Source organism: Xiphophorus maculatus, chromosome 8 (assembly GCF_002775205.1).
Source record: "Xiphophorus maculatus strain JP 163 A chromosome 8, X_maculatus-5.0-male, whole genome shotgun sequence".
Classification (NCBI taxonomy): domain Eukaryota; kingdom Metazoa; phylum Chordata; class Actinopteri; order Cyprinodontiformes; family Poeciliidae; genus Xiphophorus; species Xiphophorus maculatus.
Genome location: NC_036450.1, coordinates 12,553,108 through 12,605,368, shown reverse-complemented (window position 1 = coordinate 12,605,368; position 52,261 = coordinate 12,553,108). Strand labels below are relative to the sequence as shown.

General features: G+C 36.9%; 1 protein-coding gene across 3 annotated transcripts; it reads left to right on the top strand.

The window, feature by feature from the left end:
* Positions 1-3,053: 3,053 nt before the first annotated feature.
* rai14 (retinoic acid induced 14) lies at positions 3,054-43,820 on the top strand. 3 transcript variants are annotated; one of them, XM_014472898.2, is made up of 21 exons: positions 3,054-3,317; positions 4,956-5,040; positions 22,865-22,995; positions 26,078-26,166; positions 26,326-26,390; positions 27,530-27,587; positions 27,764-27,834; positions 32,252-32,358; positions 32,486-32,670; positions 33,178-33,203; positions 34,730-34,816; positions 35,102-35,191; positions 35,794-35,919; positions 36,443-36,538; positions 38,905-39,600; positions 39,745-40,223; positions 40,674-40,842; positions 40,951-41,118; positions 41,354-41,512; positions 41,615-41,680; positions 42,095-43,820. In XM_014472898.2, exons 2-21 carry the CDS (start codon positions 5,005-5,007, stop codon positions 42,179-42,181), a joined length of 2,991 nt encoding a protein of 996 aa, XP_014328384.1. In that variant the 5' UTR covers positions 3,054-3,317; positions 4,956-5,004; the 3' UTR covers positions 42,182-43,820. The 3 variants fall into 3 exon arrangements, with proteins under 3 accessions (XP_014328384.1, XP_023193977.1, XP_023193978.1); XM_023338209.1 differs by lacking the exon at positions 34,730-34,816; XM_023338210.1 differs by lacking the exons at positions 3,054-3,317; positions 4,956-5,040 and adding an exon at positions 23,641-23,692 and having other exon boundaries at positions 22,916-22,995.
* Positions 43,821-52,261: the final 8,441 nt, after the last annotated feature.

Below are 52,261 nucleotides of genomic sequence, written 5' to 3'. Positions count from 1 at the left end.
ACCATCCCTTCCGCTCAAGTAGTCAAGCCTCCCACACGCTTTCTCCCTAAACTGTCATGTATTTGACTCCAATTCCAATCCAATCTGGCTTGTTTAGCCGATCCTACTGAAGAAAGATACCTGCCCAGTATTATGCTTCACTGTGCTTTTTCTACTTGTTTGTTGACCAGAAAGTTTGTTGTTCATGGCCTGACCTGTCACTTTAGCTGAATGTTCATGTCTTGCTGGTTTGCATTGAGCCACACTTTCTATTTTTACATGATTTTTTTTGAATGTATTTGTTTTTATTACAAGGTCAGATTAATAAGATTTCTGTAAAAATGCCATGTTAGCCAGAAGGCTACTTTTCACGGTGGCGCCTCACCGGTGGTAAAAGTCACCCTAAAGCAGTGGTTCTCAAACTTTTTTCAGTGATGTACCCCCTTAAAAATATATTTTTAGTCAAGTACCCCCTGACACTGGCAAAACATTTTTGGAACAAAAAAGAGGTACAGTGCCGTCTTTTTCACTTTATCTATACTTTCAGCAGCATTGCTGCTATGCTTTAGCCACGTCTCCATAGTTACAGTGTAATCATGATAACGACAGGTCGTTGACGAGTGCCCTGGGTCCGTGGGTCAAACTAACTTGGTGGGGTTTTGGTTTTATTTTAAAGGATATTGAAACTAAATACTGAATATAAAATACAGTGCATGAACACACATTTATATTTTATCAAACTTTTTACAAAATAATTTTTCCCAAGACTTATTATGAGGAGCCTACTGATTTTTTAAAGATATTTTGAAAAGCTTCACGTACCCCCTGCAGTACCTCCACGTACCCCCAGGGGTACGCGTACCCCCATTTGAGAACCACTGCCCTAAAGGAATAAGAGTTTAGATTGTACAGCATTCCCTGAGACAAAGCTTCATGTTTTTTGCAAAACAAACTTAAACCTTTTTAAAAGGACTACAGAAGTACATGGTGACTTCTGAAAGATTTTTGTTGAACATACATTTTCAGCTTTTTATGTTATAAAAACATTTGCAATGACTAAACATTTTATGTTGGTCTATTACATAATATCCTGCAAAATACATCGAGGGTTGTGGTTGACGTTGATGTAACAAACTGTGAAGTAGCTGAAGAGGTGTGAAAACGTCCAAGGCACTGTACAATGTTGCAATAGAAGACACATTCTATTCATTTTTTGATTTTTTGAAAATACAAACTAGTACATAAACAGTAAATGAGTGAAATAACGGAATGAACAACAGCTTCGCTGTCATCGTTACCTAATAATAAGCAGCATTAAACCATCCTTCCACTAGATGTCACTGTCATATGTTTTTCTCGACCTTCTTTCTTTGTTTCTAGTTTGTTAGTTTACTGGAGTTATTGTAGTTTTTTTGAGTCAAGGTTCCCTATGAAACTGACACCTCATCAGGTAATCAGACTAACCAATGAGGAATTGTTCCATCCATCTTAGTCTGACAATGTCTTTCACTTGCTTTCACTGATCATAACAACGTTTTAGGATTGACACAATTCACACTTGTAAAAAAAATTAGTTGAACTTCGAGCACATACAAATATGAGTTCACAGATATTATTTCTTTGGTGTTGACTTTGACGTAATGCTCAGTTACTGAGTTACCTTAAGAAGAATTACTTTATTCATCCCAGCAGGGAAATTATTTAGAAACGCCCCAACGTGGGGCGTTGGATACATTATCTCATGTTTCCACATGATACCAACATTTTTGTAATGTTGACTAACAGTACTAACATGTTTGTGCTTGCATTATTAAGTTTCATTGCAGTACTGTTTCAACATGGGGCTGTAAAATGACTGTGACTTGTGCAAATAGCAAAGGTTTTCAGCTTACATGTTGAGACATATTACATTGCAAAAGCCAAAGAGCACAATATATTTATTTTTATTTTTTTATGTATGAACAAGCTCAGTCATGTGACACATTGCACAAAAAGTGAACAGAAAATAAATAGAAATTGGCCCATGTTGCGAATGCATGTTTGGTCAATCCTAAATAACAAACGAAAGATGTATATATTTTACAAACTTTGTTACATTTATTCAATTAGATCTGGTCAGATTTAATCCAAAAACAAAGTACAATTGGATCCAAGCCGAATTGTAATTCCAAACCATCAGAATTAGGGCATTAAGTAAAAAGTTGCCTAACTGATCTAAGAAAACAATTATGGAAAAGAATGAGAATAAGTTTATTTGGATAAACTTCCAGCGAACAAAGGATCAAGAGGGATAACCATCCTATGTTTGAGTTTGCTTGCCCCAAGTGAACAATCTCTAACATTGATAACTTTTTTCTCTTTATTTTATTTTACTTTTTTTTTTTTTTTGCATTATCGCACCTCTTTTGTGTGTTGTAATGTACAGTTATTTGGTCAGGCTTTGTTGTTTTAAACATTCACCACCAATACATTTAATATTCTGACAAACACCTCCATCTCTACCCATTAAATTTCTCTATTTGTGCAATTTAAATTTAATGTAGGCAAAGGCATTTCCATCAGAGCATGCCACTATATGTCCATGTCACACTCTGCCCAGCACCCCTCTGTATAAGACCGCATGGTTCTTTATTTTGCTGTGACGTCACCAAATTAATAGTGGTGTCCAGCTGGTCACCCATTTGAAAACTTTCTAGCGGCACAGGAAACAATTAAACAGCGACTAGACTAAAAGAATCTCAAAATTGGTAACAATGACGATTTTTTAAAAAGAGAAAGAGAAAGAAAATGGTGATCCTAGAAATGTACTGTACTGTTTTTATGTGTTGTAGGAACTGAGTAATATCTAAACTGACAGCCTCTATGAAAAAAAAAAAAAAAAAAATCACATAAGTCTTGTAAATCACTAGGGTCCTTCAGGAATTAAACGTGTCGCCTTTATTGGTCCTGTGGGATTTAAAAAAAAAAAAATTTTTTTGGCGGAATGCTCCTTTAACAGCAATGAATGGGACACAATGGAGAACGGGGGGCGTGACGTCACTTTCCTAAACCGGGCTTCAAGCCGAGGCAGCCGTTGAGTTCAGTCCCGAGCCAGAGGAGGGACGGAGTCCACGAACGGCTCAACTTTTAATGTATGCGGGCCGAGAGGAACCACCGTGTTGTCTCGGACTATTTCTTTTGTAGCTTTTAAATGCATCCTCCGCGTTGATTTGGCTTCACCGCCGCTCGCTGTTGTCTGTGTTGTTCAAGAGCGGATCAGTTTTTGTCCTGAAAAGAGGAAAGACAGAAAGAAAGCTGCTGTCTCTTTTTATTTGTCCGTGTGAGTCCAACACAGTAAGGTAAGTGTCTAACGGCTTCACAACCACATTGGGTAATTTAGTTGTAGTTGCGGACATCGCTTTAACCAAACCGCTCATAACTAATTGTAAGTAAATCTCAGCGGAGCCTCAAAGAAGCTCCCGTTCAATCCCACGGCGTTTAACCTGATCCAGCTCGGTGCTGTGCAGGGATGCACGCCTCATATATTGGATGTGTTCAGAGGGAGACGAGTTGCAGCTTTGAACGGTTCACATACTCCATGTAGGGACCGGGAAACTGTAATCGTAGTTGCTTGTTGTCTCTTGAACTTTGATAAGAGAACCACTCTTCTCCCTTCTTGACACATTTTACCTCACGTCTGTTATGTTTTGCGTTGATTTTGCCAAGTAATGGTATTCTGCTGCTTCTTCTTGATATGAGTTGTATTGTTGGATACATTTGCTCTCTCTAGTTCGTGCTTTATGACATGCATATAGATATAAATGAGAGATGGAAAGTATAGAGAAAGGTGCTCAGAAATGGTCTTCTTGTCCTACACACAAAACATGTGGAAAAGGTGGCCCTGCAGCACAACACCTTTAACCTGCTAAACCTTCAGTGAGGTACGGTAGAGGCAGTATCTTGCTGTGGGCATGCTGTTCATTAGCAGAGACAGGCTGATGGGAATATGGATGGAGCAGCTCAGTACAGGACAGGAAAAACCTTGAGAGTCTGATGGAAGTTCACTTTCCAGCAGGACACTGAGCTGCAGTGGAATGCTTTTAGTAAATCATATTTATGTTTGAACGGTCCAGTCAAAGTTCAGATCTAAATCCAGTTAAGAATCTGTGAAAGTGATGCTCACAGACACTCTCCTTCAACCCCGGCTAAACTTGTGCTATTTTGCAAAGAGAAATTGGCAAAAATGTCCATGTCTTGTTGAGTGGTGGGAATGCATGCCACACTTTTTTAAATATTTTTTTATCAGAAAGCAAAAAACAAAACAAAACAACCTCTTTTGATCCACTTCATAATTATGCATTGTTTTGTGTTGTTTCAAGACAAAACATCCATTTAAGATATATTGACGTCTATGCAGCATAGACTTCAAAATGCTCTATACTGAAGTCGATGTTTTTGGTTTTTAATGTTCTTTTTTAAATAAGGAAAAGCACAAGGAGTTAGAGTACGTTTGCAAGGCACTGTATTTTTGCTTCTTAGTTGAAATTAAACCCTGTTGCTGAAGTAATTAACATGCTTGGATGCTTAAAGAACTGAAAACTGCTTGAGGCACTTAGGAAACAAAACTTTGGTTCCCTGGGGATTTTTTGTGATTTATAACATCCTTTTTGGGACAAATGGAATTTTCAGCCACAGTTGCTTATTAACTGAGGTGAAATAGTTGGATATTAAACAGGTTTATTGCCTACTGAGCTTTTTGTTAATGAAACTGTCATTTCTAGACATTGTAGTGTCGTAAAAACTGTGTTGATTTACTCAATGTGAAACTCGTGGCTCACCGCTGAAGCATGATATATTTTGAACTCATATTCATCATTACCTTGTGGAAGAAACATCCCCGAAGCACTTGATGAGTCAGAAATCTTCAGAGTCACAGTGAAAATAGGAGGAAGCGTCACTGAGGCCGTGTTTAAACATCTGTGTTTTGTTCTTTGCAGGAGATCAGCGAAGCAATTTGAGTGACTGACTGCATGGATCAGACTTAACATGAAGAGCCTTAAAGCCAAGTTTAGGAAAACTGATGTAAGTATTCAGACATATGTTCCTGACTGTATAAACTGTGTGTGTGCACATGTATAATTCTGTGAGTGGTTTGACTCACTGTCTGTGTATGTTTGGCTCAAGGAAATCGTGAAGAATTTTTCTGGCAGAATCTCTCAGCTTTAAGGCCAACAGCAACCTATGGCTTATTGGTAGAAAAAGCAAACTGAGGTAGAAGGGTAAATAAATACTCTTTATTGATGAAGTCTGTGTATTTCATTTGGAGCTCCCCATAGAGCTCTTATAAACCAAAGAAAGTTTGCCATGATTGATTTCTTTTTTGTGTAGCAGCTTTTCAGTTCATACGGTGCATGTCATTAGACGTTTTGACATCCTGGCAAGGCAAAGCAGTTATTTATGGCGCAGGATACAGACTCATACACCGGGCTTGTCCCACAAAGTTCGCAACAACTCCTTAAACTGCTCACTATTCCAGGCCAGGATCTTATCCCGTACACTATGAATCAGTCTTTAGGGAGGAATTTCTCCCTGTTGGTACAGTCATTCATTTGGTCCGGGTTTGACATGCTCTCTTACAGCCACAGGAAGTGAGGCGTCTCCACACCGTCTGAATCATCTGTTGTCATGTTGACCCCTCATGACACAGAGCCAAACAGCTAACAGGAAAAGTCTGTGATTCTGACAGAAAAAAACCCCAAAACTTTTTTTTTTTGTGGGGGATGGAAGGTGTGTCAGATATAGAGGAGTCAAAGAAGGCTGAGTAAAAGGCACATTTGGTTTATGTAGACAGTTTCCAGGAGATTAGAAGTGTGTGGGGCGCTCTGCTTAAATGGCATGTGGGAGAAACTATCCAGCAGAACAGGAATTAGATGGAGTACACCCTTCCTTTCATAGTTATCCCCAAAACACACAGCAAAGCATTAGTGGAGCCTTGATTGCTGTTTGAGGGAAAAAGCCTGCGGCCCCACATGTTGCAATCACTGTGCAGCCACTGCTTGAAATTTGTAAACTTTTTGCAAATCGAGTCAGCTTTGTGGAGGAGTACAATAGTGTCCATTGTTTTCGCAAATGTCCAATGCACGATGGTAACGTCAAATAGTTCCCTCTTAACCAGTAAAACGAATTCTACTTCCACTTTTACTACTTAACCGTTTTACTGCTATAATCTGGGTTGCAGTTCTCAGTAGGTTGAGCTGGTCCTGAAGCAAAACATTCGTCCTCATGAAACCAGTCAGTCGTAGGCGGCAGGAGAGGGGAACAGGAAGACCTGTGGATGTTGATGTTGCTTGGAAACGCAACTGATGCCACGTTAGGCATGCCTTTGCAGCCCACCCACTCGCACATTGTCGCATTTGCTCACAGAACTGTTGATGCTGCTTTTTGAAACATATTATTTTTATATCCAAACATTAACATGATACAATGTGGACAGTAGTTGCCAAAGGAAACTAAAATAGAAGCAGTAGTACTTTAATCTTTTACAGAAAAAAACAAGATAGTGTTGTGATTTCAGGTTAAGTATGGTGATGGTTTTCACTATGCTTATGCAATAGTTCACTTAAGTTACATTATGCAACTTAAAAATGAAGTAACACATTAGGTCAAAACGATACAAGAAATAAAAAAAAGAAGAGAACTTGATTAAAGGAAGTACAATTCAGCTGTCCTGGTAGGATTTCTTTCACATTTATATCCTTTACCTAGAGCTTTTTAGAGGTAACAGAGAAACGATGGAGTTGTTTAAAGGTATCTGTCAGGAGAAGGGCATTATATCAAAACATCTGTGGCACATCAGAAAAACTCAAGTTAGTCAGAAAGGTGGCCAGCATGGCCACAGCAACTCTGGAGGAGCTGCAGGACTTCCTGATATACTGGTTGAATGCCTGGTTGAATGTCCCTTTGTCTGAACTAAGAAATTAGGTTTCAACCAGTGTGTATTTCTCTAAAAGAAAACATCCAGGTCTGAAAATCTTTCAAAACCAGGAGGAAAATGTGTTGATTCAACCAAAGATGATTTTTCTCCTCCTCAACCCAAAAGGTATTTTTTTGACAAAAACAGCACTGTGCAGATCATACCCTCACTGAAACATGGTGATGGCAGCTTCATGCTCTGGGGTTACCTTTCTGGTGCTGGAACTGGGAATTTTGTAAAAGGGATGAAATTTCCAACTGCCTGTTAAAAATGAAAAGGGGTTAAATTTTTTCATACATTGTGAGTCCAAGCATATCTTAAATCAACAGTAGAATTGCTTCAACGTGAGTCATGTAAAAAAAAACGTCTTGCAGCAGTTTTCTGTAAACTTTTAAGATCCACTTGACGTTCAGAAAATATATCCATCTGCTTCTACACTGACAAACTACATAACATTCAGTCATCAGTTTTTAGATATAACATCAGAGACATTGTTTTTCATTGAAAATCAGTCTTTTTATTGGAGTAAAATCTTGCCAGTTTTGCGGTCCACTCTTACATAATTTAAATGACTGGATATTTATAAAGACAAAAAGGTTTTACAGGGTAATGTGTTTATCCTAGCCAATAGTCATTCCACAGCTTTTTATAGAGAACCAGAGCCACTTTAATAGAAAGAAAACATCCCATGGGTTCTATTTTAGGTTTTGTGTGTCAATGACAGATTACTTAGGAATTTATCCGTCTCCCGACCTCCACTACCACCCTAAAACAAACCCTTTATTTATTTCCTTTTACAAAATAATAGAAACCCAGTACCATTGTAAATAGCTTTTTGATTAAGTAAATATGTTCCCAGCCAGATAACTGGCACTGGAGTCTGTGGCTGAGATTTAGAAATTAATGAAATGTTTCACACTAAGTGCCCTCTTCCAACACAGTGAACTGAGTCAAACAAGCTGCCAAGGCTTCACTTGAACACCTCCACAACATGAGGTCCAAGCAGAGCAGACATTTAAAAAGCAGGAGACTGTGGGAGAGAACAAGATGTGTTATTTTTGTAAGCGATATGGACGGATAACAGCGCAGTGATAACAGTAGAAAATAACATTGGGGTTTTTTAAATGACTTCCAGGGAGAGCACAACATAATTCAAGTCTACTTGTATATCAGACGACTCTGGTTAGAATAGATTTCTACTTGTATCAGCAAAAGCTCTGGATCCATTTATTAATTCACAGTCAGACAACTCCAGGCCCAGGCAGCTATCAAACCAGAGGCCTGGTGAATCCAGTCAAATTAATTCTTCAGTGGAAAATGAAAATTGCTACATAAGCACAAACAAAACTTTTTAATGATGCATATAACATGTTTTTGCATTAAAAATTAAATTAGTTTTTCTATTTTAACGTCATGAAGACCATATTATTTTTGGAGGTCTAAATAAATCAATTGATTTTTCTCATATTTGGGCTTCAAACATGAACTAATAGGCTTGTATTATGGAATAGACTTATTTTTTAAGGATTTTCATATCAACATATATATTTAGTCTGGGTTTTATCATTTTTTTAAAATAGACGTATATTCATATTCATATCAAGCATTTCATTTCAATTAATTGGGAACAGGGAACATTATCAGTGCATCATGCAAAAACCTGATGACTTTAATGATATCAGTGAGAACATGCTTATTCGCACATAATTTTAATTAAATTTCTGATTTAATGTAAATACAGCAAATTGCAAAATTCTAGACAAAGATTTAGCAGAATTTGAAAATGCAACTTCTCTCTCTCTCTCTCTCCCTATATGTCTCTCTCTCCCTCTCTCTGTTTCTCCCAACATATTATAGAAAATACAGCTTTGGCTTTTATATGCCCTTTAAAATCTCTGGGTTTCCTCTGACTTCACTTTAATGACTTCTCACTGATGCTGAAAATGGCTAACTCTAAGTCTTTAGCTTTAACTTCCACAGCAGGTGGAGTGTTTCAATGATTATTACTGATTATATTTTTCATGCTTTGTCAAAGTTGAACAAGCTTAAGAGAAAAACAAAATCATATTTTATTGTATTATCAATTTTCAGTTTACCTGCACTAATGTTATACATTTCATCATATTTCTGCCTAGCAATATGTTTGATTTTGAGATAATACATTTAATATAAGAACGATGCATAGTTGCTGTAAACATTGAGCAGAATTAGTAAATCAGCTTTCACTAATGCTGGACTGTGTGCTGTTCAGCTACAGAGTGTGAAAAGGCTGCCTACGCTTTAGGTTGGCGGCTTTGTCCAATTTAATTTTTTTCTGCCCAGATTAGGTGAGAAGACAGCTGGCTAAGTGAGCACGGTCCCACAGTCATCATACACGTCTTGTGGACTGACCTTTGACTAAATGTATTTTCCCACTGAAATTCTGTGCATACCAGAACCTATGAGGGAGATTGGTTTATCAGAAACTTTGAGCAGGTGTGTTGTTATGCAAGGACAAAGTATATCAGAGGAATTCTTCAGTGTGTCTCAGTGAATGTCTTCTGTTTGCCAGCTCTGTTAAGTCATTTCCATACAAAAGTTTTTTTTTTTCTTTTGGTACATTTTCCTTTGTTCTGAATTTGCTCTAGTTTGTAGATTTGTGTATTATTTTGGATTACCGTACAAAGGCAAACAAACAGCGAAATGAGCTTCTCTGTTTGTGTCTGCCTCTGTGAGTCTGGTGGAAATGGAGCAGTGTTTAACAGACACAGACAGTATAATCTGGATTCTGGGAATCAGTTTGGCAAATAGCCATAGAGAGACTTGCAGGCATTCTTGCTCTGTCCAGCACAGAATTTATCCATAAATTATCTGAAGAGTGGAAGAGTAATTAAGTACATTTGTATTAAAAGATATCCCTTTGCAAAGGAAAAGAACATTATTTATTCCAGCCCTACATTACATTACCTTTTATCTGCTGCTTCAATCAACAGTAATGAAAGTAACATGACCTGCACTTTTACGACTCTCTTATTCTTGGAACTGCACGAGTGACCACAGTCGGAAATCAAGTAATATGGTTATGCATATATAAAAGAGCCTCTCACATGGATCCTTTACAGTTTCCTGCATCTTGTTGCAGTTTAGGAGCAATAATAAATATTGCCTCGGTGGTTTAGACTAACTTTTTGCAGTGGTGCATGTAACTGTTTTTCTAAGGTTTTTTTTTTTTTTAAATCACTATGAAATGTGAACTTATAAATGATTAACAGTTAAGTTTTTCATTTGAACACAATTGTACAAGATAACAAGATAACCTACTGAAAAAGTGTCAAAAAAGTCCTATTTAAAAAGTGTTTTGATTGAGAACAGGTGTGGCAATAGTCAGGCCTGGGTGTGGCTAGAGAAAGTGAACTCAGGTGTGATAAACCACAGTTAAGTTATATTTTAACATGTTTGTTGTTCCAGTTGTTTACATTTTGCTCGGGCAAAATATCTATTTTTTGTAGCCATTTCTTGACCATTGAAGATAGACACACATTTGCTTTACCTGAAATGCCAGTCCTCTTGTCTGTTCCATTTTGAAGAGCGGCAAATAGAAAAGGTCTTCGTCCCTTTAAAGTTAGAATTAAAAGTTATGGACCAGAGGTGTTTCGAGTGCGTTCTGCAGAATATTTGTAAAAAAAAAAAATAAGGGTGAGATTTTCTCTGATAAACTAAAATCTTCTTGAAAAGGTTGATTTCAACAGAAAATGGACATCTTTTTTTAATCACGTTTTTAGATTTAATTTTAATTTCATAGTGAGGGGAATCCCAAACATCCAATGATCTAGCAGCAAGTTTTGCCAGAGAACAAGTGACCTATATCCTGCTCCTGTTACTGATAATCAACAAAACACACAGACACACACACACACACACACACACACACACACACACACACACACACACACACACACATTGCATTATTCATAGAAAAATTACATTTTGTATCCTGCTTTTCGAAAACCACTCTTCTAGAAATTTAAAATATATGTAAATTAGGACAAAACTCTTTTGATGCATATATTTTATTGGAAACATTGCACACTACTAATCTACTGAAATTAAAGATGGCATTTTATAATAAAGGAAGCTATTTTAATGCTTTTTACACATCATTTTTAGTGTGCAGTATTTGTGGATTTTAATTAAAAAAGCTTAGTAATCTTACCAAAATCTGTTTCACAACTGTTTGCTGGATGACTTATGCGTGATAAGCTAAAAATGTTGTACAACATACTTATTCCATTCCCTTGTGGCCATTAGATAAACATAATTAGCTGTGCTGTTGAGAAGAAACATGTACACACTAGAAATTTACTGAATCGTCATTTTGCTTTTGTCTGCATTGTGATTTGGATACATACTCAACCTGCACTCCATCCTATCACACTGCTGAACCTGCTCCCCCAGCTGCTAGACTTAGCAGGATTACTCAAGGCTTACACACAGACAAACTCATGCATAGATTAGTAACCACAGCAGACACACACACACACCCTCCCCTTTATCATCTCCTCTGTGTCTAATCGATGTGTGGATTATGCTGTCTCCTCTCACGCCCCACAGCTGCTTTATGGTTTCAGTTAATCAAGACAATAAAACCTAAACTGTGTATTCACTGTGTGGCTCAATTCGAGGCATCTTAAAATTGTAAAGGCTATCAATTTGTTTATGTGAACATCTGAAGAATGGAGTCCTCCTTATCAGGAGTTATGAAATGTGTCTGTTGTGAACTGGAGCAGAACAGAGCAGAACATCACATGCTGATCATCTGAAAACATTTCTTAAAAAAAACAATACAGTGCCTTGTGTAATGTTTGGATAAAAAACATTGAGCCTCAGTTTCTCAGGATTCTCTGTTCGGCACATGAAGGAATGATGAGAGAAAAAAATCGGGGGCAAAAACACCATCCATTACAATTTCAGATATGTCTAGTTAGAGATATATTTTTTTCTTGAAAGTTCAACTTGTATTGTTCCGACATAAGTGTGTTTGGTTTGGCCAAATCTGACTTTAGTTGGCATGCAATGATTTATTCTGTCTGGGGGCATTGGAAGGGCATTAGTGACAGTGAAACCTCTGGGGCAACATCGTGTTAATCTGGCAGAGGAGGTGGAGGAAGGGTGTGTGTCCATGTCATCATCAATCGTCAACAGGAATATAGCAGCCCAACGGATATTTATGACCCTTGCTTCATTCAGTCAGGATTCCTGCACAGTCTTTGAAAAGGGTGGAAAACTTTGGAATGTGCTTTTAGTCTTTCCCACATCTGACAGGGGACATGTTTCCAAACATTTTTGTACCTTCCTTTTTTAAAAGTTGAAAACCTGAGTTTTGTATTGTAATATGTTGCACATTGTATACCCAATTTATTAATTGCTTAACATGCAAAGGACTCACTTGAATTTGCCCTCTTAACATCCCTGAAGAATGTTGTAAATGCAGATGTGAGCTGTATGTTAAATGAAGAGCAAGGGGAGACATGGTAAAAATGACTCGGGGAGTCCTTGAACATGGATCCAATTAAAGCAAGAACTGCCTGTGGGACATTTTTTTTTATCACCTGTTTATATGAACTCCAGAACTTCAACCAGGAAACCTGGACATCAGCAAATATACTCAATGTTGTGGGAGATGGGCGTACTGCTGCTGTCTGCTCATATTTGCATGCAGATTTGTTTGTGGATGTTTCTTGAGAGGCCACTGTGCTATACATTGTGGAAGAATTAGTTTGAGAATACTTGTCTGCCTAGAGTTCTTTTATGGTATAAAACGTAGAATGTCTTTATACTAGCATTGCTGTAAATGTAGTTATTTGAACAAGGTAGTGAAAGACTCGCTGCTGCCATTTGCTTTTCATTGTGGTTACAGATTTGTAACTACTTCCTGGAGACATATTGCTTAATCAGTTTAACCCAAAGTAAAATGAAATATCTGCACTAAAACAACCAAGAGAGACTAACATAACAGATTATTCCACGTATTTTTGAAATTTCGCCAAAGTAGCATTACCGTGCTACACATGTAAACACCCATTTGCATAGCACCACAGCAGAAGGGGAATATTTAGGCCTAAAGACTCTTTAGACTTAGAGGATAACCTGAAGGACTATTATAGAGTTGTAACAGTGGAGAACATGAATATGTTGAAGAAAGAAAGGCTATAAACAAGACACCTTGTTGAACTAAGCAAAGCAGTCAGACTCAAAGGCCAAAGTTTGATTTACTGATGGTGAATGACTATGAACGTTTTGAGCAACGTGGCCTTCATTTACATCAAGAGATGGATGGATTGATGGATGCTGAGACCCGTTTCAACTGGAAGAGCTAAAGCTTTCCTTTACGTAAAACACACTGTATCAGAAAATGCTTAAAAGTGGAGTTTTTAGTTCTTTGTGGTGTAAGAGGTGACAGGCTGGTTTATGGAAACAACTCAGGAACTGTTTAGCAGGCCAAATTCCTTTTTTTAATGTTTTCCTTTCAGCTTGACACAAGGACCAATGAGTCTGTATAGTGCTTTGTTTTAATTGGACTCTAGTGCTTTGCTTTGCGCTATGCTGGTGTGTGTGTGTGTGTGTGTGTTTTCAAAGTTCCTGCCTTATCTTGACTTAAATGAGCGCTGCAGTGTTTTCCCCCCCTTCTCCAGTGACTTTATAATCAACCCTGGAGTATAATGAGACTGGTTGCTTTCCAAGCCCAGCAGTGTTTATTTATAGAGCCGGGGAGGCTATTTGTATCTTGAGGAAGTTTGGTGTGAGGCTATTTTTTAACTGCACCCATAATGGTAACATTGGACATGTGCATCAATCCTTCAGCTGTATGCTGGAATTACGAGGCAGATCATTTCTAAGCCTCTTTTGCCATTTTCTGTGGAAGTGACAATGTTAAATGTGTAATTTATGCACAGTAACTACCTCAAATATATGTGAGAAGAGTAAAAAGTATTACAAGCCCACAACTAATCTTATTTATGAGTTTCTCAAGAGTTATTTCTTTAGTTAAGAGAAGGAGCTGAGGGATAATGGCTTGATTTTAATGTTCCCTCTCCTCTGTTGCATCTGTGATGGACTGGCAACCTGATCAGGGAATACTCTTGCATGTTGACTGCTGGAAATGTTTCCTGGTCCCTACTGACAAAACCCTAACAGGATTATGCAGATAGATGGATGGAAGAATGCAGGAATGAATTAATAATCTGTCAAAACAAATCCAGAGGGAGATGTTTCAAATAAAATAAAAATCTCCTTCTATCTGCATTTAATTAGAAAGGACTGCATACAGCTGCCCTGCTGTTTTTTAAATAATTTTTAGTCATAATTTTCTTTAGATGCTTTTTCTGTTTTAATTTTTTTTTTTGCATCAACAACTCAGATACTGATAAATCAATTTTTTCCCTCTGTTCATTAAACAGGACCTCCTGCTAAGACCTCCTGCCACTGTTAGTCTCTAAAAACATGAACAGGGAACATGTGTTTGATCCACTTTGTGGGTTTTAATTAAGACTCAGTTAAATGTAAGAGGGGAATTCTCTGATTCATAATAAGGATAATTTTAAAATCCCTGAATTTACTGTTATGAAAAAAAATGGCTACCTTTATCCAAGAACTTGCAGCAAATTTCTTTGTTTTTTTGTGTTTAAAAAAAAAACAAAAAAACGTACCTGAACTGTTCAAATAGAAATTGTCAGGTCAAACGACAAAAAAAGTGTAAATTAGTATTGACCAGGGAAGGTCTGATAGATGCATCACTGAATATGCACACTAACTCTAATGAGGGGGGGATCCTCATGTCACAGATCTTTTTATTGTTGGAAAATGTTTATATTTTTTTTTGTCTTGATGTGTTTCTGGTACTATTTCCAAATGAGCAAAGACCTTCAAATAAATATTCAATGTGATTATATGCTGAATTTTTATTTTACAGCCTCCTTTGTGTGTGCTACCAGTGTAAGAAGTTATTGTTAAATAAATGTTTTTGTTGAGACTGTCAAATGAAATATTAAGACACTCAAATTACTTTGCAAAAAAGAAACATTTTTAGACTGATGTAATCCTTCAGCACAGAGGGAAAACCCCCCTAAATATTCTATTTGGAAGTTTCAGGTAAACACCCTAGGCAAAGATGGATTGATGTTCTGGAAAACAATCAAACAATCATTTGAATGCTGGCTTCAAAACACACCTCCCAGAGCATGAAAAATGGTTCTGTGAATTACATAAGTTAATGGTCACGATTTAGTGCAAAAAGAATGTATTAGCTTTAAAAAAAGTGGTCACTTTTCCTTGTATCAGCTTTATTCTAGTGGGTTGTGGTAACAATAACCGCATTGAGTATGACACGTTCAGATGGCTAACCTGATTATTAGTGGTTGAGTTGCATTGTGGGTAATGTGAGGACCAAGTTCTGGCAAGGAGAGGGAATGCTTGGAATGAAAACCACAACTTATTTGGTTTGGCTGCATTGATTTTTCAGCTTCTTCTTTTTATTTGCTGTCAATCGGGAATTCCACAGTAGAAACAGCCGTGAGTCGTTTCATGTAAGGTTCACTAGTTCACCTTATGAGGGAGGCTCAGGTAGACATACTGTCCATTTCTCAGATGGGGAACAATGTTCCCATGATCTGAATTTGTTTCATCATCTAACTGGGGGCCTACATTGGCCAGCATTGTGAAGTAGATGGCAACATCTTTCATTCTAAGAGCAACCATCTGGTCTTTGTTTAACTTTTCAGAGTGCTTACTCTTTTATTCTTGGTTTCAGACTCTAAACTGTCGCGGTGTGTGTATGTGTGAGTGGGTGTTTGTAGTACACAGAGCAGTAAGCAGTTTCAGCTGTAGCCCGACAGAAAGGATGTTTTGTTCCAGGAGATTCGAGCATCAGCTTTGCAGCAGATAAGGGGTTTGAAGTGAACAGCAATCACTGATGAAGGGAGGGGGTGGGGATACTGTACATGTGTCAGTCTCTGGCTTCTTATCACTTTCATGTTTTATTCTGTACGGTTTGCACATTTTTTGTTCACTTCCGTTTTCTCTCAGTACTTCACTCCTTGGTCTCTTAGGCCTTTTCAACCTGCATCCATGTTCCTCCTCTGTGGAAGTAAATCTTTTTATGGCTGCGTCTTAACTCCTGTCTAACCTACTTTACATTCTCATTAAATCCCATAGACTGCATAATTCTTACTTCTGTAAAAGACAAATGTGGGTTAGTGTGCGATTTAGAAAAGGGGATGGTGTTTTGTTTTCCTACCGCCTGATAAAAGATGAAAGGACTTATCACAGTAATTTGGGATGGCTTTGACTTTCTTGCTCTTATCTAGCTGATATAGGGAGATCTGTTAGTCTTTTTTTACATTCTGTCTTTTTAACCCAGGCAGTCTTTTTTCTGAATTGTATGTTATTACTTCTTCTTTATTCCTAATCTATGTTTGATTAGACACACACAGACAAACCGAAAGTCCTTGATTTTCATAAAAATGTGTCATGATAACCAATTATTTTATCCTTTATAAACAATTTTCAGAATTAAAATTTTAGTTTTACACAAACAAAGATTTACATTTTTATAAAAGTTATAAAATAACCCTCCAATTTCTTTGCTTCGTGTGTTAGTTTTATTTTCTGGACATAAATCCATTGGGGTAAAATAAGCTTGACTTAACATGACTTAAATTAATTATTAGAGTTAATTTTTGTCACATTACTTAATAACTATCCCACATTAAAAGCATTGAATAATCTCTTTCAGTCACTGAATGCTTGCTAATGTTTTTGTTCTTAGTATTGAAGTAAAATGTTACATGGCTTCCAGATTTTCTTTTCATAAATAACCTTGAACGTGAGGCATCCGTAAACACCTTTCAACGCAAATAGCTGTAGAACCTATGCAGACATAAATGTTTAAGTTGGATTTAGGGCTGGACTTTGACTGGGACATTCTAATACAGGCTTTGATCTAAGACACTGAGTTGCAGTTATGGCTGTGTGGTTTAATATCTACTGAAAGGTGTCTCATCACCCCTGACCTTTCATTTATCTGTGGAAGAAACACCACAATGCTGCCAACATTGTGTCACAGTGTGAAAGGTGTTTTAATCTTAATCTTCCACATAATACATGCTGTGGTCCCTACCTTTTTTCCATAAATGTCTGATTTGTAAGGTAAACGATTAACAATTGTCCTGCTGACAGATGTTCCAATCTGACCTGTCGATTTGTTCAGTTCAACTGCTTGCTCGGCCTGTTTGCTTAGACAGATGACTGTGTCTTGTTAAGTTTGTCACACTCTTTTTGATTTTGATGATGGACTGGACATTGCACCCTGGGGCTTTTACAGCTTGGGATATTACTTTATAATCTAACCCTGCTTAAAACATCTTCACAATGTTTTCTCTGAACTGCTTGTTCCCTGACCTGCTTATTATGCCGTTTATCCATCAATAAAAGACCTCAGAGGTCTTCACAGAACTGCTCTAATTATACTGATATTAAATCACACACGTCATGAATGTATTAATTCGTTGGCTTCTGATTGGACTGGGTTTTATGGAAAAAAGTGGTCTGAATACAAATGTACACCACACTTCTCATATTTTTCTTGTAATATAATAAAAGTAAACCATGTATTTTTTTGTTGTTCCCCTTCATAATTCTATTTATCTTCCAAGAACTGATAACTTTCTAATTAAAAGGGTCAGTGCAAAACAGGAAGAACAAGGTTAAGGAAGAATAAACAGACTGCAAACAGTGGGAATTAAAGCTCTCTGCTATCTCTTTCTCTCTCAGTATGTCTTTCCAAACCCTTGAACTGCCTTTTTACTCCTTATACACAGTGGCTCTGTACTCGCTTGTCCTCGCAGACAGCCCTCAGGCCTGGACAAACAGGAAACACTTAGTGTTATCAGCTCACTCTTTGTGTGTCCTAATGAGCGTCAGGCTAAGGACAGAAAGGGAACACACACCCGATTCTAATGTAAACACACTGTGGAGTACAAAAGGAGAAAGACAGGGATAAACTTGAAATAGAGGCGTGAGGGGGGGAAAGACAGAACAAGAGGAAACAGAACTGACAGCAGCAGAGGAAGGGAATTTTACTTCCTTCTGGTAAACTCTGATCTGAACAGTTAGCTTCTAAGGATATGTGGTTTAAATACTATATATAATTATGAGCAAAAACCCTAACCTTTTTCTCCAAAAATAAAAATATTCAAGTTTGCAATGTTTTTTTTATGAAGATAGTCAACTGAGAAATAACTACTGTTAAATCCCTTTTTTTTAGTTGAAAACTGTGCTGGCTTTGCGCTGTCTATGCCAGCACATTATATATTTTTTTCATCAGCCTCCCAGAGATGACACTTACTTTGTATGTGGCCGAAAGTGGAGCAGCGCATTCCGCTCCACTTAAACCTGTCTACTGCAATGTAGCTGGGTGCTGTCAACGTCATTCTGCTCCGTCCTGACTGTCCGTTATTTCTTTTGTTCAGGAGGGTCACGTGATCATACTACTGTGTACTTTAGTTTTTCCCTATAAGTGCTTATGCTGAGGATCTCATCAGTGTTTTGATTTTTATGTCAAACTAGTTTTAAAGGAAATAAATCTGATGCCCAAACCTTATTCTGAATTATCATAGCTTCTAATAAACTAATACTTGAAAATAGATAAAGAGAAAACATGCAACATAAACATGACATAAAAAGCAGAATTGTAGAGCACACTGTTACGGCCGGTGGCCTTGTATGTTTCCTTTGTCTCTTTCTTTTCTGTATATCTGCAGCTTTCTAATGAAATTAACTCCATTGGGAACTGGCTGCAGCCCTAATCCTCCTGCGCCACTCCCTGAGGTCTACAGCAGAGCTGATTGGCTCACCAATTATCAGCTCCACCAATCCCTGATGAGGCCTCCCTTTTTAAACCCAAGACTTCCTGGGAGAAGGTGCAGCTGATTCTTTACTGAGACAGCTTGCCACTTTGCTGAGTGTTTGTTGACAGCTGTATACCGCATTGTCTTTTTGTGAGCTTTTGTAAATCTTTGTTACCTGTGATAGTCCCTGTGGGGGCTTTGTATGTAAGCTTATAGTAGCCTACTAGAGTTTTGTTGTTTGTTGTTAACCTTAGGTTTTGGTCCTGTTTTGTTTGGTTAAGACCTTTGGTTCCAACTCTGGTTGTTTTGTGGATTCTTGTTTTATTCAGTGTTTTTCTTTTCGGTTATAACATCTTAACTTTTGACTGTAGAGATTCTTTTTATTTTGTTAAACCCAAACAATAAATTCCAAACTGATAAACCTTAACATGTAGGTTTCTTAAATGTTACTTCTCTTTGCCCCTGGCTGAGCTGGGTCGTAACACACACATTAATAAATTAGGCTGGTTTTCCTTTCTACAGATGATCTTACACTGTTTATAGATATTAAAAATTTATTTCATAAAAAGAAAGGGACTGCTACCTCCCCATACAAGTCATCATGGATGTTTGTAAGAGGTGTATTCTTATGAATGAACAGCAAACGGTAGCAAATGTTGCTGAAGAACATAGTACTGCTAGTGTTGTTTATGTATGAAGTAATATTTCCAGTATAGTATTACTGATAGACTGGATATTAATTAGCATTAAAGTATTTGCATAATTTTGTGTTTGGCTCACTCTTTAAATTAATAAGTCAGAGTATTGTTTTATGTCAGCAAGTTTTGCTGGTTAAGAGATTTAAGAAACGACAAAGTCTATTGTTCTCATGGCATATTTAGCTCCAGTTTTACATGTTAAACATAACCAATATAATTCACATCACTTGAAATTCAATAGGCACGGCTGAATTTTTCCCAAAAATGACCATTTGAGCAGAGGACCTCTCGGGTCGCTGACGTTTTATCACTTATTGGTTGAAATCAACTTGACAAGTCCCCACTCAGTCTGGGTGCTTTACATACACAGGCAAAGAAAAGTTTATTTTAAGGGATAGCTTGTGGAAATGAGAAGATTAAGACTGATTTATTCCTGACAGGGTTATGCAAACATTACAGGATCAGATGCAGTATTAAAGGATATCAGTACGGTATATTGGTTTGAGCCATATAAGGCACACACTAGTTAGGATTAAGCAAAAAATGTTGGACAAGTTTTAGGTTGAGGGAACAATGAGTATAAATGAACAATTCCTATTGTAACTCCCTGTGTTAATTAGTCTGTCGTTTATGGGGGTGTGTTTATTTTGTCACCATTTCCGGATCATAAAGGCACTCAATTACAGTCGTTGGATCTGCCCTTCCTGGTATCCACAAAACAAGATAAGGGGAGTGTTGGCTTCTGTTGAACAAACGCTGCATATTTTTCAATTAGAGCAAATGAATATTGTAAACAAAGTTCTTTTGATGTTTCTCTCTTTATGTCCCACATGATATATTTCAGATGTCCACATTTCATTCAGATTTCTTTATTCTTATGGAAACTTTCACTATTTTAGTGAAACATCCCCTCTGCAGTAAATGACAAACGTATGACTAAAAAAACATGAGGCTCTTTATTTATTTTTTTTTTTTTTACAGGCAGACAGAGGAAGAAAAGAAACCTGTACTCCACAAGGAAGTGTAGCAGGGATATTTCCCACTGTGTTGTGTTTCATTGCCTGCCACTCATTGTTACAGATTCTTCTTTTTGGGAGGTTATTTAGAAAAGTGCCAGTTTTTTTTCCTGTTGAAGTCTAGCTTAGTTTTTTTTGGTGCTATTGAAACTCCGCTTTTGCCAACAGGGCGTCAACCAGTCTTCTCTTTTAGTGTAATTTCACAAAGTTAGAGCATACAGAGAGAAATAGATCTGCGACCATTGCGTTGTACAAAATCTCTTCGGAGTTCTCAGCCACCTCCTGTATTTTATTCCCTCGAACTCACCCCACATCTTTTCTGTACCATTTAGGTGTAGAAACTGAGATGAGCAGAGGCGAAGATTGTTTTTATATCTAATAAATCATTTAAATTTATCAGATTAATTTGTGCATGGATATTCATGCTTTTATTTTGGTAGAGATTTTTCCTGGGGAGAGGCCAGTCATCTAGTCAGTGAGATACAGCTGCAGTCATTTTCATTGATTATGAGAATGAACTCAAGTGTCTGTTTTCCTTTGTAATCTGAGAAGAATAATGGTTATGCACACAGATTCATGGGAGAAACAAGCCCACAGCATCACAGATCCTCCGCTGTACTTGGCAGTGGACATGGGACTCTTTTCCGTATATCTTTCCCTTTTTTCACACCGTATCCATCTGGCATGTTTGTTTCTGTATAGCTCTTTAAACTTGAGACTCATATTCAAAACTTGAAAATTCTCCTCTGCAAGCCATATTTTTAATTCCAGTATTCATGTCACTTTTCCATATTAGTGACTTTGTGTCTTTGGCAGCAGAGGTCAGTGGTGGTCACCTTAGCTGTCCCAGTGATTGAGGGGATTTTTATAGCCCTCCAGTTTCCACCAGCTATGCAAAATGTACTGCAGTGATCGCACTTGGGTGTTTGCCCTAGAGGCTATTTACACCCTGTAGTGATAACTTGGCATTTTGCTATTTCTAAAATAAGCTTCAGCACATGCATCAATGGAGCCAGAGCTCCACCAGCTTCCATGTGTAGGTTAGTGGGCTATCAGGTCAGATACTAATACTGGACTGCAGACTAATACGCACAGGTGGCTGCAGGGAGAGCTGACTAATGAACTTATGTTACCAAGTCAGTGTGGGCCAAGGGTTCAGTTTTCCTTCTTTTTCAACCTGCTTTCATAAAGTACTTCAAATGGAGTTTCTCTTTTATTCACTTAGTTCTCCAAATAATTTTACATACTTTTTTCTATGCCAAATCTCTGCTCTGTGGTATTTTATTCCAACAAACATCATTTGACTGTGTTTAGCATGAGATGTGAATGAGGTCATCCTTAAAGCTTTCCAGTCCATGACTTGTTTTGGTGTTAATGGCCTGTCAGTGACGCATTATGTGGCCGTTTGGTTTGTGTATGTTGTTGCTCAGAGCTCATTCTTTCTGGAACTTTTCCCAGTGTGTGCTCACTATATGAAAACAAATGGTGCGTGTTGGCGTGTACATGCAATAGCAGAGTGTAATAACATTTTGTTCTCTCAAAGAATTATTCCTCAGGTTTTGGATTTCTTAGCCTTTTAGATGTTCTTTAGATTTATTTAGATTTTCAGATGTTTAAATCACAGTGACAGATTGTCAGAGCTTCCAAGGAAGTTAAAATAAAGGTAGGAAAAAACCCATGAATTAAAAAACCCATTGTCATACAGCACCTTACTCATTTATTATATGTGGTATATATGTGTTAAAAACTTGCAAATTAACGCATCCTCAACATAGCAGCATATAATAATAGCATCTTATGCTTAAACAATATTTTGAATTTGGAATTAAATTGTAGATTATTTTGATGGTGCCACAGTTATTAGCATCCCTTGCAACTCTAAATGTAACTGAAGCATTTTTTTTAATTGAAGTTCTTAAAGTTTATCAGAGTATATAGTTCAGAATTTCCCAACTCTAACCCTACCATATTTAAAATAAAAGAAAAGATGTCATTCAATATTGGCAGATGTTTGTTGATATTTATGGTAGAAAATATACAGTAAAATATTTGCGTGAAAACAATAATTGGGAAGCTCTTCTGCAATATAAACGACAGTGTGACATGAGCTTCTGAAAAACATTTTGAGCAACTTTGATCCTGGTTAATTTCCCAGGTCAACAAAAACATGACCTATTTTGTGAACTTCTTGTTTTCTCAAACATAGTCATGTGCAGTCCTACATCATTTTCACTTCCACTTAATACATTCTGTTTTTTGTAATAGTTTTTTTGTGAATAGTGTATTTTTATGTTTCATTCAGGCTGCTTATCGTCTTTCTTTCAAATTGTCCTTTAGGTAAACGAGTGGAACAAAAACGACGAGCGCCTGCTTGCTGCTGTGGAGCATGGCGAGGTGGACAAAGTTGTGTCCCTTCTCACTAAGAAAGGTGCCAATGCTGCGAAGCTGGACGGCGAGGGGAAATCAGCGTAAGCTTTCTTTTGATCATTTGCTTAGGTTTGATTTTGTTTGTCCTTTGGTTGTGTGCCTTTGCTTTTAAGAAATCAACACAGGAATCTCATTATACCAGGAAAAACATACAGTTATGTTTTAATGACTGTTTAATTAATGCACAAGAATCCCATTCTAGTTTTATTTTTTTTCTCATAGAAAGGAATTCTTCAGAGGGAGTCATTTACATAATAAAAGACAGGGAGGGATTTCTGAAGAATGAGCATACAATGTTGGACTCAGCCTCGAAGAACTATCTGGAAGTCCTTTGGACTGCAAGACTATTAGTCTGTTTTTTCTTTTGTTTGTTTGTTTTTCTTTTTAATTAAGGAGTCAACAGAAAACTGCATTTCCAAGGTCACTAGCTTATGAAAGTGCTTTTATGCTCCAACACACAGCATTAAAAATGAATGAGCATCCCTAAAAATATGTCTTGAAACATTGGCCTTCATGCAGCCTAGATCGCATTCATTGTTTCAAAAGTAAATAATTTCTGCAGTATCAGGGAAGCTTGTTTCCTCAGCACTTGAGTTTGTTGATAACACAACAAACTCAAGTTGTTTGAGTTTGTTGTGTTATCAAGGTGTTCATATTTGACCTCCTTTTTTTTTCCTTTTCTGCAGCGTGCTGAGCAGTTCACACAGAGCTAGGTGCATGGAAACAGGATCAGATGCAGTGAGAAACAAATATGCAGATTTTCATGAGCCGCTGCAAACACACAGCCTTTTCATTTCATGCCCAGCACTAATCCTTGACCTTTTGTCTATATCCGCTCAAACGGATGTACACTCACAATTTTGATACATCAACATGATGGTGATGGTTTTGAACTGAACTTCTTTACAGATCACATATAGAGTATCTCTATGGTAATAAAACCTATTTGTAAGGCATGCAGAGCTTGTTGTATGCTTCTTTGTATGTGCACATCCTACACGTACACAGTAAGGGGAGGCAGGGCATGTACACTGGTTGTTATTTATTTCATTCTGCTCTCAGAGGTGGAAGGGAATTGTATTGATTGACCTCTTCGTACGTATGCTTCACATACTGCTTGATAGTTATTGTATTCATGGGCACGAGGCAGTATTTTAAAACTGTAATTGCTCCAAAGAAACCCAGTGGAACAAGACTGTCAAAACTGTAGGTACACAGAAATTGTTAGTAGAATGTTTTGGTATCATTACTAATCCAGCTCCTTCGTATTTTCTAAAACAGTGAAAGTGCTTATTGACGCAACACACTAAAGAAACCTAATCCACTTATTTAAACCTAAAGATTTAATGTTGTAATGTGAGAGGTGCTCACATGTGTTTTCTTTTAAATAACTTTCAGTTAAAAAATAAAAGCTGGTTCTTGAAGGTGTTCTACAACATATCTAAAATATTTTAAAATGGGCTGGGCATTCATCAGATGGGTATTCACGACTGTTACATGTAGAAAATGGCATAACATCTGAGAGGCATTAAGCGCTGATGATTTTAGGCATTTCTTGTTTTCTGAGCTCTGCTAAGACGTTAATGCAGCTGAGCCACTGCTTTATCATTTTATCTTAGCTGCCAGAACTGCAACCCTGTTTATCTGGATACAGAGCTAGTGAGGTTTCTTTGTAGTCTGTGAAAAGCAGAAGCCCAGCTTTGTCCTACTTATGAGTCTACATGGTTTGTGTGGGCTTGCAGCTGTGAACGATCTATGTTGCTGTCGATGGAACAAAAATAAACAGGAATTAGGTTGGAGTGAGTTTGTTGTGTTGTTAACAAATCTGCTAGGAGTTGCATGGCCCATCCTCTGGCACACCATATATCCTCCCTGCTGTAGCTGGCCAGGTGACTCCTCCTCCTCCATATCAAGACATCTTTTATCATCAAGACACCATTGTTTCCAATGTCAGTTAAAAACACTGAACATCTGCAGTTTTGTCCATGGTGGCAAAAAATAAGACTTTTCCAGCAGCAAGAACAATCACCATAGAGATCCCTATTTCATAGGCCTCTATTAATCACTTCACATAGAAAATGAACAGACCTACTATTCCTTTTAGGCTAACATTTTTCATAACAAAGAGCCATACATGACAATATTTTTTTACTGGTTAAAATCCATTCACCATTGTCTTCTCCATTCACTGTATTGGCATCTTGCTGGGTGTATCAACGTCCCTCATCTGTGGTTCATGCATACATCCTCACAACTGTGTTATTGTTCTTTTCATAAAAACATATCGAATCTCAGCATAAATTCTCAATACATTCTGAATGTATGTTATTATAGGGGTATTCCTTGTTACCTTGATTTCAAGAAATCATTCGATAATTGTGTTTTCCTCTAGGCATCTGTTCTATTTATTTATTTTTTTTTAACAAGTGTCAGTATCTTAATTTATTAGATTTGGCTTCATGGCTTTATGGACTAACAATAAGATATCTTATTGTAAGAAACAAGATGAAAAATCTTTGTTTTAAAAGCTAAACAATGGGTCTCTAATTTAGACAAGTGTGAAAAGCAAGATCATACTTTAAAGTTTAAACAAAATTACTGATTCATTTCCTCTATCAAATAAAAGCCAAAAACAGTAGACAAGATGTCATTTAATCTGATTAGCAGTGAACATGGCCATAAAAGTGAAAGGTTGCTAAAATATAAAAAAACTAATTACAATTTGTAATTTGTAAATGAAGACCTCCAATATGCATGTTTTTAAAACTGCCATACTCTCTTTACACTGAATCCACAGTAGCCAGAGTAACGCAGTTGATATGATTTCCATATGATTGAGAAATGTTTTGGTTCTGTTTCTACTGACAGCCGCTTCCCTGACACTTACCTCATGTGTGTAAAACCGGCACCAAGCTTCATTGCTCACCGGCACGTGGCTGTAATGTGGTCCGTGCTGCGGCTGAGATGTGCAGCTGCTGTGGATTCTGTGAGACGGGAATAGAAATAAAAATCACAATGTTCCTTATGGAACATCAGACTTTTGTGTTACAAATGAGGTGTCATGTAAACATGCTTGTTGTAATTCTGTAACTAATTTGTTCCTCACTTTGGATTTGTGAACAGACTTCATGTAGCAGCTGCTCGTGGCCTAACAGAATGCCTCTCCGTGATGTTGGCTCATGGAGCTGACCTCTCAGTTACAGATGCTGCTGGTATGTACTGTAGTCACAAGTTACATTCTTGTAACTGTAAAAGAAAACTCTTAGAAAGAATTCATATTATTATCTCAATAATTCTCTGTAGCTGTATCTTGCTCTTCTTTTGTGTCAGTTAATTCTGTCTTAACTAAAACATTTTCATTACTCTTTAAGGCTTTACTCCCTTACACCTGGCTGCCAAAAACAATCACCTGGAATGTTGCAGGAGGCTTATTCAGGTAATGTTCATAAGCCAAGGTTTTAAGAAAACATAGTTTGTCATAGAGTAATAATGTTTAATGACCTAGACTAAATTCATGTAATAAACCCTTTAAAATATTGTGTCAGAACAATTTCAGATTTGTCAACACGTACAACACGTGTGTGTTTAAAACCAAATTGAGCTTTATAACACCTTGCAAAAGTATTTGAACCAACTGTTTACCCTTTTTTTCATATTACAGAATCAAATTTCTGTTTATTTTATTCAAATTTTCAACACAAACTGGTGCATATTTATATAGTATAGTAAAATGAAGCAAGGCTTTACAACTATTTGTACAAAGAAAAATAGGGTTGCATGCATTTGCATTCAGACCAACTCCAAAACAACACTTTGAACCAGCATTTGTCCCAGATGCTAAAGAGAAGCTATATACAAAGTATCATAATTTTCCTTCTACTTAACTTGTGCTATTTTTTAGTTGATCTATCACATAAAATATCCAAAAGTACATGTAGTTTCTAGTTGTAATGTTATTCAACAATTTGAGTGGGAAGAATACTTTTGAATGCACTGTAAATTATAGGTTTAATGTCAACAAATATAAGCATCATCTGACATTTTTTAACTTAAATTCTGTGTTGCAATCTGATAACATAAAATGTATGACAGATCTGAACCAAATGAAGCCTATTGTCTGAATTGTTTTGCTGCCATGGTGCTTGAAACCAGACAGTTTCAGGACTTCATTTCTTTACCCTGCTGAATATGTGTACAGATCAGTAGGTCAGCAGGACAGAGAGGCAGTAACACACATTATTCCCACTCTCATCTGCTGACTTGACTACCTCATGACAGTCTGCAGCATCACCGCAGCACACTACCCTGCCTCCTTGCTCAAACTAGATTCTGCTGCATAGCAGATGTCTTGAATGCTCTTTCTGTCAGATTGCATAAACTACCAACTACTTGCTGTCTGCTATTCAGAAAAAACAGTCAACTAAATGTAAGACCAAATGTGAAATGTAAAACAAGGCGAGTTTTTTTTTTTTTTCAGATTTTTTTCAGTGTTTTGGGGAGAAACAATAGCTAAAAACTCAGCTTGTCCACTTTGAAATTTTGCATTTGCTAAATAATGCTCTCTTCTTACTCCAGAGTAAATGTCCTGTTGATCCAGCGGACAGCTCAGGAAGAACTGCTCTGCATCATGCTGGTAGGTATCTCAGCAGCCTTAGAATTAATTATACAGAGGAACTTTTATATAGACTTGGTCTGAACGTGGGAATGTTTATTGCAGGATTAACTTTAAGCTGTAATTTCATTTGGATAAAATTCATCCTCCAAATATGAAATTAAATGATAAAGAGTTTCTTTTCATTTGATCCTCAGCTGCTGGTGGGAACGTCCAGATTGTTCAGCTGCTGTGTGAACTCAAAACCCCCATCAACCAAAAAGATATAGTATGTATTTTATAACATCTTCTGATCTATCTAACCCACTGTTACTTTTTCTTTCCAACAGAATTAAAATGCGATGTGACATTGTCATCACATTTGCTACTTCATCCATTTATCTAGATTCCCACAAAGGAACATTCTGAATTTCCTTCAACTAAATTAAATGAAAATAGGTCTGGAAAATCTAGAACATAATTGCATTTTAACAGTTGATCAATGTAAAAAATTAAAAACCCATCTTTGCTTTGTATCTCATCAAAGGATTTGAATCTGGAGGGACAGTGTGACGGGGCAGAAAAATGTGTAGTTCTGAAACTGCAACTGGTGAAAAACCTTGGTGCATACCTTGATAGTGCTCAGAGGCGCTCTTCTAGGGAGCGCCTCTTTGTTCATTTCTAGACTATGTTCAGAGAAAGAAAACACTGACATATGTAAATTAGCTGCAGCAAGTGTGCTTCAGTAGAAGGGAGCCTCATGAGCCAACATTTCCTCTCATTTGTCATCTGTTTGAAGATTAATTTCCGTGTGTGCACTTAAGGTAGAAGGTCAGAGTTCTGTGGGAACTTATGGTGCAGACATGTGGTCTCCATTGCAGTGACAGACCATGCCTGTGGTTTTTATCCAGCTGGGAAGTGAAACCATGAAATGGCATGTGTGTGTTTGTGTATGTGTTTAAATAAGAAAGGGGGGGAAAAACAAGTTTATTTCCATTTTATTATGCTCTTTCTGGCTTGTTAGAAATAAACTCATACTATATTATGACACCCACTAAACTGTCATTGAACCTAGTTGTAAATTTGATAATTTATGCCCAGGTTAAAACAGATGTTAGCCATGGTTTTATACATATAAGTTCTAAATTTCATAAAAAAAAACATAGTGCCTCTCTTTGACATAACCATTCAGGACTTTGAGGTGAATTCATAGCAGGTGTCTGTAAATAGAACTGTATTATTGCTATAATAATTACATGTAGATGTAAAGCTAGTAAAACTGTTGGCAATTAATCATTAGCCTTCACTAAAATTAGTTTTTTGAAGGCAGCCATATTTCTCTCTTTAAAAGCAAAAACCTACTTCTGTCTTCTGTTAAAAACCAAGAGAAATCATAACGTCATGTTCACTGAAGATCATTTACTTTTCCAGCCGTAATTATCTGCAAATGTGTATGAGCAGTTTGAGCCTCTCTGTCTTCTGTTAGTGCTGGTGAACCGGTCATCTGGAATACAAAGTTTTTAATGCTGAACAGAACATGCCAGCTTGTTGGCCTAGGGCATACATCACAGCTGTATCATATTGCTGTACCTGGATTTGACTTTAATGAACACACAGTGCAAAGTAAAATGAAACAGAGAAACATCTGGCCAGTCATACATATTTGAAAAGCAACTGCATAAGTTTAACAAACAGAAACATTAATCGTTCTTTGTCATCCATGTTTCAAATTCAGTTGATAAAAATATATTTTAAGGCTTCTTTAGCTTTATAGCTTTTTAATAGAGTGTATAATAACATCTAGTATGCCCGTAGAGGTAATTTATAATCCTCAGCATTAGTATGAAAAACACAATCTGTGTTTGGGATTTTATGTTGCACCTGCATTAAGCTGTGCTACGTTTATTTGCACAACCAGTTTTTATATATGATGGCCTATGTTCTCGTGTTTCTTGAAGACGTTTTTCCTCTCATCCAAAACCCTTTGGCAGGTATAATTGCTGTTGATAGGAACCCATAGTTTCTAATTAGAAACATATGTAGTGCTCATTTAATGTATGCTAATCATGTGTCACATGTTCTGTATTGTAAATGATATTTCTTGTGGAATAGTACAGAATTGTTTTACTGCCAGTACTTTGTAGTTTATTGGTATTTAGTATCTAGCAATGATTCAGTGTGAGGTTAAAGGTCTTGTAGATTTGGGGGTTGAATGACAGGGTGGCAAGCTAAATAAAACATTACTGACCTATGGAAATATGTTAAAGGAATATTCTGGAATATTAAAAAAAGCAGATTATCTCCTCCTGGATTTATGAAAGCCTAACTTCATGTGAGAAACCACTACTGACAGCACAGAAAAAAGAAACCTTTTAAGAAGTCTGAAACATTTACAAAATAAATTCAGTTAAAATGATCAAACGCCAAAATGTTCATAGCATCTCTGTAAAATAAGAGGGAATAGCACAGTATAAAGATCATTTTAATAGTTGTCCTGAATCCAGATCAAGTTAAGCTTTGAAGTAAGCATTTTTAAAGCCTCAGGAACTGATGCAGTGTTTTAGTTACTGCCTGTATTCCTCTCACCGGCTTCCTTTAGCTTTACACTTTTGCCCAAATGTGGGTAATTTGTCAGAGAGAGTGCCTCCAAGTTATGAACATATCTAAACTTACACATCTAGGCCAAATAACACACCTGTATAGTAATATACACACACACAGACATGCAGGGGTGCACACACACGTACTTAATCTGTTGCCCAGAAAAGGACAAAATAATTTTGCCGTTTGGTTTCCAAAGTAGCAGCAACACAATCTGGGCAGAGCCGGCAGGCCTGCTAAAGTCTTTAACAGAGCTCCAAAAAAACCCAGAACATAGTTTTGTCCTTTTTGGTCTGTGGAAACAGCAGCAGCCTTGTAATATAAAACACCCAACTATGCTGACGTGGTTTGCTGTTTCATGTAGTTCCTTTGCTTGTTGGTCTGGGCCTCTTTTTGAAAATCATGTTTCAGGGTTATTAGAAATTGCCATTGGAAGGATAGTTATTCACAGAATTTGCTTTTGGAACTCTTCATGTGTGGATAAGCATTTTTTTAAATAGAGCTTGGTGAAACATTTGGGATTCTAGACTCCATTTTGCAAGCATAGGAAATCAGCTTTCTTAAATTTTTGTAGTGTTGATACATAAAATATGTATCCAATCCAAGGTGGGCCCTACCTACCACAATCTAGTCTGTTAAAGATAGCCAGAAGAAATTGTTGAGATGTTCAAAAATGTCAGAAATCTTGCCTCTTTTAACCATGTTGGCCTGAACATGTGAGTAAAAACAACCATTCAGCCATTCAGCACAGGGCTATATTTAAATTAATGATTGGGGTTAGAATCTGTCAGTCCAGGTGAAGAAGGTGCTACATTTCATGAAATACTGCTGCTGTTAGTCAGCTCTGACAGCTGTGTGTTAAATTCTGTAGAACCCACTCATTAAAGCTGCAGCTTTGCCATTTTGGAATTTTTTCCCTACAAAGACATGTGAAAAGGATTGAAATGTTACTGAGAGACATATGCTATTCATTGAAAGATAGCCAGCAGCTAATGACTAAATGACTACAGTGAACCCTCGCTATAAGGCGGTCCACCTTTCACGGCCTCGCTGCTTCGCGGAGTTTTTTGTGCAGTTTTTTTTTTTCACAGTGCATTGTGTTCTGCGTACTGATTGGCTAAACAGTCTCCGCACTTCTTCTCTACCTGTGTGCCAATAACGTTACGGTATTTAAATATACAGCTCGGCAAATGTTTTTGCCCAGAAGAAAAAAGAGCGACAACAACTACCGATAACTATGTTCTTCTCTCGAAAAAACACACCTGCACCACAGGCTTCAGAAGGAAAAGACACTAGAGAGCGGAGTCAGGCCGCAGCGTCACAGTCAGTGGAACAGTGAAATACGCGAGTCACAATTTCTCCTACTGTACGCATTGATGATTACAATGATTATTTTACTGTAGTTATTTGTAAGAAAGCGTTCTATTTGTTAAAAAAAATGCTTAGGCCTGAAAACAGGTTTTGTTCTTTGGTTTCAATGTAGAGTATTTAATTATGCTGTATAATAATTGTAAAAAAATAAAGGTAACTACTTCACGGATTTCGCCTATCACGGGTTCTTTTCGGAACGCAACCCCCGCGAAAAGCGAGGGTTCACTGTATTTCCATACAACCATTATGGAGTATTAATTTAAAGTTTAATACACCGAACTATTTACTATTTAGTACAGAGGAAGACAGTCAAACTCTTTTCTGCACTTTGCTAGACAAAATAATAGAAAAAATACTTTGTTTTGTGGAAAATATGTACATTCCTGAGCTTATGAACTAGTTTTTGTTCTAATAATTTTAGAATATGCCAATTCAAATAAAAATAACACAAAAGTTAAAGGTGTTTCCTATACATTTGCAGAATTTAAGGTTGAACAATGTCCAGACCATTAAAAAAAAACAGTAAATTTGACATGTGAGATCTGTGATATTCATTTGCAACAGGTCACATTGATTCTTTTTCACATAGCTCTAAGTTTTCTCACCACACAGACAGTTGGCATGCTCATGACAAAGACCACAGTGGTTTATAGATGTTTGCATTTAGCAGTTGAAATCTATAATATGTTCAGTATGACAAGGTTGAGTGTTTGCAATGTTTGTCTGTCTCAAAGGATGGCCTCACTCCCTTGATGCTGTCAGCCAAACACAGTCATCCTGAGGTGTGCAGCACTCTGATAGACTGTGGTGCTGAAATCAACACTCCTGACAACTGTGGCAGGTAAAGAAATAATAATTTAACACACACTAGGAAGCAGTTTAGATATTCATAAAACATTTTCTTGCACATAGCTGGAAGTTTTCATTTGCACTTTCGTGCTTTGACACAAGGTCTGTCCATGTTGTAGGACTGCTTTGATACTTGCAGCTGAATCCAACGCAGTAGCTGCGGTAGAGGTTTTAGCTCAGAAAGGAGCAGACCTGTCCGCTGTAGATTCAGAGGGCCATGATGTTGTACACCATACCAAGATGTTGGGCAGCTCTGAAGCCCAGACTGCCCTCTTGGCTGCTCTGAACAGACATCCACTTTTGGGTAAGACTTAAGAATAAAACTACTATTCACAAAAAATACACAGGCAGTGTGTATACAGTATTTCAACATCGATTTTTAATGTAACCTGGCTTAATTGATATTTTACTTTCATTGACTGTTCTTTAAATAGAACCAAAATTTAGGTTTCAAGCTTTCCCATGAATCAGGAAACTGCACTCAGATTTTTGCTAAGGTTTCAACATGATAGCAACACTGCCATCTACTGTTATACTGTGGTTACTGTTAGTGTTTCTAGTGTGATTTATTGAAGTGTTTGCTTAAACTTTCAGCTCTGGATGCCAAAACTCTGAAATTTGTGACCCCAACCCCTGGTTACGCAAATAAGCATTTTTGATAAGCCAAATATACATGGGCATAATGTCAACAAAAACACTCTCATCTGTAGAGGATCTCACTGTCCTGTGCTTTGTGACTTCTCTACATACTGCACTTTCTCCTCCTGTTTTCAAAATGCTCATTTGTTGTTTTTACTGACCCCCCTGACAGATTCCAAGTCTCCAAGAAGTCCTCAGGTAAAATATCTGTGACGCTTAACATCTGCTCATTTACTCTACAAAGCTACTAAAATATTTGAACGTGCATAGATTATCAAGTACAAGTGATAATCTGCTTGCTCTAACCTACCTCTAAACACTTCAGTGCTACGCTGATTATAACGTTCTTATAAATGAAATTTTAAAGCTTACAGAAATGTGTGATTATAGAGCTCATATTTACATCTGCATCAAGGGTGTAACTTTGTGTTGCAAGCTGGTGGGGACGAGGAGGAGCGGGAGGGCGGGGGGTTTCTGATGCACCCAGTTACTGGAAGGCCTTTTCTTTTTTAGTGCTAAGAATAATTCCAAAACTTACATGTGAATGCCATACAGTCTTATTCAATAAATTAGGATATATATATTGATCAGGCTTGTCAGATTAAGAGTACCTTTCAAAAATAACTTTTTAACAGGTATTAAACATACTACGAAAAATAAATATGTTAAAATGGACGTAATCCAATTAATCTATATAATGTCTTTCACTTGGTGATGGAATTACTAACAGTCATATTCTAATTTATGGAATGAGTCTGTATTTGCGGAATATATTTGCTTTAATATAGCAAATAATAAAGAGGTGAAAAAATTTATTTGGGTCTGGTTGGGGTAGTTGGTGAGTAGAGTGACCATTGATGTTACTGGATTCTATAAAATGTGGCTTAAAGTTGACATCCTGATGTTTGGATATGTAAAAATATATATTCTCTCTGCATATAAATCTATAAATAGTTTGGTTTCTGTCAGTACTGTAAAGATACAAGAGAGAACAAAGCAAATTTCTCTTTCATATTGGCCAATACTTTAATTTAATTTAATTGTCGCTATAGGAGCCATGGTTTAAAATTTAACAAACTTTGGCTCCTGTTCTTTATGAAATATGTCATCCTATTTGATGATTGCTCTGAATATATTGTTATCTTGCTCTCGTAGTATTGACAATATCAAAACTATTCGTCCCTTTTTCGGATTCTTTGCTTGATTGTGTCATTTCCCCACCACTGATATTCCTGACTGAATGCAAAACAATAGCGCATGTAAAGCACTGCCGCTCACAGTAAGTCACGTGATGTCCAATCCACTAGATCAATGAACGGACTTGCCATTTATGTTTTACAAAGGAATTACGTTTTACAAAGCATCAACTGGCTGTTAATGCTTTGAATACAGCGCGCAGCTGCTGCCGAGTTACTGTCCGCACATGGATGCAGGCACATAAAAAAAAAAAGGAGAACAAAATATTGGTGGGGACTGTCCCTGTCAGGCCAAAGTTGGTGGGGACATGTCCACACCAGTCCTTCAGGAAGTTATAGCTATGAATATGTAAGTTTCACTTTCTGAAATGAGTGATAAAAATTTTCTCCATGATTCACCTCCTGATTTTTCAGAATAAAACTTAAAACGTGTTTGACCATTCTTCTACTAACCAGCACTGAATCCCACCTCTGATTTTTCTTTCTCCTTTTGTCAATATCTGTCTGATTCTTCTGCTGGCTTCTTAGCATGATCAGGTAGCTAAGCTAAGTGATGAGCGGATCACAACTCCCAAAAAACGAAAAGCACCTCCACCTCCTAATAGTCCACTGCAGGTAAATGCATGTCTTTCTGTGCATGTCTGAAGTGAATTAATAAAAAGAATAATGAATTACAGTCATTGATTTGTTGTTGTGTTTCCTGTTCTGTCCCCCTTTCCGTTTTCTCAAAGCAATCCAGCTTGTTATTGTTTTATTTGTGTTGCTACTGACCATCATATTAGAAAAACTAGTTATTAATGATGAAAATTAATTCTCAGCCAAGCTTGGAGCTTCTCTAAAACTGGTTTTATACAGATAGGAAAAATTTATCCTCAAACTATGTATTTGATTGTCCTTCAGCATTCTGGACCCTCCTCTCCTTCTGTTGTTACGCCTACCAGCACTCCTGCTTCCAACAAAGGTGACACTCCAAAGAGATTTAACTATAAGGTAGGACTAAACTGAAAAGGTTGTGCTAAGAACTTTCTGTTTTTTAGTTTATTGTTGTATGCCATCAAAGTTATTCGTACCTCTTCAACTTTTCACATTTTCTCAGTCTATTTGATTAGAATTTTATATAAAAATCCAACACAAAGTATCACATATCTGTGAAGCAGGTGGAAATTAACGAGTCGTTTTCTATACATATAATAATCTTAAAAGGCAGTGTGCATTTTTTTATTTAACAGTAAGTTGTATGACTCGAGTCAAATGAACACTGCTTACTAAGTAGGTGACCATAAAAGGCAGGTGTTTTTTTTTTTATCTAGATGTATTTTTGTTAAAGGAGTTAATGAACACCTCTTTTCCAAAAGTTAACTACAAATATGTGCTACTTTGTGTTTGTCTTTTACATGAAATCCTAATAAATTGGATTAAAGTTTCTGACTATAATTTGATCAAATGTAAAAATGTTTAAAGGCCGTGAACTATATATATTATATATACACTATATTTGTAGTTTAGGGTCAGCCTGCCAAAAGTTTTTCCATTTGTCTGTTCCCCTTCTTTGCCACAACCCTTCACTTCTGTCTCCTCCCCTTATTGCAAAGGAGGACGAGTTTACAGGATTTCCACTGAAAGAGGTTGAGAAGCTCCATGAAGAGAGAAACATGTTGCTGGAGACAATCAAAGACCTGAAGCAGACAGTGGAGACGGTGACCGTTCCTCAACTGGAGGTGAGGGTAATGATTAACAAATGGACGGTGTGGGGCTTGTTGACTTTGCTGCTTTAAAACCAGGTGGGTGAATGAGACGACAAGAGCTAAACAAAGAATGACATAATTGCGGCTGCAATAATACACAGTGTAGAGAACTACAAACACATACTGAATGTTTATTAAACCATACACTTGGGAGCTACAGTATACCTCTTAATGCTTTCTAACTGGATCAAGATTTTTCATTGAGTTTAAAGAATATTTTGACATTATTCACCACATCAAAAGACTTTTTGACATAAACTGTTTTAAAGATAACCTTCAAAAAAATAATCTTAGTTAATTTGTTTTGTCATTTTTGTTTTATTTGTAGTTCTTTTTCTAAGTTTAGTATGTTTCCGACTCATCTGCCTTCTTAAAAGGAGGTCTAAGCTAAGCTTACAACATGTCGCAACTTGTGTTGTTTTCCTGACGATACCTGGAGGTCCCTAATGCTACCTTTATGTGTCTCTTTGGCATGTGAATATATGTTTGTTGGCAGGTCGAGCACACAGCGTCTGCAGCTCTGGTTTCTGCTCTGCAAGCCAGGATTACTTCTCTTACTTTGGAAAACCAGGAGCTTGCAAACAAACTGAAGGTATGTGTGTCTTTGTTGTTTACTTTCATGTTTAAGTGGTAAAGCCTGAATAGATTCTCCAAATTTACTCAGTTTTAGATTGTATGACTAACGTTACTGTATTTGAGGATGTACATAGCTGGAGAATAAAGAAAGCAACCACAAGGTAGCATAACCAAACAAATTGGTCAAGAGCCTCCAAACTAGCCCTAAAAAGGAATTTTGTAACATGAAAGATTTGATTGTTAAAATCCCTATAGGTTATTGAAAAATTCTTGAATCCACCAAAAACAATGTAATGGAAAAGCTCTATAAGTTTTGATTTTTATGGAGCCAAAATATCTTTAAGGTACAATAGAACTTTGTTGGTAATACATTTAAATTGAAAGGGAAAATTTGATAACTTTTGATGGCTTTAAGAGAGACACGTTTTCTGAATTATTCTCTGAAGAACTTTAATAGCAGCATTATAAAGTAACTGGAATATCTTCTGTCATTTTTGTGAACTGCCCAACTTGTTCATCTTAGAAAGAAATACTTGAACAAGTTCTTTTTTCCCAATTTCTGAAAAGTGTTTCAAACTTTGCCCTACTTAATTATTTATGTTTCTCAAACCTTTCCAGTTTGGAAAAAAAAATGCATAACAGTGAAGAGAAAGGAAAATCATACAAGACTTTCAACATTGTTGACAAAACCGAATATTCAAAAAGCAGGTTGTGCATTTTTATTGATCCTTCCTAATTTAACACAGTTTAGGACCACTAAACTCTACACTGTTATGGTTCCCAAATCTTTGCAAAAGAATTCATAAGATTAGACATAGACTGTCTGTTAACATCAATTTGAAAGTCTTGCCACAGATTCTCAATTATTTTCAGGTCTAGACTTTGTTTAGACCAAAATGCTTTGATCTAAACCATTCCATTGTCATTTTGGCTATAAGCTTCTCTGGCCACTAACAGGTTTTCTTACAAGATTTCTATTCTTCAGGGTGATGTGCAGTGTTGGTGTTCTGTCACACATAGAGTCCAATAAAGGCCCAAGGATAAAACTAGTAGATGTCCTGTTGACAGATTCTCCCACCTGATGGTTTCACTTCTCCTCAAGAGTTATCTTGGGCCTTTTGGCTGCTTCTTAACGCTCTCTTTGTCTGCTTTGTCACTTTAGATAGGTGGCCATGTTTAGGCTTGCAATAATCTTTCCTCTGTTGGATGGTGAATTGAACACATTTCTGGCAGATGTTCAAAGCTTTGGATATTGTAACCTAACCCATAAACTGCTCCACATTATGCTGGATATGTGGAGTTTGTTCATGATTCTGTTTCTTCGTTGATGTTCCCTAGCAAATCCCCATAGCTTTCACTCAACATCTCTATTGTTTCTGAGATTACATTACGCAGAGTGACAAGAGCTGATTACAAAATCTACACTGCAGATGTATTATTTTCCTTCCACTTCACAATTTGGTGATACTCTGAAGTTTGTGGTTGTGGAAAAACTGTGAAAAATGATTCAGAAGGGATAAACAGTAAAATGTTGCATTTTACTGGGTGAATCTGAATACTCCACAGTTACTGAAATCCCCCCCCCCAAAAAATGCTTTCCAGAGAAGCTGCACATTTTTATCTGTGTGCTTCTGAGGCATCAATGGCAAAGGTAATCAACCTCTGTGTTATCCAAGTTTAGAGAAAGAGAAACTTAGTGAGTTATTTTGACCTTCTGGATAAATACAGCAGTGTCATCTGCATAGTGAATGAGTTCTCAGTTTTGACTGAAGCTCCTCAGGTGATGTTTGGATAAATGGTGACCTGAGTGGTTTGAAGGAGATTTTTAAAGAAATTTGAAATTATGTTCATTAAAAATAAAAATAAAAACCACCATATTTGCCAGTAGTCTTTTTAGGATGAGTTTTGAAAGACACATTCATGGTTTACATGAGCCTGTTGTTGCTTCTGAACACGAAGAGACTCAGCAAATCAGGTTTCACTACTGTTTTTAAAGCTTTACATGATATGTAATATATTAATTTAACAATGCATCAGGCATTAGTGTTTATTAAAGTTTTTTTTATTTTTACTTTTGAAATTTTTATTTATTTGACATTTTATTTGACAAAATGCTTTGATCTGAATCAAAAATCAAAATTTTCTGCTTAAAGTTTAACAGTTTTGGTTGTACAAAACAAAAAAGTAATTAGTGCAAATGTTAACCAAGAATGGTTGAATGGTTAAGAAGCCAAAGCTTCAGATGATACAATTATTAACTTTCCTTTTCAGTTTACAAAGCAATATATCTAAAAATCTATTATAATAACTTTTTTTCCCTCCAAAGAGATTAGAATAAATAATAATCATAGATTTTTACTCTCATGTCCTCTGAACACACAGAGACTTCCGTCACTTCCAGGAAATGAGCTAAAGGAGAACAGTCGTCCGAACAGCATGGCCTCCAACTCCTCCTTCCATTCCACACAGGACGAGTTTCATTCACCGGCACAAGTAGCCTCTACAACCCAGGTGGAAGAGGGAGAGCATCCCGTCAAACTACAGGAAGAGGGGGGTGAAGGCGGGAGCAAGGAGGAAATTGGGATTTTGAAACAAGCACTTGAAAGCCTTCAAATAAAGCTGATTGAAACCAAGAAAGAATACTGCTTGCTTCAGGCTCAGCTGAACTCTGACAGACAGAGACAAAGAGATGAGGATGGAAGCGTTCGAGAGAAAATAAGGGAGGAAGAGTTGATGGAAAGTTTAGCAGAGCTGCAGGCAAAACTGACAGACACTCAAGAGAGATACCATCAAGCTATGGAGGAAGTGGAGGATCTGAAAGCACAGATGGGAAGGGGAGAAGAAGGGTTCACAGAGAAACTGGAGGTGGAGAAACTGGAACATGAGATAAAACAGCTGAAGGTGCGGCTCGTCCAGTTGGAGTCAGAAAAAGACGAAACGGCTCAGCGAATCAGACTGATGGATGAAGCGCTGCAGAGGACAGAGGAGGAGAGGAGGACAGCAAAGGAAAAAGAACAGAGGTCGGCGCAGATTGAAGAGCTTTACAAGGAGGCACAAGAGGAAGTCAGAATGCTCCAGGTAAAAACAAGATACAGCCCTATCAACAAAGTAGAAAAAAGAAATGGGTCAAATGTCTTATTTTAGTTCTGAATGTCATTTTTTTCAAATTACATAAACTGTGCCATTATCTCAGTTTGCAATCTCCTAATTGCTGTTGCATAGGAGGCCCTGAAGGGAACGGTCCCCGTTGAAGCCGCAGCCAAAGACTTTGAGGAGATGAAGTCTGATTTAAATGAGGTCATTGCTGGGCAGCAACAGCGCCTGCTGGAGCTGTCACACTCCTACAGTGAAACCAAAAGCCAGCTGATTGCCTCTCAGAAAGAACTGGCCGAAGCCCATGCTGAGAAACCCTCAGCCTCAGCCGTCTCTTCAGAGCAACAAGTCCAGATGCTGAGCAGTAAAGTGGAGGAGCTGCAGACATTGCTCGCTGAGACTGAGGGGAAGCTTTCTGCTGCTCAAGAGGACATCACACGCCTGAGGCAGGAGGCCGAGGCTCAGACACAGAGCTCTGTGACCCTTACCGACCACACACAGGTTGTGTCATCTCTGGGAAATGCCATCAAGGAGCTGGAAAGTGACTTGGAAACCCTCAGAGAACAGCTGCATCAAAAGACAACACAAGTGGAGGCTTTTCAAAAGAGGTACGGAGAGAAACCTAAAAAAGAAAAAGGTGGGTGGGGACTAGAAAATGTTTTTAACTGCTGTGCGTCACACTAATCAGTTAGTTGTTTTGAAGGAAACCAGCTCGGCTGAAACATTAGACTTCATCAAGTATTGCTTGGACTTTTACTTATGTGTGCAGATTTACTTTTTATGTTTCCGCATTTAAATATTTTGGTCAGGTACCCAATCTTGTGAATTTTTGAGTCATTCAGTTGTCAATCAAACTATTATTAGTTAAAATAGTTTCCAGATTGTGTTATAAAATGGCACTTATGTGCCTGAAAAATACATCACATATAAATACATCACGTATAAAAATACCCTTTAAGATGGTCTTCCAAAACAAAGTTTTGATTGCTAAGCACAACCTACCAACTGAAGAAGCATACATGAAGCCTAATTAATTTTCTTGTATTTCTGTCATACAGGCTGAATGCAGAGCAAGACGTTACCTCGGAGGATGCAGTGCCCCGTCTGGATCATGAGGCCATGCGGGAGCAGCTGGAGGGTGAGGTGAACCATCTGACACAGCTCCTTCAGGCAGCCTTAAGGAAGCAGGATGAGATGGCTCTGGAGGCAGCGGATGCGTGGCAGAAGGTAGCAGGAAAAGAAACAAAGACATCCACATAAGAGCAGTCATTGTGCCTCTATGCTTTCCTGATATAACTTCTCATGTTGAACTTGTCCCTTTCTTCCATCCTTTAGGCACGAGATAATCGTGCAGAGCGGGAAGCTCTGCAGGAGCTCTTGATGTCACGGGAGAAAGAGAACCAGACTCTGACCTCCAAACTTGCTGAGGCACAGGATGCTGTGTGTCAACTCAAGCAGCTGGTAGAAAATCATGTGGCATCAGAAAGAGAAAAGAACAAGAGGGTCAGTAATTATCTGTTTAGCTGAACCGTCTACTTCAGAAAATAAGTTCAAAGAAAGCTTAATCAGAAACTATAAAAGTAAGAATTAACGATTGGAAGTTCCTGTTATCTTACAACGATAGATTTTCTTTAGCTGCATATGTAGGTAAACAAATCTTAATCAGAACACTTTTTAGCTTCTTTGTTGCTTTATAATGTTTATAATAATATAAATCTTTGCTTTCTTCCATCTTCAGATAGATGACTTGTCTCGTGAAGTAGGCAAACTAAAGGAAGCCCTGAACAGCCTATCACAGCTCTCCTACACTTCCTGCTCCCCGTCCAAGAGGCAACAGCAAAACCAGCAGATGGAGACGCTTCAGCAGCAGCTAAAGCAACTTCAATACCAGCTAGCTGTAAGATTCATTTTAAGTCATACGTAGCAACTCACTGTCAATGCTAATATTTGATCCTGTGGTGTACTTGAACTAAGTTTTTACCTTGTGTTGCCTCTGAAGGAATCAAAGAAACAACATGATGAAATAGTGTCAGTCTACAGGATGCATCTTCTCTATGCGGTTCAGGTAAATCAGTTAATATTTGTAATTTTCAATAATTTCACCCAGTGCAATGCCTGCAATCTATCAAATCAGTTTTTATAAATCTGGATTATTCAATGTCCAAACAGTGTGGACATTTTGATATAATGTGGAATTTGATTGAAATATTGAAATGTATTGGAGTATGGAAATTAGTCAGTTACTTAGCTTACTTACATCCATAATTTTTTAAAAATGTAATAGTTAGATAAAAAGCATTGAGAAATTTAAACCTGGAATGTTTAATATGAAGGAATATTTGTGGTAACAGTTAGACCTCAAAAGGTTGTTAAGCTGCAGTATTGTAGAAAAGATCACATGATTCTTCGGAGTTTAGATAATTCAAAACTTTAAAATAAGTTAACCAGTTAATAACTGAGCTTGTGCTGTCTCTCTCAGGGTCAGATGGACGAGGATGTTCAGAAAGCTTTGAAGCAGATACTGAAGATGTGCAAGGTGCCAAGTCAAGCCAAGGAGGCCTGCTAAGAGTCATCTGGGAGTCTCCACAAAAGCACATTTATTTTTAGATTGAACACACATTGTGCCTGTGTATAAGCCCAGAGTATTTGCTTATAAGGAGTTGGTTTACAAGTATGTGTTTATTGCCTTTGCTAAGGTCATTTTGAACCTCTAAAACCCTCTGCTCTACATACATGAAAGTATTTTCTGTTAATGGATGACTCGCCTGGGACTTGCATCAGAAGCCACATGTGAAAGGAATTCAGCCAGGTGTTAGTCTGTAAAGCAATTCAGTGTAAAGAATAGGCATCAGTTGCAAAAATTAAATATTCAACTATTTTTTCCTGTGTTAATCTTGCAGTTGTAGCAAGCGTTGATGTCCTTTAAAATGTATTCAGCTAGGTTCCCGCATTGAGAAATATTTCTTTTGAATGCAGACCAGTTCAAAGCAGGCGCATATAGCAGCATTAAGGTTGTTAACACAGATGTGGAAGAAACACTGTGTAAAATTGCTGTGTACAAACTGATCTTCAAACCTGCCAAATAAAAGCATGAATAAGGTTTTCCAACAATAACAATAGACACAGAAAGGGTCTGGTTGTGCTAAAACCATCAATTTTGGCATTTTAAATGTGTCTTCTCTGTGACACAATCACAATGCAGTGTAGAATCAGCTTCACTGACATTTTTTACTGTTGATAGTCCCAATTTTTTATAAAATAGATTTTAAGTCGCTCATGTCTGTCCAAATTGCAGAATTGACATTATTAGGCCATCTGAACAATTAACGGAGCTATACTGAAAAGAGTGAAAATGAAAGCTTTCTTTCAGTACTTTCCTACAGAAAAATCTGAATTCTTCCCAAAATAGTGACAAAAAAAATACTTCCCAAGTTACTGTGCTGTAACTGTATGAGGGTTGTACTTATGAGTTTTTCATGTGACAGAAGATTTTATTTGTAACAAAGCACTATTTGTTGTAGTTGTTTCTAAGCTGTAGATCTTCCTTTTGTCATCCATCTAATAGACTTTAATTGTTGTAGAAAAAAAAAACATTTCACTTGTGACAAATGCGTAACTGTGCATTTGATATTTATATGTTTTTATCTCGGTTTAGTTTCCATACTGTTTTGTCTTGTTTGCAGACTGTTTTTTTTTTTACTTGAAAAGCATTGAAAGCATGTTGGCTGGAAATGATTGGCTGAGTTCTGCCATGTGCCTGTAAATCATCAGACTTCTTTTTAACATCTCGATTATTTATTTACATTTACCCAATTGTATTTTGTAGTTCCCTTGTTTGATCCAACGTTCGTCTGTAGGTACACATTAAATTCACTGTTTTCATTCTGCACTCCTTTGCCTTAGCACTGATCTTAGGGAGGCCACATTTCTACTGAAAAGCATTTTGTCTGTTCAGTGTCCAATCAACACTAAAATGATTTTGTTTGGGTGAGTCTCTCAGGTAACCTTTTACACCTGACTGAGATGTTTGACAGATCTCATATCTGAGATTGTAGGAGACAAACTTCTTCGCTTTATGCCTCGGCTCACGTTTTGTACCAGGAAAGGGAAATCCGAGAAACTTTGTTGTTTGGTTTACTAACGGTTTTGTAGTGACAAGAAAAAATTGTTTACCATCCACTTTATTAAATTTTAAAGATACGCCGTGTTATTTTCTGTGTCTCTTATATTTGCCACCTGTCATGGTTCAGATTAGTCAACTGATACTTGGAAGAAACATGAACATGCAGGTAGAGGTTAACAGGATTTTGGTAATATAAGCTAAACAACCTGTTTTCCTATTTTTGAGTCACAGTCATTACTTTCTCAAACATAAAAACATTTTTGTTCTGTCTACACATAAATCCATCAATTTTCTTTACACCCTTGTCCCTAGTGGGGTCAGCAGGGGTGCTTTTGCCTATCTCCTGCTAACGTTCAAGGCGAGAGGTGGGGTATACCCATGACAGGTCACCAGTCTGTTCGGTGTGTCCCTTTCTTAAAATATATAAAATTTTAAGAAAATTTTTATATTTCCCTCTTAGATTTGTTCTCTTTTTATTTTTTGTCACTCTTAATTCTTTTAAAAAAGAATTAAAAGTGCAAATTCTGAATTTTTCAAAAAATGTTTTATTGACTAAGGGGGGAAAAAGCCATCCAGACCCACTAGCACACCAGCACTAGGTCATGTGTGGAAAATAAATGCAATCCCCACCTATCTACTTCATTTATTAGCTGCAAGTAGTCATAGCTACACCCATGAAGAATGTGAAGAAGGATAAATGTTCAAAAAAGCAACAACCTGATATAAAGAAATGTAAGAACAGGTGATTAACTTAAACATTCATCCTGAATTTAAATCTCAGCAATGTGATGCATTTTTTTGAAACTACATGGTAACAACTGGCTAAGAGTCAACAAGGTTAAAGTACCCAGATATTTTACTCCGGTAAGCGAAGCACTACTTCAGCATATTTTTACTAAAGTAAAAGTAATTGTCCAAGAAAATACTCAAGTAAGATTAAAAGTGTTTGGCAAAAAGGCTTCTTGAGTACTGAGTATCTGACCATAACATCTAATTTAATATTTAACATCAGACAGAAAGAAATTACAAAGTTATGTGCAAATCTTGGTATTTTAAAGACAAATATAAAAAATAATATCAACATGACTACAAGATATAAAATTCAGGGAGAAGAAACTGTTTTAGATCATATTGTTTTTCAATAGACATAAGACCTATGAAATTCATTATTGCAATAGGTAATGTATTTCAGGGTAAGGGACATCCAGTGATAGATAAAAATTTACAGAACAACAAAGCTTGTGCGCAAACCAGAAATCTCTCTTTAAGATAATTTGTTGGTTTTTCACTGAATGATCATCATTTTGTGAAATTATTTGCTGTGGATCGAGTAGACAAAACTTTTTCTTTAAGATTAGCAATATTAATTATGTTTCTTCAATAAAATTAAAACTATGTTGTAGTAAAACTACTCATAAATGTAAATTTTTGTCCCATAAATTGCTTAAGTACATGTAACTAGTTACTACACACGTCTTTCTAAAAGGCAAAATAATCTTTTCAAAGTGGTCTTTCAGGACTTTGAGATGCTTTCTGAATGAAATGTTATCACAACTGCCACATTGTGAGATCAAAATAATGAGATTGATACCCGCTTTTTCAGTTTAGTCAAAGTGAAATTAATCTTAACAACACTGAAGCACTCACAACACTTTCAGTCCAGTATATGAAAACTGTTGCCTGATTTTTAGTGACCAAGCAGAATGCAGAGGCAGTAAAATGCCACCAGATGGCAGCACACACCAGGATGGATCTTTGCGATAAGGTAGTTTGTGTTCAAGGACATGAACAAACAGAAATGATGGCTTGTAAGACACGATATAAGGTGATATTTCTTGGAGCTGTAGGATTTCCTTCGCTCAGGAAGTTTATCAAAAACATATTGTACTCACAAAATGTATGTTACTTTCTGCAAGTCACAGCATAAAATAAGATTGCTGTATTATGTGATGTGTGATATCATACTTTCTACAACTTAGAGGTTGCCTGATTACTTTCCCAGACTTTACATGTAAGTAAAAATAAGTAAATTCTCCAAAAGAATATAGTTAGTACCAGAAAAACAACATTTAATTTCTGGAAAAATAATCTGTAAAATCCAGAAAAATAAACTTTAAAATCCAGAAAATCAGCCTTTAAGTTCTTCAAAGTCCTGTGATTAGACCTCGTAACTTCTGGAAGGTAATTTATGTTCTGGGAATAAAATCTATAAATCCATTTACATTCTGAGATACCCTATTGTGTTGCAAAAGACAATGTAACATTGGAACCTCATAATTTCTGCAGCTTAAAGGGTATTCCCTGGAACTTATAAGTTCCCTAAGATAAAAGTAACACTATAAATTTCAAATGGAGGTTCCAGGAGAGTAACTTCACAATTTGTGTAATATTAATTTGCAAGTTTTGGAAAGTACTCTAGTAGAAAGTGACCTATAATTATTCAAGTAATTTATAATCTCTAGGTACTAAGTATCAATGTGACCTCTGACGTCTGGATGCAACCTTTTAACTGGCAGAAAATACTTGATGATATTTGTATTACCACCAAATAAGAATATGTAGGATTTATGAAAAACTTCAGTGATTTTGCTTTGGCAGCTCATGGTGGGTAAACATCGCTCTGTTTTTTTAAAAAATGTGTCCCTTTGCCCATGCTTTTTCTTGATCATCTTCCAAAACCGATGGAAGAAATGAAGAAATGTACCCTTCTGAGTTTCAAACACTCTGGATAGAAAACTAATCACATGCATTGTTTGTTTTCCTGTTTGGTTAGGCTCACCGTAGCGCATGTCAGCACTTGGTTCTCCCTCTGCGTCCACTCAGCGTTGCCTCTCAGAAGTGCTGCCAACTTGGTTTTGAGTCATTTATCTTCCTCTCTGCTTCCTGCTAACCAGTGGCACAACCACGTTGTTTCCTGTCTTGGCTGTGTGTGTTTTGCCTGCTGGGCAAATACACACATACAGATATTCGCACAAGAACACACGCATACCTTTGCCCTTAGTCAACCACTTCCTGTCCACCTTTGCTTTCTCCCACGTTCTGCCCTCGGACCTCTGGAGTGAGTGGAGGGTAGACCAATGCTGTGATCATAATCCAGAAACGGCCCACATTTGCTAAACATCCTGAGGTAAAAAAAAAAAATCCAATTCTGGAGTCCGAGTGTCAAGATGGTCAGTCTAAATAACTCACAACTTATTAGGTATGAATTTTTTAATCTATTAGTTATTAAAAACAATTCAGAGATGATAAAAATGATACTATGCTTTCCTTCTTTTTAGTATTTGAGATGAAACACGTCTTACTTCTCTTAGTGTTTCGGATATTATTGGATTTTGGTCTTGTAATGACTAATAATAACTGCCAATCAATGAGCTAAAGAATTTTTAGAGCCGCAGATCATAGACTAGATAAAGCCGGACCTGCCAGTAAAAATAAACAAAAGACTTAATATTAAATGGGTGCAAAGAGAGAGTTCCCTTCCTTTGTGTGAGCTGTACTTCAATCTGAACAAGCAATAGTCAGACAGTAGTAGCATAAAGACAAGACAAAAATGTAATGACTAAGTCAAAGCAAAGAAGACCTACATAGCATGAGATAAAGTTGTTGCCAAGAGAAATACTACATCGAAACGTAAGCAGCAGATTAGAAGAGAAGAGAGAGTGCATAGGTTAAAATGACTGCGTGGGTGACTAATTCCCCACTGACACACTCTTGAAGTTGCGTATGTAAACGTGCTCCTGTTTCCAGGATCATGTGGGGACAACAACAAAGTGGAGAACCTATGGCTTTGTAGTGAGTAAAAATAGCAGCAGGAAGAGAAACTGTCCAGCTGCCACCTGTTGGGAAACATATTCTTTTCTATGCTTTTTGCACACTTTAACAAGCTGAATATCTCTGACTGATTATGGTTTGTGTGCTTGGTAAATATTGTTAAATAGTCCCCTGCTAATGTGCGTCATAGGCCTTGTGCTTGTTCCATGTGTGCTGTTGGCTTAAAAAACCTATTTAAGGGCTGGTATTTATATTTGCTACTTGTGTGTATACATTTTATGGGTCAGGTTAATTAAGCATTTCCATATTTAGAAATCTAGCCTAACAATTATTTAGCAGAGATTTTATTCGGAATTACATTATTGGTTTACTGAACAGTCGAACTTCATAATGTGTAATTGGGATTTCATGTGACACACCAACACAAAGGCGAGAACAATGAAGTGTAAGAAAAGTGACTATTACAAATAAAAAACATACAAGTGGCATGCATTTATGGAACCCCATTTTCCTGCAGTTACACAAGAATTTTTGTTTATGTGTCTACCAGCTTTCTGTATGCAGAAACTGAATTTTTGCCCATTCTTCTTGGTAAAAAAGCTCAGTCAGATTTCATAGAGGGAAGCAGTTTGCTAGATATTCAGTTGGCTCTAGCTCTGGATTTTACTGAGCAAATCAAAAACACACACACAAAAAAGAACTATTTAAGTCACCCAATTGAACTTCTGGCTTTATGTTTAGGGTGAATTACCTGTTGAAAGCAGAACCTCTTCCACATTCTTAAATATTCTGCTGCCTCTATGTCTTCGAGAGTTGATTCACCTCCAGGTTTATGCCATTTCCCTTTCATCGTCTTTAGCAAACTTAACAATGACTTTCTTCTTGCCAATCTTCCAATTTTGTGGTGCTACCATTTGAGTTCTGTATCACTGCAGCTTCTCTTGCTACAATTGGCCTCGTGATTGCTTCTCTCATTAATTCTCTCCCTAGGTGGGCATCCTTGTTTTGCTAGATTTGGAGTTGTGACACAATCCTTCTATTTTGTTTTTTTTATTTTGAAAGCTTGAGTTATTGTTTGTTAATGTTCTCTGAAACATCTCTGAGACACTAAAGGTTTCTCCTATCCCAGAACTTAGATTAAGTTAAAGGTCACTTTTAAAACTTGTTGGTAAACTTCCCCTAACCTCAAAATGACCTAGCAGAATTTGCAAGTTACTGGTTTCAAATCGTGGAGGAACCCATTTGCTGTTTTCCTTGAATTTAAAGTTTACCCTCTGAAAATAAAAGGTTACCTTTCCAGAACTTACAGGGTACCCCTCCTGGAAATTACATGGTAGCTTTCAAGCCATGCTGTTGAGTGTCTAAATAGGCAAGACTCATTTTCTTTAAGGATATTTTTTGCTCACAATTTTTGAAGGTAGTCTAGATTTTTAAGGTTATTCATTGAGTAAATAAAAATTATGTGAGAATATTTAGAATTTTGCCAATTTTTGTGTATGCTGTGAGTAAAACTTTTACTAACCTTTGACCTCAACGCCATCAGCCAGCCTTTTAGTGAACTGGAACACTCACTGTAACCCAGATGCACGCTGCTGTCACCTCCACTCTTCTGTTTATCAGATCCTGAAGAACCCCCCTTGATGCTGCCTTGAAAATATCCAGAGTAACAAAAGCTAAGAGGTAGTTTTATTTGACTCACTAGTGCAACACAAGCTGAAGTGGAAAAGTTAAAGGAGTTGATTGGCAAAGTCTCCACTCTTCATAGTAGACTTAGACTTAGACTTAGACTTAGACTGACTTTATTGTCATTTTGCATACACAGGGTGTATACAAAACGAAATGTCGTTGCATACGGCTCAGGACAATGTTTTGAGCTTCCAATGTTGTGAGGTTACTCCAGAATAAAATAAAATACAGTATAAAATATGAATATAAATCTAAATATAAAATATAAAGTGCAGGACTGACAGTAAAATAGAAGTTATTTAGCTCTGTACATGTGCAAGGTATAAAGTGGAGACCAGATTTTGAGTGCAGTCCAGTTAAGAGTTCAGCAGTCTGATGGCAAGTGGGAAAAAGTAATAAAAACATAAGAAAAAGATTTAATAAATAAATGAAAAGAATATATTTAATGCTTGAAACCAACTGATGATGCTGTTGTTGAATTCAAACATTTGGGCATTTTCTATGTAATATAAAAAATTAAGAACATGATCCTTTAAATCTTAACAGTATGTTTTCAATCATTAAAATGAATAATTGTTTCACTAAGTCAAAGTTTTGGTGTCTTTATCTGATTAATTTAAGTGATTACTCTTTTTTTTCTCGCCTTTCAGATTTGGTGCAGCTGCTCAGATTAGTCATCAGTCATCATTAACCAGAAAAGCAAAACTGAGGTACATTTTTACAAAGTACATTTTTCAACTTTAGCAATAATTGATTATATTCCTAATGGGAAGAAATAAAACACATTGTTGTGTATTGAATCTATATAAATCAGCTGACATATTTTGGTCAGAAATACTTTAGTCTATCTGATTTTAAGGTGATTAAAATTAAAACAAAACTGAAGCTGTCGCTTGATGAGTGAACAGGTCTAATCTTCAACACTTACATTTTGAGAGAGAGCAGAAATTGTTAAATATTGTTTCACCTGCATTTTATTAGCAAAAAAGGGCCAGTTTCTCTCTTGATTTACTGTAAGAAACATTTTTGATGTTTAGTCATGTACAGTCAGTGCCTCTTAATTATTCCAAGAATGATTTTTTTTAAGTCCAGGGTCTTATTGACATGTCAACTAATCTCTCATCTATTGACTTCATGCATGTTCTAATCTTTTGTTGTCATCATTGAGAATTATGATCTGCTGCTTTCTATTTGGCTGAGCTTGAGGCCACGTGGGTGTTCAAAAATGTGTTTTATTGAGATTTCTGAAATAAAAAATGACTTAAATATGGACAAATTGATCTTACTTTATCTCCCTTGTACATCTTCTATATTATTTTTCTTTTTCTCTTCTCATGCAGATCTTTTTGGTTTGTCAACATTGTAAACATGCTCACATTCCTCTCCAGTGCAACCACATTTTATTGTTGGGTAATTAACTGATGAGTGCAACATGTTGTTGTTCTGTTCAGCCACCAAGCCATCAAATGTTCTCAGTTTGTCTAATGCTGGCGGGCCTTGAAATAAGAGCCTGCAGTAGACGAATGGAGGGGCGTAAGAGACGCATGCAGTTTAATTGCTGCAAGATGTAACGCCGCCTGCGGCCTGCTGCGGTCGACAGACGAATTTCCACGTGCACATGCATACACTTCAAATGGGTGCAAATGAACCAACTTGTGAGCACATAGTGCGCACAGTAAAGAAAATAGAGTTTTCCCAGTGTGTTACTAAATTACAGCATGGTTGGGTGATTTTCAGATCTATTTTTGTTTGTTTATTGGTGAAAAACAAGGTCTTATTTTTTACCACAAGTCTCTAATTTGATGGAAATATGTAGACTTTCAAGTAAATGATATCATACAAAATCAAGCCAATTCAAAATGTATAATAATAAGTTTTAATTGTAAGATCCTTAAGGTAATAAAAACTCCAATTAATTTGGTTTCTGACCAATTAAATCCAACTTATTCAAATACAATGAAATCATATAGTCAGATTCAACATCAATTAATCCTATTCCATATGAAAATACAATTAATGCCACTTTATTATTGCATTTGGAAAAAGGTTATCTAAGGAAGCTCATCTGACTGGGTCAAGTTGTTGAGTTTGCAGCAATCCCACTCCATAAGCAAGCATTAGGTGAGAATGGAAAGAAACCCTTCTACTCAAATCTACAATCATCTTTTTGTTTTGTTCACATTCAAAATGAGATGATTGTTCCCACACCATGCCACACAGCGGTCCATCAAATTGTTCTATTTGTAGCTTTGTCCTAGAAAAGGACACTGCTACCCACAAGAAGCACTGAGCAAGGAGTACTTTCCATGGAAAAGAAAACCAAAGGCAGGACACTTAATAGTTAGGATGTTGGATAAAGCCATTAGAAACTAGAAAAGGACTTTTACACAGAGGGGAATATGAAGGACAGGTTCAAAGGTTACTTGAAACCTATGGGGGTTGTGCAGAAATAGGTTTCTTGAGAATACGTCTGCGTTGGTGTCGCATTTGGATATAAGATTAATGAACAAATCCCAAATGCTAGACCAGGTGTCACTGATTAGATTCAAAACTGATATTTGACAAACTTATCAATACGGTTATTGAGCATCTAGACCAGAGGTATTAAATCCAGAGCTCGAGGATCAGTGTCCTGCAACTTTCTGATGTGCCTCTGCTTCAAAAAGTAGAGTCAAACAATAAGGTAATTGCTTTTAAAGATATTTAATGAGGTCATTTGAAGGTCATTTTTAATGCCTGGTGGTTGTTTTTTATGGTGTTTATTAGACTCCATGCCATGGACTACAAAACCTTTCTATATATCCTCCATTTGCTCTTTATTGCTGCAGTAGATAACAAAATTTGAACCTATTTTAGACTGCTAATTTAGAAAAAAACATTGAGGTTTTGAAATCCGGCTGCGGTCAATAAAAGCCATTCTTGCACTGCTTTGGTGTGGGGTGCCCACTCATTTCCTGTCATAGAAATTTCAATAAAATTATTTACAAAGGAAAAAACCCAAACTCCCTTTGTTAAAAAGTGAAACCTGGCAATATTTAACTGGTTCAATCTGCAGTTGTCAAAGGA

Bases quoted from the DNA above. Each gene is read 5' to 3' on its own strand.
- rai14 (XM_014472898.2), top strand. From the start codon at position 5,005: ATGAAGAGCCTTAAAGCCAAGTTTAGGAAAACTGAT. The intron at 27,835-32,251 runs GTATGTATTTTA...TCTGTCTCAAAG, and splicing joins CCATCAACCAAAAAGATATA to GATGGCCTCACTCCCTTGAT. The intron at 32,359-32,485 runs GTAAAGAAATAA...TCCATGTTGTAG, and splicing joins ACTCCTGACAACTGTGGCAG to GACTGCTTTGATACTTGCAG.